General features: G+C 39.0%; 4 protein-coding genes and 4 non-coding genes across 10 annotated transcripts; all 8 read right to left on the bottom strand.

The window, feature by feature from the left end:
• Window positions 1–15375: 15375 nt before the first annotated feature.
• LOC131241020 (ubiquitin-conjugating enzyme E2 36) lies at window positions 15376–27281 on the bottom strand. Of its 3 annotated transcripts, XM_058239635.1 has the most exons (8): window positions 26948–27120; window positions 26730–26757; window positions 26005–26091; window positions 22049–22107; window positions 17407–17448; window positions 17213–17286; window positions 16227–16324; window positions 15376–15728 (listed from the first exon to the last, which is right to left on the bottom strand). In XM_058239635.1, exons 1-8 carry the CDS (start codon window positions 26981–26983, stop codon window positions 15691–15693), a joined length of 462 nt encoding a protein of 153 aa, XP_058095618.1. In that variant the 5' UTR covers window positions 26984–27120; the 3' UTR covers window positions 15376–15690. The 3 variants fall into 3 exon arrangements, with proteins under 3 accessions (XP_058095618.1, XP_058095616.1, XP_058095617.1); XM_058239633.1 differs by lacking the exons at window positions 26730–26757; window positions 26948–27120 and having other exon boundaries at window positions 15376–15445; window positions 15643–15728; XM_058239634.1 differs by lacking the exons at window positions 15376–15728; window positions 16227–16324; window positions 17213–17286; ... (1 more) ...; window positions 22049–22107; window positions 26730–26757 and adding an exon at window positions 22114–22383 and having other exon boundaries at window positions 26948–27281.
• An 11430-nt stretch (window positions 27282–38711) lies between these two features.
• TRNAE-CUC (transfer RNA glutamic acid (anticodon CUC)) lies at window positions 38712–38784 on the bottom strand. Its single transcript has one exon. It is a non-coding gene; the product is annotated as a tRNA-Glu (tRNA).
• Window positions 38785–40484: 1700 nt separating this feature from the next.
• On the bottom strand, window positions 40485–40696 carry LOC131241912 (small nucleolar RNA U3). The gene has a single exon (XR_009169475.1). It is a non-coding gene; the product is annotated as a small nucleolar RNA U3 (small nucleolar RNA).
• Window positions 40697–42233: 1537 nt separating this feature from the next.
• Window positions 42234–48534, bottom strand: LOC131241018 (bifunctional riboflavin kinase/FMN phosphatase-like). Its single transcript, XM_058239631.1, has 11 exons — window positions 48365–48534; window positions 48215–48318; window positions 47941–48127; window positions 45470–45600; window positions 45015–45084; window positions 44844–44909; window positions 44347–44501; window positions 44161–44256; window positions 43683–43822; window positions 42998–43090; window positions 42234–42625 (listed from the first exon to the last, which is right to left on the bottom strand). Exons 2-11 carry the CDS (start codon window positions 48300–48302, stop codon window positions 42512–42514), a joined length of 1140 nt encoding a protein of 379 aa, XP_058095614.1. The 5' UTR covers window positions 48303–48318; window positions 48365–48534; the 3' UTR covers window positions 42234–42511.
• Window positions 48535–51804: 3270 nt separating this feature from the next.
• Window positions 51805–59369, bottom strand: LOC131239134 (olee1-like protein). Its single transcript, XM_058236691.1, has 6 exons — window positions 59262–59369; window positions 58703–58795; window positions 58128–58217; window positions 52894–52936; window positions 52467–52538; window positions 51805–52127 (listed from the first exon to the last, which is right to left on the bottom strand). The coding sequence occupies exons 1-6, from the start codon at window positions 59367–59369 to the stop codon at window positions 51805–51807; spliced, it is 729 nt and encodes a 242-aa protein (XP_058092674.1).
• TRNAE-CUC (transfer RNA glutamic acid (anticodon CUC)) lies at window positions 54980–55052 on the bottom strand. The gene has a single exon. It is a non-coding gene; the product is annotated as a tRNA-Glu (tRNA).
• On the bottom strand, window positions 57212–57423 carry LOC131241911 (small nucleolar RNA U3). Its single transcript, XR_009169474.1, has one exon. It is a non-coding gene; the product is annotated as a small nucleolar RNA U3 (small nucleolar RNA).
• On the bottom strand, window positions 57854–63763 carry LOC131241019 (bifunctional riboflavin kinase/FMN phosphatase-like). The gene is made up of 9 exons (XM_058239632.1): window positions 63509–63763; window positions 63235–63421; window positions 62020–62150; window positions 60903–60972; window positions 60733–60798; window positions 60115–60269; window positions 59406–60037; window positions 58703–58795; window positions 57854–58217 (listed from the first exon to the last, which is right to left on the bottom strand). The coding sequence occupies exons 1-7, from the start codon at window positions 63594–63596 to the stop codon at window positions 59934–59936; spliced, it is 801 nt and encodes a 266-aa protein (XP_058095615.1). The 5' UTR covers window positions 63597–63763; the 3' UTR covers window positions 57854–58217; window positions 58703–58795; window positions 59406–59933.
• Between the last annotated feature and the right edge of the window lie 8326 nt (window positions 63764–72089).

The following is a 72089-nucleotide window of genomic DNA, read 5'->3' as shown; positions in this document are numbered from 1 at the left end:
GAAAAAAATTATATATAAAAAAAAGGAAGTAATTCTTTTGGCATGCACGAGTAGACTTGCACCCTTATCCTCGCATGCACCATGCACTATGGTCACGAGTCGCGCACATATTGTTGCAACGAAATAGCGCATACCTAAACCCTCATGTCCCTTGAAGACCAAAGCCATTTAGTTCAATTCCCACTTATAAATTATTTTAAAATCTCATAAATGTTCAACGTGGGATTAAATAAAAAAAAAAAACACAGTATAACAACAAAAGTTGTTTATTTCAAATAATTTATAAGTGGAGCCCCAAGGGTGAAAGTTGGGCCCACGAGGTTCATGGAGTGCTGCATCACATAAACCATTAAGATTTTAGTTTCACATTACATGAAACGAGTTCTCAAAAAGTTCTCACAAGCTCTACTGGGAGCAAGTGCACAGGAGCTTATGCGCTCGAACTCACGATAAGCTCCCGTGAGGTCGAGCTGTGTGGGCCCCACCGTGATGCGTGTCGACCATCAACACCGTGTATTTGATGGGCCCACTTTAAATTATAGGATATCTCAAAAATCAGCCGTATACAGAACTCAGGTGGGCCATAACATCTAAAATCATGTGAAGACATCGTTAAAACATATAAAAGCACTTGGTGGGGCCCACCTGAAATTTGCATGCGTCTGAAACTTGGTCTGAACCCTCATCCAAGTGGGACAAACATAATGGATGGGCTGGATTTGCAAACCACATTTCGGTGGGCCCAAAAAATGATTATGAATGTTTTAATGGTGCACGACCCCTCTCCACTTCTGTATGTGGTGTGGCCCACACGAGTCACGGATTGACTTGATTTTTGAGACCTAGGCCCACGATGGAATGGTGCATCTGACTGATGGGGTAGATGTTCGAAACGCATCACGGTGGGGCCCACACAGCTCGACCTCATGGGACGAACTCGTGAGGTCGAGCGCATAGTACCTTTTCCCTATATATATATATATATATATATATATATATATATATATATATATATATATATATATATATATATATAGGGAAAAGGTACTATGCGCTCCACCTCACGATAAGCTCCCGTGAGGTCAAGCTGTGTGGGCCCCACCGTGATGCATGTCGACCATCAACACCGTGCATTTGATGGGTCCCCTCTAAATTATGGGATATCCCAAAAGTCAGCCGTATACGGAACTCAAGTGGGCCATATTATCTAAAATCATGTGAAGACATGCTAAAAACATATAAAAACACTTGGTGGGGCCCACCTAAGTTTTGAATGTTGCTAAAACTTGGTCTGAACCCTCATCCAAGTGGGACACACATAATGGATGGGCTGGATTTGCAAATCACATCTCGGTGGGCCCAAAAAATGATTATGAATGTTTTAATGGTGCACGGCCCCTCCCCACTTCTGTATGTGGTGTGGCCCATACAAGTCACGGATTGACTTGATTTTTGAGACCTAGACCCACGATGGAATGATGCATCTGACTGATGGGGTAGATTTTTGAAACATATCACGGTGGGGCCCACACAACTCGACCTCATGGGATGGTCTTGTGAGGTCGAGCGCATAATACCTTTTCCATATATATATATATATATATATATATATATATATATATATATATATATATATATATGGAAAAGGTTCTATGCGCTAGAGCTTATGGGAAGGTCCCATGAGGTCGAGCTGTGTGGGCCCCACCGTGATGCGTGTCGAACATGTACCCCATAAGTCAGATGAACCATTCCATCTTGGGCCTAGGTCTCAAAAATCAAGTCAATCCGTGACTTGTGTGGGCCACACCACATACAAAAGTTGAGAGGGGTCGTGCACTATTAAAACATTCATAATCATTTTTTGGGCCCACTGAGACGTGGTTTGCAAATCCAGACCATCCATTATGTGTGTCCCACTTGGATGAGGGTTCAGACCAAGTTTCAGCAGCATTCAAAACTCAAGTGGGCCCCACCAAGTGCTTTTATATGTTTTTGGCATGTCTTCACATGATTTTAGATGGTATGGCCCACCTGAGTTCGGTATACGGCTGATTTTTGGGATATCCCATAATTTAAAGGGGACCCATCAAATGCACGGTGTTGACAGTCGACACGCATCACGGTGGGGCCCACACAGCTCAGACGTTATCATGAGGTCGAGCGCATAGCACCTTTTCCCATATATATATATATATATATATATATATATATATATATATATATATATATATTACAACACTTTCAGTTTGAAAGAAAAACATGAATCCTCATGATTGGTTAGTTTGAAAATATTAGCTCACGATCGACCCAGGCTGTTCGTCTGGTAGACCTGAACGTGGGTTGTTGGCTGCTTAAAAATAATAATTAATAAACAAACGCTGTGATTGTAGTGTAGTTGTGCTCTTTAAATGCAATCCTATCACAAAATACAGGACACTTGATTTCAAAGCAGCATTAAATTGCTAGTCGTCGGGTCTTCTTGATGGCCGATAACCAAAAAATTAGTTAAAATACGTTAACATGTTGACTGGTGGGCATCTAATGGGTTGTTCAAATCTATATCGTCAACGGTTCTGATTCGAGATACTGGCATCCAATAGATCTGAATTTTCTAACTCGCGCATTGCGTCCTAGTCCCGCCCTTCTCTAGCCCCGAACGGGCAGTTCTGCGGGCGGGCCCACTGTGATGTATCGGTTTATCCACGCCGTCCATCCTTCTTCTAAGATTATTTTAAAGCAATAAAACAGAAATGAGGCAGATCCAAAGCTTACGTGGACCACACCAAAGATTACTCTTACATTTAGTGCAACTGGCCTTTAATGCTGTGTGCATTTAATGCAATCCAAGCTTATTATTTGGCGTGGTCCACTTGAGCGTTGGATCTGCCTCATTTCTGTGCTCATATCTTAGAATCATCTGAAAGGAAGGATGGACGGCGTGGATAAACCGATACATCAAATTGGGCCCGCCCACAGAACTGCCCGTTTGGGGCTAGAGACGGACGGGGTAGGACGCAATCCGCGTCCTGACTTACAATGGTGACCGTGAAGGGGTATGGCTTTTTATTATTTTATTTTTTTGGCTTGACTTAGAGCCACATGGATGGAACTTGCATGAGATCCACCACGTCCATCAGGTACGCTGATTCATTTTAACCATTGAATCCAAAATTCATTTTCATCTAAAATCAGGAAGACCACGCCACAGGTAAACAGTTAGAATAGAACGCCCGCCATTAATTTTATGAAGGACCCACTGTAGAAAACAGTTGGAATAGAACGCCCGCCGTTAATCAGGAAGACCACGCCACAGTAAAACAGTTGGAAAAGATGGGCCCACTAGTTCAAAACTGACAATCTAAGGGCCCGTTTGGCCGGATGGATTGGAAGGGCTTGAATGGTACTAGGGTGGATGGCATGGATTCCAAAGGTAATGAGGTGTTGTCAGTGGATTGTCTTAAGATGGATGGGATTGGTATATTCGGGATTGCTGCATGGAGTCTGTTTGGCATGCCTGGCCAATCCTGTGATTAAACCTTCCCATCCCTTTCATTCCCTTAAACAAAACATGTACCATACAAATTTAAACAGATTAGGATGGATGGGATGGGATTTAAAGGTAATGATAGTGTTGTCAGTGGATTGTCTTAAGATCCATGGTATTGCTATATCCCAATCTGGTATTGCTATATCCCAGTATGTTTGGCACGCCCCGGCCAGTCTCGGGATTTACTTCCAAACCCTTCCGATACAATCCAATCCGCCCGGCCAAACGAGCCCTAAGCAGTATGCCAATCCCAAGGTCCATCTTACCCTGGTCATTTGATGCATCTACTGCACACATGGCTTCACTTGTTCATTACTTGCCAAAGTTACATGAGCCTACGTGAGATTTTCATGAAAAATTCACTCAGTTTCTCAAGTTCACCGTAAGACGGGAGCTAAACGAGACAAATCCAAAATTCTTGTGGGCCACACGACTAAAAAGAGTGGGAATAACAATGCAGACACTTGAAATCTTCTTTAACCTAAAATGATGTTTACATCTAATCCAGTCCGATCCTATTCCATTGAAATTAACGTAAAACACAAATATTAGCCTACTTCAAAACTTCCGTGGTCCCCTGTAGGTTTCAACATTGGGCGTTCAATCCCTACTTTTTCCTGTGGCGTGAGCCACTTGAGTTTGGATCTGACTCACATTTGGGTATTTATATTACGAGTATGCAAAACTGATATACGGAGTAGATTTGTCACTTACATCATGGTGGGCCCACACAGTGGGTGGAGAGGCAAGTGGCCTTACTGCATATATTCAATGCATAGAGACTCATAAAACAATCCAAAACGTCCAAATCATGAGCCTTGCTATTGATGGTTTAGAGATCCTTTCCTTTTGACTAATGGATGTTTGTTTATTGAATGTGGACCGTTTTATTTTTCACTTTTAATTGGAATGTGGACATATGTATGGTCACAATCTGGCGTAAGGATTACAAGTGGCTGAAATCTCGTGAAAATATCGCTGACTGAATGATTTAAAAATATCGTTAATTTTGATTTATTTATTTTTTTGTAATTTTATCGCAAAAAATCCTGATAATGTAATTATATATCATATTAATAATTTCTCGTTGTGATTATATATTAAGATGTCGGAAAAGCATTTATTAATTGATTGGTGAGAGTTTTCTAATAATATCATGGGAGAAACCTCAATTTCAAAAATCTCACGAGAAATTACCGAGATTTGTCACCTTGGTGGGGGTTGGTCGTTTTGAATGGGGATTGCGCCTGAGGAAGGGATGGAAGAAAACGGTGGGCAGATGGGGTTCGGCATTGGAGGTTCCTGGCAACTTTGAGATGCGCCACGTGTCGGTTCAGAGTCTTCTGGATCTCACTTTCTAAATTTCTTTCTGTGATTTGCGAGGAAACTATTGCACTAGTGCGACTTCGGTGGATCCCGACCGTGTGGCCCACCTTGATGCATGCTCCTTACATCCACGCCGTCCATCCGTTTTGATAGTTCATTTTATAACATTTTACCAAAAATGAATTAGATCCGAGTACACCATAGGAAAAAGTAGATATTGAATACCTACCGTTAAAAACGTTTTGGGTGCCACCGGAATGGTTATTTACAATCCAACCTGTTAATAAGATCACAGAGACATGGATGAAGGGACCAAACAAATATCAGCTTGATCTAAAACTTTTGTGACCTACAAGAAGTTTTTAATTGTCAATCACTACTCTTTCGTGTGGTGTGGTCCACTTGAGATTTTTATCTGCTTCATTTTTTATATCATGCCTTAAAATGATATTTCAATACAGATGGACGAGGTGGATGTAAGGAATATACATCAAAGTGGGCCCTACTGTCAGGAATCCATAGAAGCACACAATGACAAGAGGAGTGGAAAATTGGACCACCTTATCTCTCTACCTAATCAAAGGACTTTCTCCATTCCAGGTAAAGACCCTTGTGACCAGACAAAAGAGTATGCCGGCCGAGAGCTATTTCATTCTCTATAGGGGTGGGCCCCACCTAGACAAGGGGTCATCTATTTGAAAACTAGAAGTTATTGATATTTCTCAATCAGGTTAAGATAAACCATATTTTAAACAGAAATGCTCCAATGCTCTCGTATCATTATAAGTTATGGTACTCCTAGTTACATTGGACACTTAAATATTCCGATTCATTGACGTGGACGATCAAGATCGTTTGCACAAAAATAAGTCAAATCAACAATTTGACCCATCTCTTTATTAAATCCGAGCTGGATTGCTTATAATTCTAAAGAGTCATTTTTATTAGGCAATTATAACCATGCCATCCGTTGCTCTTAAAATGGATGGCTACGTGAAATATGGGAAAATCAAGGATGAGTTAAATCATCTTATCAGTGCAATTTTTACATGGTAGGCCCCGAAATACTTTCTGGACCTAATGGACAGTTCATATCAATCGAACCAACTGTCCATGTGATCTGATGAAGTTAGGTCACTATAACTTATAGTGCACTCACATCATTGGAACATTTCTCATGTTGGAAAACACAAAACTACCCAAGGGCGTGTTTGATTTTCCAGAGCATGTGTAAATACTTTTCAAATTGGTAATTATTACCATTTCACCGTTTTAAAAATCGTTTGAAATAACACCGGACTTGAAACCACTTCAAAAGAGCTCTTTTATATTTATAGACCCTAAGGTGATGTATATAATATATCTACTCCGTTCAGCCGTTTTAACACAATACTCATATGTAAGAATCAAAAAATGAGGCACATCAAGCACCCAAATGGCCCACACCACAAGAAACAGTATCCCTAAGAGGTTTTTAATAGTAAGTATTCGATTTCCTTTTTCCCGTAGCGTGGTCCATTGAGCTTTGGATATACCTCATTTTCTGGCTTATGCCATAAATGCATTAGGCATAATAAATGAACGGTGTAGATAAGCGGTATACATCACGATAGGACCTACAAATATGTTGTCATGTTCTCAATTTTTGAGTCAAAAAGCATGCAATCAAATCAAACGTGGGAAAGAATGAAATAAATACAGGGGAAATAATCATTAAATATTTACACGGTATTTTCAGGTGAATTGAAAAATCAAACACGCCCTTAAGACTCATCTTAAAGGTCCATTGGGTCTAATGAACTCAAAGTTGATTCCACATAGTCTGTATTAACCCTACTCATTATTTGAAAATTAAATCAAATATATTTATTAAAAGATTTATATATATAATAGGGTTTTGCTAATGTCCCACCCACCTAAGCTTTTGACTGACACTTGGTCTCAATAATCAAACAAATTCAATAGTGCAACTTGACTAAGTCATGGCGCAAGAATCATGCTAATGGAATGTTCGTTGCCCTATAAGCTATTGTTTTCTACGAGCCATTAATTGGATGAATGTTAAGCCCTGTGGAGCTTGTCATCAAAGATGCATTATTCATCTAAGTAACATTGTTACGAATCAAGTGAAATTTTATAATGTCACATTATTTTATATAAACCCTAATTTATTTTGGTTAATATATATCCGGTCCACTTAGATAGATAAAGAAAGATATTATTGTATGGAGACTCACTTTGTTTTTATTGAGTTAGCATGCATTCATAGACATAGTAGAAGGGAATATGTAAATATGTGTGTAGTGGTTTGTCTTCTATTTTTATTTTTTTTACTTTTGTTTTCAATATTACTGATCTGCAGTTGAAAAATGGATATTTCTCCTAACAAAGTGCTACTTTGGAATCATTGCCAATAAAAAGTGGGGGCTACAAGATGGATCGTTGAAGATGATGATTGGACAAATTTGGTTTATCCACCCAATCCTTATTGTCCATTTTCCAAACTCTTGATCAAATACTTAGGGTCACATAGCTAGAATGATTTTTGCACCATGGCTTGACCCTAGTTGTATGAAAGGATGGACCGTCTAAATCAGCATGTCTTGTGTCACTTGAGAAGTTTGTGGGGGATTGCTATCCTCTTTATAAAGGTGGAGATGATTAGTAAAACCTGTTAAGTTATATAAAATATTTAAAATGAGAAATAACCCAACACAACTAATTTGCATCTTATTAGTTGTGTGTGAATCTCACCATAGTTTTTTTGCAACATCCAATCCTTCTAGAAAGTTAGTTCAACTATGAAAAAATGATGCACCAAAAATAACATCGATCCAACCATTAGGTCGGCCACATCATAGAAACTCACATTCATATGGGTCCCATTTAATAGTTGGATCAACCTGATTTTTGGGGCATCTCATTTTCCTTACAGGTATTATGGTCGAAGGGTGGGGTGGCATACAGAAACAACAATGGGTCCCACACATCAGCTAATTGAGCTTACTAGTAGATGTGTATGTTTCATTTAAAATATTAATCTTTAAAAATGCCGAACTTCCTAGTTGAGTTATTTTATTACTGCACCCAAACAATAATACTTATTCAAAACCGAAAAGATTAAGGCTGCCTTTGGTTGCAATAAATAATACAATGATATTTAATGAATTTGACTGAGCCCATTCAGTGTTGATGGATGGGCCCCACATGGCTGTTTGTTCAGATGATCCAAACAGTACACCAGTGGCCACCATCATCAATGTGATGATGGACCATCTTCCTGAAAGCAAGAAAATTAAAATGTAGTTTGTAATACATATGGGCCCACAGAGCAAGTGTTGACTGTTGATGATAGGCCCCACATGGCTGGATGTTCAAATGGGACGCCGTTTGGCTACTGATCCCAACACCATCCAGGTATCTGATGTGAAAGCTCTGTGGGCCCCAAAATGATGTATGTGTTTTATCCATGCTGTCCATACATTTTGCCAAATTATTTTAGGGCATGAAGCCAAAAATGATATATTATCCAAATCACAGGTGGACCACACCACAGGAAAATAGTGTTGATTTAATATTCACCATTAAAACTTCATATGGCTCACTGTAATTTTTTGGATGGACAGCATGGATAACATACAAACGTCATGGTGAGGCCCACGGAGTTGACACCAGCTAGCTGGCTGATGTTGGGTCACCAGCCAAACCGCGTCCGTTCAAATGATCCAAACGGTATGTGGTCGCCATCATCCTCAATGTGATGATGGGACATCTTCCAAAATATGACAGCCGTTTGAAGTTTATTCCATGAATTTTTCCACTTAAATGTGGACCATTTTCTTGTTTTGTTGTTAACCGTCCATTTGATTTTACTAATCAAAACTGTCAAATCATGAATCAACATGTTTATTGCCTGGAAGCCCATCCACGCTAGCTACCGACAGATGGACGGTTCGGATCACCCGCATATCCAGCATGTGGGATCTCTGTAAAATGCACAGAGCAGAGAGAGGTCAAACCCGGCCACCATACCAAGACCGCCGTGACCCGTGAGGATATATATATTCCCCGAGGGTTGATTTGATACTCTCAAAGTCTATGAATATTCATACTCCTGCACACTTCCACCGTACAGTTTACATGCACGTAATACCATCAAAACCGTCCACCTAGTGTTCCACTTTGATGCAACGTGTTCTGAAAATTAATACTTCAACGACATGAAACTTTTATTGGTGATATATATATATATATATATATATATATATATATATATATATATATATATATATATATATATATATATATATATATATGGACCAAGGATAACATGGACCTTGCTATTTAAACAATTTGAATTAATTTACATGACCGTTACGTGTGCATTGGCTATGTGCTTGCATATAGATAGCTCATACTCCGCCAGAGTATATATAAAAAAAAATCTCATTTCACAAACGAACAATGGCACGTGGAAAATAGAAAAAGGAGAGGTGTAACATAACTCCAGATAAGCTTTGATCCGTTGGGCGATGGACCCAACACGGTTTTTTACCATTCTATGGTACGCATGCTCGTGTGGTTGGTGAGGTGGACCGTCCATCTTCTGGTCCTTACAGTGGAAGATCCAAATTAGGAAAATAGAACCGGATATGCAATCCTATTCATTAATTTGGGGCCTTCAGATTGACCCTACGAATGAGACCTAGACCATAGTCATGGTTTAGAAAATTTTATGGTCATACGCTTATACATTCTATCTAAGTGAGTTTTATACCATAGACCATCTATAAAAGATCCCACCAGATGGATGGTCTAGATTGACTATCCGTAAATACATTTCTACTTTCTAGTGGCGACGGACCATAAGTTTCATCTGCACACGTCACAGGAAAGTTGTTCGCCGGTGGCTGGACCAGCAGAAACTGCCAAATCCCACGCACCCGCCCACGTTCGTGCATATGCGCACGTATCTGCCCACGTGCGTCATAGGACGAAGCTTCCCACGAGGCGACCGATTGAATGGGAGCGGATTCGGTGCGGCTCCAGTCTCACCCAAGACAGTCCGGCCCCTACCGTGGGGCTCACCTTGATATACGTATTCTATATCCACACCGTCCGTACGTTTTTTCGTATCATTTTGGGGCATGAGTCCAAAAATTAAGAAGATCCAAATCTTAGGTGGACCATACCATACGAAACAGTGGTGATTGAATGCCCTGCCATTAAAAATTTCCCATGATATGTTTATTTTCCATCCAACCTGTTGATAAGGTCACATAAACCTGGATAAATGAAAACAAAAAAAACAAATATCAGCCTGATCCAAAAAAATTTGTGGCCTATTAATGGTCAATCACTGCTGTTTCCTATGGTATGGTCCGTCTGAGTAGTGGATCTGCTTTACTTTTGGGTCCATGCCCTAACATTATCTGGAAAAACGGATGGACGGTGTGGATATATAATACATACATCAAAGTGGGCCCCACCTTGATTGATGTGATACACTAAAAATCATTTTAAGGTCTCGTTTGGACGCTCCGTCAAAGTCCGTGGCCTGTTTGAATTACAACACACGCACGGCAGGTTAACGATGGAAAATTCTTTTTGAAAGCCAAAGCTTGAGAAATCTATTAATTTTAATTTCTTATCAATCATTTGTTAAGAGGGCCTTTTCCTTCACTAATTACCACATCAATCTAAATAAAATGTGTATTAATTACAAATTATTTTACCAATCTTTTAGTAATATTTACATTTTCACAGTTAAGTTTTATGTTCGGTTTATTAATAATAAAATTGCATTATCTTTAAAGTCAAATTATCATCAAAATACATTAACATTATTGTTTGGATTTGAGATTTTTACAAAAATACCATGGAAACATGTAGTTATAGTAAATTCATTTACCTATATCTTGAATGCATTTGTATTTGATTGATGATTTCTGTATTGGGTTTGATGGTAATAAAATTATAAAGCTGGCACATTTCACTTACGTTACGAGATTAATCGGCTAAGTAAACAAGCTCTAACTGTTGTGTAAGGAAATCAATCCATTATTTGAGAAGTATTTCTCCATGAAAAATCATTGAGACCGTCACATCAAGTCCTGTCAATGTTAGCAATATACATTTAAGGCCTGTTTGGATGCGTGCAAATCAACATGGCAGTTTGCACAAAGGGCATATAAACACAATTTCCAAGTCAATTCAATTCCCATGGATTTTGAGTAAAGTTTGGAAAAGAATTTTAGTTCATATTTACTTTTATTCCCAGCTAGTGAAATACAATTATTCAACGAAATTGTTTAATTTTGTAAATTTATCCACGAATGGATTCAAGCCGCACACAATTTGCAAATAGAGTTGTTTCTAGGGCTTGTTTGTTTACAAAGGAAACCATGAACAATTGTGATAAAGAAAATAAATTCCCCTTATTTAATAGTCTTCACTGTTTGAGAAACTAAAAATGAAAAATAAATGAATTTCTACTTCTTATCTTATTAAAGGGAAAAATAAAACTAATAAAACCATTTTCTAGAAAAATGGGTTAAATGTAGTTTTCTATGGCTATAAAAAATCATTGACCTGTTAACATTTTTAACATTTTCAATGATAATAACGACGCAAAGCAAACAGCAGTAAGGAAATCTTCTCCTTCACATATAAGGATTCCATGGGGTTTTCCATTTCTAGGTTTTGGTTAGCACCGGACATTACATAGATTCTTAACTGTAGTAAGAGAGCCAAAGAAACTAAAAAATATGATTGAACAATCCTAAACATTCTAATCTTCTTTTATTGCACCATTTTTCTTGGTTAGGATTGTCTTATCACTGTAATTTTTTAATCAGATAGATGTATTCTTTATGGACCCTCACACCATTAAATCGACATCGTCCTGCAATATCAGCTGTTAATAATCCTGATGTGAAAACCATGATTAGGTTCAAGGCTAGTTGATCAATTGTTCATGTTGGGCCCAATTGGGCTCAGGATTAAACCAGTAATGGACCCGATTAGGGTGAGGCACATGAACTTCCATGTCTTTAAGGTGTTCTACAGGTCAAAATACCGCATTAATATTAGAATTAGGACTGGGTGCAATGGACCTTTCTCACCAGTCCATAGGCCCAAAGAGAGGGAATCTCATGCTCTTTGGCCCGAAGATATATGTAGCAACCATTGTACAAGTAGGGCCCATGATCCCACAATGTAGAGACCATTAACCTGATTAACCCCACAAGAGATGGGACTGTTATTTCCCAGAAACAATACTAGTTGGAAAATCCCAAGCCATCTTAGGTTGATTGGAAATAAACAACAGCTCAGATCAGAATGGCAAGCAGCATTTCCACCTTCTGACAGATGTTAGCATAAGGAAAACTGAGGCATGGCCCATCCACATTGGGGATCATCAGAGCAATGGTCCGGATTGGATTTGAAAAAGCTAATGGATCATGCAATCCCTCTTTATATGAGCTCGATCAAAGGGAAGGCCTTTGTGGTTCAACCTAGTAATAGTACGGGTGGGACCCACGTTTATGTAGAATCTCGACTGTGTCCCGTAGACCCTGTAATGTCATGGGCAAGGCCCCCATTTTTTAAGAAGAGGATCATAGCCATCAACTTAAGTGGCCTACAAGTGGACAGTTATTTTTGAATGGTCCATCTTTAACAGAAGACCAATCGAGGGACAGCGAGGACAATCCAACGGTGAAGATGGGACATCTTCCATCCAGGATAAAGCCCGCCATATGAACAGAAAGGATCACCAAAAGGTGGGCCCAGTACTGATGGCTTGTCGGCAGAGGCAAATTGCTGCTACATGGAAAGCAGGCAGGAACCATGGACGGCTAAATCCTGATCATCTGATTGGTGGCTACCGTAGTGTAGTAAGAAAGAAGAACCGTTTTAACGGTCAGCCCGTATAATTGAAATTAAATGACAGTACATATATAATATTTTGAAAAAAAAAAAGAAAAGCCACGTGGACTTAGGTCCTAGTGGATGTGCTGAGCTGATTGGCTCTGCCACACTCCGGTGGACCCCAACTGGAACAGGAACGGCGAAACGGATTGGCTACTCCCACCTGACACCAGCCCCATGGCTGGTGTTCGGTGCTCTGTGGGCCCCGCCATGATGTATGTGTTTCATCCATTCCGTTCATCCATTTTTACAGATCATTTTATGTCTTCATCCCAAAAATGAAAGGTATATAAATCTCAGGTGGACCACACCACATGAAAACAATAGTGATTGAATATCCACCATTAAAATCCTCCTAAGGCCCACTGTACTGTTTATTTGACATCCAATATGTTGATTAGGTCATACAGTCCCAGATGAAGGGAAAAAACAAAAATCAGCTTGATCCAAAACTTTTATGGCCCAAAATTTTTTTTTAATGGTCGACGCTCATTCAACACTGTTTCCTATAATGTGTTCCAGTTAAGATTGGGATATATCTCATTTTTGGTCTCATACCGTATAATGATCTGTAAAAACAGATAGACGGCATGAATGAAACACGTACATTATTGTGGGGCCCACAGAGCACCGACCACCAGCCATTGGCTGGTGTGGGGGAGTAGCCAATCCGTTTCCCAGGAACGGGGTTTGCCTACTGAGGCTGCCAGTAGGTAGTGTGGGCCCCAACAAGCTCAGGATAGGGTTATGTCATCCCTGTATACTATGGAAAGTCCTACGGTATTCAGGTTCTTCCCGCTCTACCATACCATCTCCCGTCATCCAAACTGCTCTGAGAGCATAGCATACTAGCGATCCGGGTAGAGATGGGTGTGGACAGGAAAATACCATGATTTTACAGAATATCCACATCAGCAAATATACATTTACTGCTGATGAGCAGGACCATCTAATTCTAATCACAGTTCTAAAACTTGCTGGGTTGACTCGGTTAGACTTCCGAGTTGAGTAGGATGGAAAGTTGGTCCTGAGTCTTGACTCATCAAAATCAACAAGTCTAGTGGTGACTCAAGCCGAGTCACTCAGTGAGTCACAGTCCAACATTAAGAAAATATAAAATGTGGGGGGGGGGGGGAGGAAACAGAACCCAATGCACTGTTGGATGCTTTGATGACAACATCTGTATTTTATATTACTTTTACTATCTTTTAATTATGTTACTTGGGTGTGTTTGTTTTTTCATTTATCATTTTAAATATTGGTAAATAAGCACTCATTAATAACAGCTAGCTGCCTTTTTCTGAGTCTGTTTTAATGGCTTTTACGCTAATATCCAAGAAGAAAGATTAAAATATGTGGAGCACACCGTGATGTATGTGTCTGACCCACACCGTCCATCCATTTTACTTGATTATTTTAGGGCATGAGTCCAAAATTGAGGTAAATCCAAATCACAAGTGGACCACACTACAAGAACTAGGGGTTAAACGCCAATAGTTGAAAAGTTCGACCAAGCTGATATTTGTGTTTTCCCTTCATCCATGTCTGTTGCATGAAAGATAAGACATCAGTGTGCGATATGTAGAAGGTTTAAGCTTTCAATCCCCATATTTCCTGTGGTGTGGTCCACAAGAGACTTGGATCTGCCTCATTTTTTGGCCAATGCTCTAAAATGAGCTGGTAAAATGGATGGACAGCATGGATCAGACACATGCATCACGGTGGGACCCACTTATTATCCTCATGCAATTCCCATATGAGTGAACACGGTTTTCGAGGCACAAATCCTGGAATATTTCCTCTAAACATGGTGAAAAGTAATGATTATGGATTTACCACCATTTATGGTGGAAATTGAAAAAACAAAAAACAAAACAAAACACCCCTTTAGTATCTACACCTAGATTCGGATAAACTCGTTGGGTCTCTGGTATATGCACAGATTAGGTACCCAATAGGAAAATTACCTGTTTGCAACGAATAGGAAACTCCATCTCATGATTCTAAAAGAGGTTTGCTCCAATACATCCCGAGGTATTGCAACATAATATGTTGGGACTTCAGCCATTGAATCGAGGCCATCTTCCAATTATCCAAGCCGCTTATACAATGTTTCTCACCTTGTATGCTGGGTAGACAACAAATAAAATCTCTCAAATTCTATCATTTCAACCTTTTGAAATTTGGCGCTTTTGCTTTGGAAATGGACATCCCCATGACCTTTGTATAATTGAAAAGTTGAAAATTTCAATTGGGCATCCCCAATCCAAGGGAAGCCCTATTACATAAATGAACCCAATTCCAATGGATAAGGTCCGACAAATCATACTACAATACATTGAGATGCATTCAAGCAAACCTCATTCTAATATATATGATTTTCAAGATTCTGGGTGCAACAGGATGCTGTACCGAATTGGATTGCAGTTATTGGTCCGGCCTCCAAACTGCAACTAGGTTTTGTAACTGCAATTTGAATGTTTGCAATTCAATTCCCTTGTGCATCCAAATGCAGCCCAAGGAATCCTTCAAATGCTAATTGTATTTTCATGCCCATGCAGATACACTGCTTAAACTAAAACGCTACTGAAACTAAATAGCCTTTCAAACACAGGGAGAAGTAAAACGAGTCACAGATTCCTACAGAAAGGAGAAAGAAATAGATTAGGGGGACAGCAAGCAGTAACTAATCATACAGATGCAAAAGGCAGCCCTTTGGAGTAAGAAAAATGACAAGCGGCATATAACTGAAGAGCTTGAGAGGTTAATCCTGGCAATTTCAGACGTTCAATACTTCCGTTTTCATGTGAAAACAGAGAGAAGACACATAAACTTACATAGTAGACGTTATTTGCCAGAAGCAGCAGCTGCCGGCCATTGCCCCATCACACCCCACTTGCATATAAGCGGGTCCATTCTTTTGCTGCAACACATCACAGAAGCAGTTCCGCCAGTAAATAAATAAGCAGCACATCTTAATGGTAAAATGACAGGATTACAAAGGCTGCTTGTTTGACCATGATGGAGAATCCTACTCTTACCACGTGCCCATGCTGAACATGCCAAATCTCAACCATCCATCAGTTGGGCACTGCTATGTGCCATGGAACGAAAATAATGCAAGACTGGTTATTGGGTGGACCATAAATGTACAGGAGGTTAAAAAGGAAAGACCAAGCACACTTGACATGCACATGGCCCATCTGATGAACTGACGAGCCTGTTTTGGGCCAGAGCTTCTACCTAGTTGTGCCACCTAATGAATGGCATGGATCTCACATGCAACTACCACATGTTGGCATGTGCCGTTAGAGTAGGGTCTGCTATCCTACTCTGGATCCTACTGTCAGAAGTAAACAATGAAAAGCCCAGATATCTGCACATATTGAATGGTGAAAGATTAGAGTCATCATGGCATCACCTGTTTCCACAGCTTCAGCTTCGTTCGTCTTCCAATGCTTTGCAATATTATCAGAAAGAGGGTCATCTGGATTTGGAGCGCTGAGAAGTGCTTGGATACTACTCGAAGAGGCACGACAATGTCAATTTGAATGAACTGCTTGAATAGTCAGATAAAAGGCCAATTTGGACGCACCCTCAAAAGGAGTGTTTGACAACTACATGGCATTTTGAGCCAAACCCCAATTCGCATTGTGCATTTAGATGTATTTTCACAAATCCCATCCCATCCCCTGCTCAGCAAGATAGGCACTAAAAAGCTGACTCGGCTGAAGAAAAAGCAGGCATGAAAACTCCCTTTCGTGGAAACCCGTTTTGCACTAGTGCGTCCAAGAGGGCCCTATAAGTTAAGGATAGACTACCAAAATCCCTTTGTTCCCAGCAAAAGTAATGAGTAAAATCATAAGCAGCCAAAATTACTCTCAAAATGATGAATCTGCATCAGGACACAAATAGTATAATGATGCACCCATCCTTTGCAAGTGGGGTCCATTGGTTTCCAGACCATTGGTTGGATGAGCTCTGCAGTGGATGGTGGATGCCATATAAATCCTCCAGATTAGAAAGAGATCAGCCAGCCAATAATTGGCCCTTTCTCATTTTTGGTCTGTTGCTGTTTTCTTTTATTTTCCTTTTCACCTTCTATTTCCATTTACTGATTGAAGTTATTGCAATCATTTATATTTTTGGGCATCCATCATCCACTTGAGGAAATCATCGGATCAATGTTTTCGATCACTGAACCATGGGCCCCTCTCATATGGTCTGGGCAGATCAGGACTTCATGCCCTGATGTATCAGACACCAACAATTCCTTGTTTCTATCACAGCCCTCTCTTCAAGGGTAGTTAGGTGAGTTCGTTCCAAAGAAGCGGTTTTCAATCACTTTAAATTCCAATGCAATTGACTAAACCCAGTTCCTAGAAAGAAAAGAAAGTGTCATATCACCTCAGCAGCACCGTTCGGATCTGGAGAGCTGGACTCCATTTGTCTTTGAGGATATCAAGGCATATCCTTCCAAGCTGCACACATCAATTAAAACCTTCCTTTTTTAACAAAGGCAGAAAGCATACTTAAGGAGCAAAAGTGAGAGAGTCAGGAAAGAAAAAGAAGAAAGGGGAAAAAAAAAAGAAGCTGCTTGCCTTGTCAATGTTGGGATGGTAGATTTTGGTGAGGAAGCGGACCTGTAAAATCCAAGGATGAGAGTCCAACGTCCATTATTCCAATGCATTTCAAATTAACATAAGTAAAGCCAAATAAAGATCCTTGCATTAAAGAAAGAAAGATAATGCAGAATTTCAGAAATGCCAGTAAACTGAAAAGGATGACAAGCTTCACAACAACCTGTCACTACAGAGCTGAAATAAATGCATTACAATGAAAGATACAACTCATTGACATGTCCAAACTGAACCCAGTTACCCGCGCAGTATTGGGACATACATGGGTGCTGAACTGACAAATAGAAAAGGCCATGCTTTAAAGATGGATGTATCCACCCTATCCCAGCATCTCGTGGGAAAAGGTTAAAGATGTAACAGGAAACTTCCTCTTTTTTTATTTGTTCAGCTATCTCTTGATACTGCCAATCATAGCCAGGGGAAACAATTGCACATAAAATCTAGGGCTGAAAGTCGTGCGGGTTCAACCCAACTGACCCGTGACCGACCTGACATTGGGTTGGGCTCGGGCAGGATGTATCGGGTTTGGTCTCGGGCTTGGGCTATACAAACACCAACCCGATAAAACTTGGGTCGGGCTCAGGTTGAGGTCTTGAGTTGCCCGACCCAACCCGAACCCGATTGATATATAAATTACTTAAAAATTATAATTGAGTGCGGATCGTTTGTGTTGAAGGCACAGGAAATTCCAGTGCCGTCAGGTCTCATTGGTCCACGTCATTTCCAATGACTCGAGCTAACAAGATACGCCGGATTTCTCTCTCCCAAATAGATCGTGTGCTACACAACACGACATTTAAAGGAGTAGTTGTCCTATATTTTAGCTTGTTTGGTTAGAAAAAAGGAAGTTCATTACGATAATCATATATAATTAATAAAATCATAGGTACAAAAAATAAGACATGTATTGAAATATAATAAACTAATGTAATAACGAAAATATTAGCATGTATCCACCTGACCAACCCGACCGAGCCCACTTGGGTTGGGTTGGGTTAGGGTTGAGGTATAAGAAACTTGGGTTGGGCTAGGGTTGAGCACCAACCCGACCTGCCCGACTTTCAGCCCTCCTAAAATCATATATCACTAAATATCAACCAGTGTTTCAAATAGCGCCCGTAGCGTAGCGGTAGCATACGCTACATAGCGTAGCGTGGCCGTAGCGCTACGTAGCGTCCCAAATAGCGTAAATCCCCTGTAGCGTATGCTATAGGGGTCATAGCATACGCTACGGCTATGTAGCGCGTAGCGTCCGTAGAGTGAGCTACAATGTATTTTTTTTTTCACGTTTTCTTTGTTTCTAATGTTGAGGAATGTGACACTTGTATTGTACTTGATACTTTTAACCTATGAGATTTTTATTTCTTTTCATAATTGTTATTTGTGGTTTCAATTAGACATTATTAATTAAAGTGGTTTGCTTAGAAAGTTGTTGATGTGATAATTATTTGATTTGGCTTATATATGTGGATTGGCTTTTGATAAATGATAACTAATAACTTTTTTGAATATGCTTATAATTGATAAAATGAATCATCTTTTAGGCGTTTTTATATTTTTTTCCTTCTTTTTTTTTTTCACTATTTATTATAGTTCTCCTATTTTTAAATTAAAAAATAGAAGTATCGTGTAGCTTACGCTACGCGCTACGTATTTACACTACACACTATAGAGGGCTGAGCGCTACGCGTCATGCTACTGCTATTTAAAACACTGTTATCAACAAACACTTAAAAACAACAACAACAACAATGCCTATATTCATGATTTACACGATAAAACCCATTCTAGTAGTCCACAAGAACTTTGGTTCTCACTCTCTAGGGTACAAACTGCTTGCAAAACTGGGGTGCCTATGCAATAAAAAACTTAACCATATCGCAAAGATTTTTTTTTTTTTTAATTTGTGTGTGTATTAAAACCTATGTTGAATGTACGATGGTAACAATAGCTGAAGTCCGCGTGTTTTTGACAAACCAAACCTGCTGATCGAAATTGACAATGAAGCAGTCCTGAAGGAGGCATCAAAATCTTTCACAATCCAGGACCTATCCGATCAGTGATGTGGATCCATATCCATAACAACAGTCCTTTACCAGGAAAAGATTAACTAAACTTGAAAATAGCCCCAGCCAAAAAGATAACTCAATTCCATCACATATTCAACACATTTGACTTACAAAAATCAAACCAGGGCAACAAGGGACAACTTTGCTTCCAGATCTGATCGGCACATACCCAAAACAATTTGCATATCTAATCAGAACACACACAATCTGATCACATACAGAGCTCCTCATCCCCACTTTAGGCAGGAGATGATCAAATGGGCATCAGATCACCACAATTTCCATAAATGCCCCACTCTTCTATTAAATGGATGACACAACAGATGGAAGATCGCAAAATATAATTTCCAACCACTCATCAGGGATGCATCAATGTCCAGCCATATGGTCAAGGATGTACTTGCATGTACAACGTCAGAAGTTTTCCATAGAGTCTTCTGGACATCAGCCAACTTGAAGAGTGGATCAATACATGGGAAGACGCAACACCATGTGAATTTAAAGGAGACGTCACACATGTTTCAGGTATCATCTTGTGCATAAGAGATGGAATCGTGTTAGCCGTCCTAACTGACCAGTTAACCTTCTTTTATAAACAAAGACTATAAGAGAAACTAAAATACCCTTACAAAAAATAGCCATGCATCATGTGTCCCAAGTGAATACACACACTCATACACATACATTCACACCCGGTTAACAGTGTGTATTTTAGATAAATGTCTAGCATTTACAGGTTAATAGCTATCCATGAGATGTGTTCTTTGGAGGTTGTATTCCAGTGTTTTTAGTTGTCTATTTGGTGTATTGGACATTGTTTTACCTTTAAGAGGCCTATTGCAGAAATTGGGGTCATTTGCATACATTGAAATGGATACATACCAGTTGGGGGACCCAGGTGCTGAGGAGAATATCTATATCCACTAGGGTTATGGCCATTGCAACGCACGTGAAGAGAGTAGGGGAGAGAGATAAATGGAGAAGAGATTAAAGGAAAGGATCTAGCTACACGCAAAGAGAGAAAGAGACGTGTTTCAATGAGAGGCGACCCATGCACACTTTTTCCTATGCTAAACCTACATCCTAACACAATCCGGCACAACATATGTATGGTATGGATGTTGCAGATTCATTGTAGTGGGTCCCATACAACCTTCCTCACAAGGGGAAGCCAACCTATTTGACCTGAATCAATCCATAACACAGTTAAACCTGCCAAGCTGACTCAAAACTCAACCAACCCGAGTCAACTCTATTGAATTTCAAGTAGATTCGACAACTTGTTCTGATTGATTTTTCCACCCCTAACAATTAGGAAGATTTGTCGAGTCAAAAACTTGAACGAATCATTTTGAGTTTATAGCTCGACTAGGCTACAAAATCAGTAAATGTTTTCAAAATATGAGGAGTCTTTTCAACAACCCATAGACCAAAAACCATCCCTCCTTTGGAGGCTCCCATGCACTCATCAACTGGAGAATGATGACAGAGATCAGAAAGCTTGCCTACGTCAAGTAGCCAGCATCTTCTTCTTCTTTTTCGCTTCCTCATTTTTGTTTACTTGTTTTTCTCTCTTCTTCTAAACAAGATGGAGAAGCCATGTAGGCTATAGCACACATGCCAACATGGAAAACCTGTGCAAAATCCACGTCATCCATCTAGAGCGACCAATAAGATGCTCAAGCACCAAAAAGAGGCAGATCCATTAAGTTGGAAGCCACACTCCTATATCGAATGTCAAACATTGGCCACCTTCCCCTCCTCTCTTTCTAATTTCTAACGTCTTTTGGTTAGGAGAAGGGATTCGGTTCTTTGTATATCTCAGTTGTTAAAATTGTGTAATGAAATCACAGCCACATTTTCATGCACTAGTAACAGTTTATATTTCATCTTTTATATTGATGTTAATATATAAATTAGGAGGGCTATTTGAGTATATGAACCTAGTTTCTCTTTTTATGAGACTAATGTATCAATAACATTCCAAGTCTAGACAGCCAATGCACCAAGATACATTCGCCCGAGATTAGTGAATTGTATCTTGTCCTTCATTGATGCATTCACTGATTATCATTTAAATCAATCTGTCTAGCATGAAATTACTTTACGGAGAACTGTTTAAATGCACCTACATTCACTGGTTAGAAGCGGGGAGTTCATTATATCTTCTCCTTGGCGCTATTTCAGGAAGAACTGATCGTCTACAACAAGAAGTGTGATTCAATGCATTCTGATTTTTTATTTTTTATTTTTGGTTCAAAATGCTAGTAACAATGAACGTGGGTGAAGTTAGCTTACAGCCAGTTGTAGGCGATCGATGCTATTTCCAATATTGTAAAAGGTGAAAGTTAGAAATGCTCTGGTTGGCAACTCTTCATCTTCATGTGTTTATGTACAACAGAATATGAACGAGCGGTTTATATAACTGAGTAAACTTAACAAGCATTCAAAGTCACGGTAATAGTGTATGCGAACTGAATGAAAGATAGAAAATCAGATCAGGCTGAAAGCTTTTCTGCTAACCACTTTCATACCTTTGGGGCAGCCATTGGATATTCTTCAGGCAAAAATAGTTCCAGTTTAAAAACTCCTCCTATACAGAGAACAAAAGAATCTTTATGTAGAGAGAAACAAATGGCTGTGAAAAATGAATAATGAGTCAAAGAAATTATCACAAAAGTAGTTCTTTTTAATTCCTAAACAAATAGCAGAATTGGAGTTTTATAGATCACGGGCAATGGTGGGCATTTAAACAGGGAATTTATCAGAGAATTGTGATTATTCAACAAGGGGCATTGTGGCATCTCCCCTCCATTATGTAGCTCATTAGTCATAACCAGTGTCCGAAGTATTGGTATAGTTTCGCTGCCTGGGGATACAAAAACAATATCGATATCACCAATTTTCAGAAATGCAGGAAAACATGGGGAAAACAATGGAATTTTTTTGTAAAATTTCAAGAGATGCTAAAATACACATGTTTGCATGCTTAGGAATAAAAAAATTGAAAAAAGAATGCACACATAATAAGTTTCCATTTAATGGGGCCTAAACGTATGTGTTGTCATAAGAAATCAGTCCAATAGTAACACAAAAATCATTTAAATCTTATTAAACCAATTAACAAGCAAACAAACATGCATAATGCATTCATACATTATACATCCATGCATAAATAAGCATAAAAACACAATGCATATAAATGATGATCAAACCATCCAACCATCAATCCATCCATCCAATCCAACCATCCCATCCAATCATCCATCCATCAATCCAAACATTTTTTAATAAACAGATTTTTTGTGATATCGATACATTGGTGATAACATCGAAATATCCCCGATACACTAGCAATAAAGCAACACCTGGAATTTACACTGTCAGAAATATTGGCAATACATTGGCAATACAAGCGACACCTGGAATTTATACTGTTGAAAATATTGGCAATAAATTGGCAATATCAATACATTGGCAGTATTGATACATCGGCAATACTTAGAGATATATTGCCGTAACCTGAAATTTCTGATACTGCCAGCATTATGGGTATTGCTACCAATGTATCGGTATTACCAAGCTAGAGATATGGATAATATGAGGGATATTATTGTAATATCGGGGATACTTTGAACAATGGTCATAACATAAATGCTTTAACCAAAAAATTGGCCACACGGTTCGTTGGGCAAAGAAAATTGCTTGGTTGAGGATTGTATGTTTTCTACTTAGAAAATTTTGTAAATGAAGTGTCGCCACCAACAATCACTCAGCTTTAGTGGTGCCATCTCAAGTTCTTGCAAGTGTCAGTATAGTCAAAGTTACAAAAACGGAGGAGAAATAGATCCATTGTCCTTGGTTTGCTTGGAACGGGCTTCCAATCCCTTCGTGATCCAAGATCCCAGATGGATGTTCATTTTCCAGAAACCCATCTTTCATGGAAGTGGAAAAGGGTCCATTGTTTGGATACCATGAAGCTCCTTTCTTTAAAGTTTGATGTGTTGGAAACACTCATTATTTGTGGCTGCTTGCCCCATAATGTGGCTTGCCTGCAAAGATGTTCAATTGGGCATTTTAGCCTTAGTGGACCAGATCGTAAGCATTTATTTAGATCAGGAAGGTGCTAGTCTACGCTTAACTGACAGAAAGGTTTGCTTCTTTCATAATTCCCATCTAAGCAGACTGCAGCAAAATAGCCAGAAGAGGACCCTGGACCAATGCTAAACATGGCCCCCTTTTTTCTTTCTTTTTTCGAAAGATCCAATGCTAAATATGGCCTTTCCCAATGCCAATGGTCAAATGATCATCTTAAAAGGAATATAGCTCTATTGTGTTCAGGATTCTGATGGGCAAGTGTTTCTAGATTGCCATTACCATGTTAGAATAGGTCAATTTTTTGGGTAATAGATTCAAAACAAGAGAAGCAAGCAAAAGTTGATCCATTGATGGGGGTACTTCAAAAGACTTCAAAATGCAAGACTCAGCACTCAGATGGATCAGATAAAGGCATCCAATTACAGTATTTTACTGCTCTAGGAGCGTCCATGGTGAATATAGATACTAAAAGTAGGTTATCTGTTGAACCAGGCCAAGATCGCATTTAACTACTCATTTGAGAAGCTTGAAGAGAACGATTGAAGCCATAGGGCAATTTGGACTAGGGATGAAAGCCTAGTGATCATAAGCTACACGTACCTCTCTTGAAAAAGAGATTCACCATGAAAAGAATTTTTTGAAGACATGCAAGGAGACATTGGTAAAATATGGGTGTACAATTGTTACATGGGTGGACAGATCAACAAGGGTGAACATTGATTTATTTTTTTTTCCTAGTAAATTGCTTCTTCTTTTTTCCTTCTTTGTGAAAGGCAAGGGAAACAGCTCCACATTTACCACCTCAAAAGAAAAGAAAAATTATAATCCTTGAATTTCTTTAACGAGGAGGCCCATTTAACTACTAAGTGCTTTGCTTCGATAGCCACATCCCCTTCCAAGACGCAAGAATTCCAATAACATCTATCGTTTCTTCCCCCCATAGTGCCCATAAACTGGCAAGCAAGGCTGATCCTCCAAGGAACTTTCCTCTCCCTACCAAGCCTAACTCCATTTCAAGAATGAATAGATCACCTATTGAATTTGGTAACACCTAAGGGACCTTGAATGTGACAAAGAAGCTTCCCCGTATTTTTTGTGCAAAAGGACACAAGACAAAGGTGATTGACCATCTCTGCATTACCCATGCAAATGATATAAATGTTAGTGATTGCCATTGACCTTTTCCGTAGATTGTCTATGGTAAGGATTCTCCTTCTTCCTGCAAGCCACCCAAAAGTCGCTACTTTTGGTGGTGCCCCGTAAGACTAAACCCTAGTTGTATAAACACATCTTTCCCCCACCAATGGAGGAAGAAGCATTTTTTAGTAGGACCAGACTGAAAATTGGCCAAACTTATCGCTTTTCCATATCGTTCAATTGTGATCCTTCTCTTTCAGTGAACACGTTAAAAGATAGTTAGGTAGCTCCACAAACTCTTCCATTTCTTAATGGAGCATGTTACCATACAACATGGAATACTACCCATGTTCCTATACAACATGGAATACTACCGTAATATTCTGATCCGTGGTTAAGTTGGCCAATCGATGGAATTCAACATTCGAGAGAATGTGTATCCCCTATCGAAACATCTTCCCAAAATCATATTCTTTCCCCATTGCCTACATCATAACATATTCATTCGCTAAATTTTCCTTTCAAACTAAATATGTTGTTCAAACCCCCAAAGCTTTATAAAGCAAGGCATCGTCTGGAATCACTACACCTAGGCATGGCTAGGCGTTTCAGGTGTGTCAAGGCAGTTGCATCCGGTGTGCGCCTAGCACCTTAACTATGCTGGAGAGTGTTACTCTGGCAAACCCAGCAGTGACTTGACTTTGACCTCATTCATCAGAAGAAGTACAAACCAGCAATCATGCATAATGAGCAAGCAAAATACATGTTCATCCAATAACTGTGAAACCAACGTATGCATTCTTCTTAAAGTGATGAACCAGGAATGATATTATCCATCTCTAGCCAAATTTGTGCTAGTCTTCTGTCAATTTCAAGAGCAAGATAAGAGAAACAATGTCAAAACATTACTTTCATTCCTATTTGAGAAGTCAGCCTTCTTCCATGCATACTGAAAAGAAAAACTCCACAATTGAGGCTGAAAATTTAGGAAGAATAGTTCAAATGGATGCATGAAATATTGAAAGGTAAACATTTGGCCTGTCATGATTCCACCCCAAATTATGTTCTGCCCCTATTTCCACTACGCATGATCCAATTACATTGATTAGAACCATCTAAGATGCCAAGAGCTTTTATTTGAATGAGAAAAGAAAAAGAACATGGTAGCGTCGGTTCATATCCAAATCTAATTATAAATTTCCATCAAACTACAAACTGAAAGATTTCAGCAAATACATTATAAATCATTACTCACCTTCATAAGGTGACTGTGTTGGACCAAGAATCATAACATTGAAATAACGCATATTATCTTCTGAAGGAGAAGCACTAATTCCAGGAGCTGCATCCAATTATCACAACTGATAAGGAGAAAACCCATAAAATCTCCCATTTCCATTAACTGTTTCTATCAATTACCAAACAACACCCACACAATCATAATCCAGACCTATGTTTGGATGCATAATTGACATTCATTGCAATAATTGAATTGCAAAAAAGTGAAAGGAAAAAAAAAAAAAAGGGGGGCTGTACTAACCCCACTTTGTTTAGGCTGTGTTTGGATGCACAAGTGAATTGGATTGTGAAAATTCAGTTTAATCAAGAGGAAATGACGAGGAAGCAGCCCCCAAATTGCAACTACACCCTTCAATTCCGACTCAAAAGAAACATAATCGAAGTTTGGAGTCCAGAACATCACTACAAATGCTCATGAAGGAAATCGCTACTTTGATCGGAGCTCAATTCTAACAGAGCATCCAAACGCGCCCTCAAAGTGAAATATGACGACCCAATTTGTGATTACTTTCATTTATAAAGTGGATAAAAAAAAAATTAATAAAAAATATTATAATTTGAAACTGTTTTGATAATTCACTTTCCCTGTTTCGCATCAGAATTCACTGCGAACCTAAAGCATAGCGCATCCAAACGTGGCCGAAATGAATATAAAGAATTTAAAAAAAAAAAAAAAAAAACCTGGTTCGCTGAGGAGACGTTGCGTTTCCTGTTCAAGTCAAGAAACGAAGAATCAAGGCCGGATCAACAAAACCCTAAAAAGGGGTGTGTGTGTGTGTGTGTGTGTGTGTGTGTGTGTGTGAGAGAGAGAGAGAGAGAGAGAGAGAGAGAGACGGGAGATTGCTTTCTGGTGAAATTGGAAGGATGGATGGTTGGGATGGGAGGAGATCTGGCCTTACCTTGATAATCCGACGGGGTAGATTGCTGTTCGCCATTCAAGAAAGATTTTGGGAGAGAGAAAGTGGAGAAGTAGGTAAAACCCTCGTCGGGTCGGGCAAAGACTCTAAAACACACAGGAAAACCCGAAACGAGATGCGGGCCTTCGATCGAATATTGGGTTTTATTAAAGCTGCACGCAGATGACATGTGATGTTGGGAAATGATATGAAGGCCCCTCATTTCGATAACCCGCACCACCTCACGTTTGATGATGGGCGTTTCACTGAGAAGTCGGTGAGTTCCGGCCGTTCCTCGGTTTGGCTCCACCCCATATGTGTGAAATATGGACGGTTGTGATAGAGATGAGCGAACGGTAATAGCCTACAACAACTGTTGCTTTGTGGGGCCCACCATGCTATATATGTAAAAACCACTCCGCAGGTGAGAACTATTATTTTTTACTCATGCGTATGGAAGATAAGCCTCAATAAAAACTCAAATGGCCACAGCAATGGAAAAATGTATAACTACCCAGAAAACGACTAAGTTCATGCAATTGTGGCCATCTGATTTCTCTATCAAACTTTCTTACCTTCCTTCCTTTTTTTTTTAATCCGTGAGTTACACATGATTAACTAGTTTGACAAGAAAGACACACCAAAGCTCCTCCACACACAAACCTATGGCTCTGCATCCAGAGTTGTCGATCTAGCTTTCTTTTTTCTTTTTCTTTTTTTCTTTTCTTTTGCCTTAAATGAATTGAATTTTACATGTACGACATGGTGGACCCACCAAATTGATTAGTGGGTAAAACAAGTGTTGTAAAGAAATCCAATCTGAGGTAACCAATGGTCGACATTCGCTTGTGACATGAGTCGCACCCAATGTCACCTCAATTACTGTTTCAAACCGTACTATCATAAAAATCACCTCAATCGCTTCATTTTAAATTGCTCAGTGTGAATTATGGATCATTTATGATCCTGATGGAATTTTTATTTTTACCAACTCGAAATCATGATCCTAATCTATTAGTGCTTATTAAGTTTTTTTTATATATATATATAGCGGAGCGCTCACCGGCGAACCAGTTTGTACGGACTACATACGAACTTTTTTGAGTACTCATCATTTGTGATGAGTCTCGAAAATCTGGACGGTCCACATGAAGCAGAACCTCATGGAACCTCCTAGTACGAATTTTTACTTTGAACCAAAACTTCGGTAAGCCATGAAAAATGCAAACAGTTTCTTCCCTTGATTTGAATTTCTCTTTGTTATGGCCCACCAGAATCTTATATCAAGGTGAAAATTCACTCCTAAAGTTTCATGGGATTCCACATCTTATGGACCGTTCGAATTTGACACTCATGACACGTGTGAAAAGGTGCGCACATGCATCGGTGAGCATGCCTCTACACACACACGCGACAATAGCTTGTTTGATAGAAGCCTACAAATGAGTTCATCTTAATTATATATATATATATATATTATGAGTTCATCTTAACAATATTTACATAGATTTCTAATAGATCATTTTATATTATTTAAAATGAGATGAACTCAATTTTAGGCATCTACTAAACAAGTCTTTAGTGTTCCTAATTTAATTTATGCAATAGTTGCATGTGATATAATAATGCAGACATCATCCATCATATCATGTCTAAATTACAGCATCGGTTTGTATATAAACATGTATTTAAATTACAATATCAATTCATACATAGACATATACTTTAGTGTGTGTAGTATATGTGGTATATACTGCAGCAATGAGCGGCTGACCACTTAGCCAGCCACCCAATAGGTAATCTTGGTTCCCCCTTACGTGGATATGCTAATTTGAGCTTAGATGCATTATGTTGTGTTGCCATGATTTTGAAAAGTAAATGAGGCCCTCATTCATATGTGTGATATTGTTTGATTGAATTGGCTGCAATGCAAGGTTACTATGCTGCTTAAAATATCCCATCTTGTATTTAAGTCGTTTGCAAAGATTCAGCCAGATGTCCAACATAAATTTCACTTTAAGATGACCTTCCAATCACTTCGACACCAAATTCACTTGGCCCATTCACCTCCAACTTGGGTTAGTTTCAACTTGAGACTTAAAGAGTCAATCCAAGTCACTAATTTCACTTTAAGATGACCTTCCAATCACTTCGACACCAAATTCACTTGGCCGATTCACCTCCAACTTGGGTTAGTGTCAACTTAAGACTTAAAGAGTCAATCCAAGTCACTAAATCTTTTAACCATGTGGGTCGCACCAAATGAGCGGCTGAATCTCTCATGCTTGCTTAAATACACTATGATATGGGAAAGTGGCCCTAAACTACCCATTTATTTTCTAATGAGGGTTGCCCGTGATTTAATAATCCATGCAATTGGTCTTTTGCATATAAATGTTGATGGACCATACCTACAGAATCTCCTAGCAAAAACCGACTCCACTGCTTGTGTGTGGCTTAAAAATAAATAATTAAGTAAGACGAAAATACAGCAACGGTCCACATTCAACTCAAAAAATGCTTAAAACTACTGATATTGGAAAGTTCTGAGCACCGTCTAATCAAATTGCATACAGAAATGGTCCAGATTGATCAGCCATGGATCCCACCAATCAGAACTGAAAACATGAAAACACTTTCATTGAATGGCCTGATAGAGAATGTTCATAGACCTAAAAATCCAGCCAGTCTATTAATCAGTAAGTCCACGCGGGTATGAAAAGAGAGATGGTCAGAGAAATGATACCCAAGGGTTTGAATTCAACGTGCATGCATTGCTCGTCTCGTTAGTGGGCGAAGCTTGATTTGTAGGATAGGAAGCATGCACCATGGTAGCTATCGTTGAACACCCCAGATCTTCTACACGTGTGCCACATTATCACGATGCGATGTGTTTGGGCTTGATGGTTGAATAGGGAAGTAGTCTTTGATCCGACATTGTCATGTCGTAAAAATAGTACGGATTCATATGACAATGCGCACTGTGGGATGTCGGTAGTCTGTCTCACACGTGCAACATGCTCAGCACCTGAACCTTATAGGGTCCACCGTGGATGTGCTGGTGCAATCCACTCCATGACGCACCAGAAATTCACCCAAAACAATAGAAGTGAATTGCATCCCCAATTTGATCCTTACTCTTGCTCAGGTGGTAGACTCTCAGGAGTTTCAACACCCGGTAAAGGGTTCACGGATCCATAGGTGGTGAAATTCCACTGGTGTGAGTGTATGGGGTGTGTGTGCGTGTGTAAAAAAAAAAAAAAAAATTGCATCCCCAATTTAAATGCCCCCATAGAAACCTATGCTTGACGTCCTATCTCAATTGTTGTGTTGTGCCCACTTGAGTTATTGATTTGTCCAATTTTAACCCGGTCGCCCAATAAAAAAGGCATACCTCATGGATTGGATTTCATATAAATAAATAACCTATAGAAACATGAAGAAGTAGTTAGGTGCAATTGTGACTCACCACACCTAAAGAATATTGAAAAACAAAACGTTAAAAAAATGTTAATATTAAGAAAAAATAAAAAGAAGAGGAGAGCAAATTGCCACACGTGTGGACCAATTTGCAACCATTGCTAAATTGGGAATGGTCATTTATTGTTTGCATAGAACGCTAAAAGAAGAACACAATCAATTTACATTTATAATACATTTTTATATTGTTGCATTATTTTTAATTATTTTAAAGAAAATCAATAGGACGGTGACATGTGGTATTGCATAAGAAATAAAAGGTAAATGAAAAAATCTTTAAAATATTTTGAATATTTTAAAGAAAAATCATAATTGGTATAAATTTAATTTTACATGTTAGTGGATGGTCGACAGAATAATGTGGTTGAGTTACTCAAAAGTTTAAAGAGTAATGAGAGAAATGTAGTTGAAGTTGTTCGAGAAATAAAAGGCATACTAGAGGAAAAAAGTTGGCCAAGAGAAGAGAAACAGTCACGAAAGGAAAACGTAACAATAGAATAATCTAGAGAAAAATTTTTCGACTATTTTAAGCATTGTAGTAATGGGATAAGGATTTGAAAGAAAGCTATAATAGAACTCTATAAATAAGAGAAGAAATCTATAAAGTAAACTCTAATATTCAATCTAAATCAAACTAAACAAACCAATCAATTTACTCTTATGTCAACTTATCATAGGAGTAGCATTAATCAAGTGGCAATAATTATTAGTTATAATCTTTATTGTAATCCACATTTACACTCATATGTTGGATTTGTTCTCTACCCAATATCATACAATTCTTTCAAAAGAAGCATTTTTGCATTTGCTTATATTAACTAATTGTGAGTTGTTCATTTTATTTAATTGTACTGGTATTTTGAAAGTAATCTTTTATGAAAGTCACAAAGTAACTCAACTTTAGTAGAAGATCCCACTTTTCTAATTATCGTCTGATCATTATAAAATTCTACAACTTGCTAAATAAGCAATCGATATTCTCAGAATCTAGTCATATATATTCATATTGAACATATTTACTTATTTCAACACTAAAGGTCAAAGTTGATCAGTTTGGATTGAGTTTTTTTATCTATTCTGACACACCGATCCACGTTTAATGTGACAGAAAACAAACTAAATTGCCAACACAGATGTTTAGAAAGCTATAAATGTTGTAGTAAAGCATCTCAATTTGCTTTTCCTTTCTCAAGAAAATAGTCCAACCTTTCTTTTTAAAGAAGAAAAAAAAAAAGCCAAATGAAAGAAAAAGATTTTACTTCTAATTTAAGAAATGTTATCCTTTATATGATTGGTGAAAAATATAAAGGAAAAGCAAGTCTTCTTTAGCAAAGTCAATAAGCACAAGGGATTTAACTTCCGCTTATGTCATATTTTTTGCTTACAGTTGCCTACCAAACATGCCATTAACACCATGTTATGTAGGGAAACAGGCATGGTCAATATCAATCATTATTTAGAATATTCAAACGGTATTTTTCAATTATGGTTGTTATTTCTTTATTATTTTAAATATAAGGACAACAATTTAATTTCAATTATGGCTGCTATATGATGTAATGAAAAAACAGTTTATTTATTTATTTATTTATTATTATTATTATTATTATTATTTTATGCACACCCCCTCACACATACACATTTTCACACACCACGATGCTTACTTGAACCCCTGACCTTAGTGTTGAAAATATATCTTGTGAGTCTACCACTAAGTCTTGAGTAAAAACCCTAAATAAATAACATCCATTGGTTATATAATATGCTTTTAGAAATAAAACATTATTATTTCCACCAGGGAAAATATTTTCTATTTTCAGCATCTCTCCTATAAATTTTTTTAAAAAAACACGCGCACTCACACTCACACTATAATAGGATTTCACTACAATGGGTATTCATCAATTCATGACATTACGTTGAAACTCTTGTAAATCTACCCCCAAGGCATGAGTAAGGAGCCAACTTTCGCTCCATTCCCTACTCTAAAAAAGGGAAAATGATCCATACGGGGCTAATCGGGAAACCTTTCTAAGCACCTAGTTTCATATGGCCATCTTCTACACCACCTATATGGACTGTACATTAGGTCTAGCACTTTACTTTTAAGCTGCCTTGAAAAAATCATGCTAATCAGATAATCCAAGCCATAGTGTTTATGGCATGCAAAAATAGATGGACATGATCACTCGCAGATGATGGACCAAGTCACGAATGTTTAAGACAACCTGATTGTTGTGATTTTTGAGAAATAGTAAAGAACTAACTAAGAGTAATGAGATAGTCCAAATAGATGGTATGATGCCAACTAGTCTAAATACAACTAGATGCATGGGAAGGTTTCCTGCAATGAGCTCAATGGATCATTTCCGTTAGAAATGCAAGTCAATCACCTCATTTATGCGCATTGCTTTGGCTATGTGGTATCTCAGATGAAGGGAGCTGTCTAGGGAATCTTATAAATTGAAAGATCCTGTTCTTCCAATCAATGGCCCACAAAACAACGGCAAAGGAAAACAGTTGAATAATTGACACCTGAAAATATTCCCATCTGAATTTATATAGTTTTATCCCCAATCCAAGGCGAGGCCCATCATGTAAGTGGTCTTGATCACCGAAAAATGAACCTAAGTTCGACAATTATAATGCCGATGCATCCGTTTGCAATACATCTCGACGTATTCCAGCAATCTTTTAGCTCTTTGAGAGGCAGCAGAGTAACTTAGAAGGGAAGGGACTCTGGCGTTCTTCCAACGCCAACGAGATGGACGCCGATTGCTACTGACCCACCCAGTAGCGTGTCGCTAACGGGACGGTTCTCCGTCCGCCCCACCATTTTTATCTATGGCGTCCATCCATTTTTCGAGCTCATTTCAGGACTTAAAGCCTTGAAACGAGGTAGATATAAACCTCAGGTAAACCACATAACAGTAAACGGTGGTGATTTAATGCGAACTATTTAAAACTTTTAAGTGCCAACAAAAGTTTTGGATCAAGCTGATATCTGTGATTTCCCATAATATAAGTGTGTGGGAGCTAATCAAAAAGTTAGATAGTAAATAAACATTTTAGTGGGCCTTAGAAAAATTTTAAATGGTGGGCATTCGATCACTACTGTCTTGGTACGATGTGGTCCGCTTGAGATTTGTATTTATCTTATTTTTTTAAAGCTCATTTCCTAAAATATTTATCAAAATGAATGGATTTCATAGACAAAAGTCACAAAACCCATACATCATATTGGGCTCACGTGGCACCGTTCAGTGGCAATGTGCTGCGCTACTGGAATTGTCAGTATGCAATCCACGTCGTCCCTGCTTTTATGGCTGGGACGCGGATTGCGTCCTACACCGCCCGTCCCTAGCTACGAACGGGCAGTTCTGTGGGCCGGCCGACCGTGATTTATCCGTACATCCAAACCGTCTATCCCTTTTATCAGATTATTTTAAAGTATCAAAACAAAAATGAGACAGATCCAACGATCAAGCGGACCACGTCAGATAATAAGCTTGGTTGCATTAAAATGCACAAAGCATTAAATGTCAGTTGCATTAAATGCAAAAGTCATCTGTGGTGTGGTCCATTTGATCGTTAGATCTACCTCAATTTTGTTCTGGTACCTTAAAATAATCTGAAAAAAGGGATGGTACCTTAAAATAATTTGAGAAAAGGGATAAACGGTTTGGATGTACAGATAAATCACGGTGGGCCCACCCACAGAACTGACCGTTCGGAGCTAGGGACGGGCGGAGGTAGTACGCAATCGGCGTCCTTATGGCTGCCAACTTGATGGATAGAAAAAGGTCAATAAGGTGCCCTGTCCGACGCTGTATGCCACTTACCAAGGCGCAAGCCAACGCGGTTTCAGTGAATCCCTGACTGTGGGGCCCACCTTGATAAATATGTCTTATATCTATGCCGTCCATCTGTTTATTTAGATCATTTTAGTTTACGAGCCCAAACATGAATCAGATCCGAATCTCAAATGGACCACACCACAGGAAATAGTAGTGATTGACCATTACAAAATTATTAGGGGCCACAAAAGTTATAGATCAAGCTGATATTGTGTGATCCTGGTCGTTGTGACCTTATCAACAGGTTTGATGGAAAATAAACATTCCATTAGACCCCAGGGAGTTTTTAATAGTTGGTGTTCAATCACCACTGATGTAAGACACATACATCACAGTGGGCCTCACCATCAGAGATCCACCAAAGCCGCCTCTGGCTCAAACAGTTCATAAGGTGGGTCCCACGGGTAGATGCCGTGTGGCTAAAGAATCAGACATATCCATCATCGAATCCCGACACACAATGCCAATTGCTTGCAATTCATTTTCTTTCCCTCATCTTCCTTTTTCGTGCACGCGTCCACTTGACCATTGGACGACCCTAGCTTTTGGACCAAGTCAGCTACATGGTGGGGGCCACCCGTTGAACTGTTTAGATCTCGTGTACTTCGTATATAGCTCGGGAGGTGGCAAATGCTCATGTACGTAGTTATGCCATTAACAAGCACCAAGAAACCATTAATGGAATTATTGGTACACGATCTGGTGGCAGATTAAAAAATCTTTAAGAAAACACATCTCTCTGTTTTTTTTTTCCTTTTCTTTTTAACATATGCACACTCACAACTTACTAGGATTTCACCACCTATGGATACTCGAATCCTTACCGGGTGTTGAAACGCCTGGGAGTCTGCCACCGGAGCAAGAGTAAGGATTCAAAACACATGTCTTATTCTTAGGGAAACTAACTCAGAGAATGGATGCCAGGGATCTTCCATCTGGTATCTTTCAGGTCATGTTCAATAAATGGTGGGTCACATAAGAGACATGAATGGGGTACCAAATGTTTTGGATGTTTAAGATCAATGGCTAGGTGGGCCACGTCAGATTAATAGCTCAGAATCCTCATATCACTAAACCTATGTTTCACATGTACGGATAAAATTGTAGGACTATATCCGCATACTTACATGTACGTGTGTATCGTTTTCTTTCTTTCTTTCCTCTTTTTTTTTTTTTTTTTTTTTTTTTTTTTCTTTTTTCTTTTCACGCGCACACACTCACGCTGCGGTGGGATTTCACTACCTATGGATAGTTGAACCTGGTGTTGAAACTCCTAAGAGTCTACCACCGGAGAAAAACGTAAGGATCCAATACCTGTTTGTATCTGCGTTTGTATACCTGATGTAGTTAACAAGGATTCAAGAACTGCTATGGAATTAGATGTACGGTTGGCCCATCTCCTGGGCCTGGGTGTGATGTCATGTGATATAGAAATTGGGGGACTGAAGAATCGGAGCGGTCGATTCTACAGGCTAAATTGCTAATAATAGAGGCAATGGATCATCGATCAAATTTCAGAACCAAAAGGATTTTTAATCCCAATTAACGGGGTTTGCACGTATGGATGGTTAATGCTTTAGGTAAAAACATCAAAAGTTAGTTTGTTTTTTTACCCGAGTAAATCTAAGGTCTACTTTAATTATCAAAGTAGAATTATTTTTGAATTATTTTTATACCTCCATAATTTTTTAAATCCTTTTGGAGACCAAAATACACTTTCATATATATCCGCACCAATAAAGGTAGTTGCATGCGATGAATGTTCACACGCCCTGCATTATGTTCAAATTTATACCATTGAAACCTTCTTTCATTAACTGCATGCGTACTAATTGTCCCATTCATAAAGTCACACGAGTCTACATGAGAGGAAGATACAAATTTCAGCTTAATGCAAATGGCCCATTGGCTCATATATTTTAAATAGTGGTTGTTCAATTTCTCATTATTTTCTTAACTGTAACTTATCTTGAGCAACTTATGATATCACCAAAGGGTAGATAAATAAATTTAGCTTATGATTAATTATAGGTAATTTTTTTATTGAAAGTTATTTAATCACTTAGTTTAATAAGTAGAAATCAAGATAAGCTACTTAAGGCATAAATAACTTGTCTTAAGTAACTTACAATCCAAACACCCCTTAGTAATCAACAATATTTGACCGATGGTAAAAATGAACGGTGTAACTAGTCCATAATTGAAAATCAACTATCTGATCAGACTGAATTAAAGATAAACAATTTTGATGTGCTAAAATTTGGAAGGGATGGTCCAATTGGCCAATATTGAAACAATGACATGGACTGATATTAAAGATAAATGATCTAATTGGACCGATGTTAATCAACGATCTGATTGGACGATGATGGAGCTTAATGGTTAGATAAAATGATATCAGAGATTAAGGGTCCATTCAGACCAATATTAAAGATATAGTCTTATTTAGCCTAATTGGAGATGAATGGTCTGATGGGATTGAGATCGAAGGTCAACAATCAGATTGAGTGGACATTGAAGATGAACAACCTGATTGGGTTGACACAAAAGAACTGCAGCATTGGGTCAAAATTGGGAAGTAAGTGGGCTGACCCGTGAAGAATCACAACCATTTTTTCAATTGTGGTGAACTATCACAGGAGTGTCCGCAAATTTTTAATTCATGAAATTTCCCTTCATGACACATTTGGTATACTCCCCGTGCAAGGAAGTCCCTTTCCCCAAAGGCACCACAGTTAATGGCCCATGCACCAAAAGCAGACTACATTGGAAGTTATCAGATGGATGGTTGAAAGAAAGTACACGATTTGTGCATGTTCAACCAAGATAGTAAATGCCAAATACGATATCGAAAAGATCTTCTAATCTAAAGGATATTGGGCCATTGGCCATCTATGGTTGTGCCTATCATATCAACCGTCTGGATCATCGAACCAAGGGTCCCACTGGTGCAACTTCAAAACTGGGAGCACAATCTACAACATTTGGGCTCAAGCATTTTGCAGTATAACTAGAGCTGTACATGAGTAGCAAAGCTCAGCAACTCGCTCAACTTGGTTCAAAAAAGCTCCACTCGACTTGAAACTTGCTTGACTTGAGCCGAGTTCGAGCTTGACCTAGCTCGATCGGATCGACTCGAATTCGGCTTAACTCGAACTCGACTCGTGTACTAGGTATATATACCCTTCCCAAATAAAAAAACCCTACCCCTTTTGAAAAGTACTTTGCCCGTGCGCTCAACCCCTTCCCAAACAAAAAAACCCTACCCCTGTAAGACCGATGCCATCACAATCCACCCCACGAATCATCTTCCTACATTTTTCCATCGAGCTCTCATTGCCCAAGCTCCGCAACACCCTATGCAATTCCTCTAGTGAAATCGATCCATTCCCGTTGACATCAAATATCAAGAACGCATTCCAAGATTGCAGATGAATCCATGCCGGTAGTGTTAAGCTCTATGAATTCATTCAAATCGATGAATCCATCGCCGTCAAAATCAACATATCTCACCATCCTTTGAAGCTCTTCTTCGAAAGTAGGGTGGCCTAAGTTGCTCATGATCGAGCCTAGCTCCGACCATGATATCTTTCCATTGCTATTGGCGTCGAACTTTTGAAAGACGTGCTGGAGTTCATCAATTTGGGTTCTTTTCAAACTCAGCTCAAAATCTGCTCGAACTCGGCCGAGTCAAGCATGAGCCACTGCTCCGAGCTTGAAGCCCGAGCCGAGCCGAGTACAAGCTAGGGCTTAAGTAGACTGAGTCGAGTACGAGCTGAGCAAAGCTCAGCTCGGTTCGACTCATGTACACCTCTAATTATAACTCCAACTCATTAACATTGGCAGCAAGTCTACAGTCTCCATACGCTCTCTGTACAAAGGGAAGGATGGATGCATTTAACTGTTACTTTTCTTAAGTGCACCATTTGATTTGATACATGCGGGTATAAGACTTCTATTCGGTGAGATTACATGATCAATGGCTCAGATTGATCAAACCTATGATAGTTGGATATTTAGACTGAGAATACCGGTGGGCCCCAGTATTTAATGATCCAAACCATAGATCTTCTGAGAAGTGAGACCCATAATGCATGCGGGATGATGGCCGATTCTTCCAGATAAAAAGACATGAACGCTTCGAAATGGCCTGCAATACCCTGTTATAGATAAGAATTTGAGAGAAGGTTTACATTCCACGGAGAAAAGGTCATCCGAGGGTAAGAATCTTCCAATATAATTTTTAAAATAAAGATAGTCAGATGATCGGAGCCGTGCAATCCCTTGGATGCTACTCTTATAACCAATCAGAAAGCAGTGGGCTATAATTAGAGGTCATTGTGACAAGGAAAAAAAAAAAATATCGCCAAAACGGAAGATCCCATATTTAGAGGGGAAGAGTTAAAAAGGTCCGTTCACCAAAAAGATATTTCCGTTGCCGGGACTTGAACCCGGGTCTCTCGGGTGAGAGCCGAGTATCCTGACCAACTAGACTACAACGGAATGTTGTGAGACGAGCACATGGAATTTAAAAGTAGGAAAATCTTCAATGATTTCCCCATGGGCCGTTTGTTTCCACCCTTATGTATATCTGACATCAAATCCGTCCATCACTTTATACAGATCATTTTAAGAGGTTATGTTAAAAATCATATCGATCCAAATCTCAAGTGGGCCACTCCATATACAAACGCATGAGTAGAGTCATTCAACGTTGAAATATTACAGGGGCCCACTTGATGTTTAACCCATTTATAAAGTGATTACATGGAAGATGAAGGGAAATTGCAAATATCTGCTTTATCTAAGACTTGGGCGAGTCACAGGAAGAGTAAGTAGGGGGCGATCTATCCTGCTGTTTCCTATGGTGTGGGACACTAAAGTTTTGGATGATCCTGATTTCTTGGGCCAAGTCTTATAATGATCTTTGGAAAATGATGAACGGAAAGGATTTCATTCAAACATCAAGATGGCCCAATGGACCAATAGTTATGTTGCATCCGTTTGAGCAGGTTGAACACTATTAAATAATAGGGCCAATCGCCCCCAGACCGAATCGCTATAGCATTACTCATCAGTAGAATAATCGGGCCATCTCAAATAATCCAGACCGTTGAACTAATCGGTGATAACACGGTGATGGATGATCCCAAATTCACGGTTAGATCAGCACTTGAATCACCGGATACATGGAACGTGAACTTAAATTATAACACCAGCGTGTCCTGAAATTCCGCCTCGTAAGTAAACTCAGCGAGTCGACTCAGGTTATATATGTTCCACAAAGGCTGCAGGAATTGCTAAGTTTACAGGCACGTGCAAGGACACAGCTTGGTTGGTGACCCAACACCAGCTATCTGGCTGGTGTCAAACATCTGTGAGCCCCACCATGATGCATGTGTTTTATCTCCGCCTTTTGCCAGCTCATTTCAAGACATGGGCCAAAAACATAGGCAGATCTAAAGTTTAAGTGGACCACACTACATGAAACGGTGAGGATTTGAGTGCTCATCATTGAAAACTTTTTGGGGCCAGAGAAGTTTTGAACTAATCTAATATTTGTATTTTACTTTCATCTAAGTTATGTGACTCTATGAACGGTTTGGTGGCAAATATAATTAAACACCGCAAATCGTGGGTTTATATAAGTTGGGGTCCAACTCATTTTTCGTTCACGCCCTGAGATGAACTCGAAAAATGAAAGGATGGCATGGATAAAACACATACATCATTTACAACACAGCTGGTGATGGGTCATCAGCCAAATCCCCATAGCGATTCGCTGCTATTTGTTATATGGGTGGGAGTGGGACCCTAACCATAATACACATATCGATGCATGCATTATATATGTTTGCCATCCAACCTGTTTGATATGGTCACACAGAGAAAACACAAATATCTGCTTCATCCAAAACTTCTGGCCCAGCCTGCAAACCGATGGACCGCGTGGATATACAACACATGCATTAAGGTGGGCCCCACGGTTACCTCACCAAAGTTGTACACGTGGCATACATGTTCCCCTGACCAAATCGTATGAAACACCATTCGTAGAGGTTAGGTGGGTCCTGATCAGACCAGCTCTGGATGGGCCGCGGTAAAATATATTTGTAGAACGAACAGTTTGTAAGGGTTACGTGGGCCCTGGCCAGCTCTGGATGGGCTACAGCTAAAGATATTTGCAAAAAAAAATTTGTGGTAGTCTGTCAGACAACCGTAAGACCACCCCAGCCGGTTTTGAGACGGCTGAGAACGATCCTCTACAGCTTTGACCTACAGGAGATCTCAGCCATTAATCACGCTCTGATCTAACGGTCTTATCTCATCCACCAGACTTGGTTGCCTGTCTCCTTAGCACTCAAGGATACAGATGTACGAACCTATAGAACAGATCCTGTTCAAGTAAGGTCGTGCTCTAATAAGTCTGTCCAAGAATAAATAAATGTCGCACAACAAAATTCTCCTTGCGATGTGGGATATATGCAAGAGTGCACAGTTCATGTTCAAGGGAGAAGGAACTCAGGGAATGGATGCCTGAGATCTTCCAATCTCGTAGGCTATCGCATCATGTTCAATCGATGGTGGGCCAAATTCGATAAATGAATGAGGGTCCCACCTTTTGGTGACAATTCCAACCCTTCAATTGATGTATACGAGAACCAAGTTAAAGAACATTACAACCGACCATCCAAGTTCAAGAGAGGGAGGTCCAGAGGGTAGGGGTTTAGATGATTCCCTTTGGTGATTTATGGGAAATTGCAGATGGCCCATGTCAGATCAATGGTACAGAATCTGCAGATAACATAACCCATGTTCCACCTGTATCTGGAGACGAATTTCAAACACTTGAAAGAAAGTTTTCAACGGTTTACATTCAACTCTAAAAATCAAGGTTAGGATCACCATTGAAGTGTGATTACAGGACCAGATTCCAGCATGTCCCAATATCAATGGGTCACTGCACAGAAATTCTCCAATGCTGTTCTTGTCTGGTATTAGCCTGTTAGGATCATCACATCAGTTGAATACTTGGAACATGGACCAGGGCCCACAAATGAACACTCTTGATCTGGTACGATGGACCTCGCCGCAGATGTCCCAATCACAAAGATTCCACTGATTAGAGGATCCTGACTAAACAATATTTCACATTCTCTTGGTTGAAAGTGAGTTCTAACCATATTTTCTTTTGCGACCATTGATTTTTGGACGGACGAGGATTAGATTTAGGGGTGCACATGGAACTGGTAAACCGGACCAGAACCGACCAAACCACACGGTTTGGTCCGGTTTTGATGTGCACTGGTTCTGGTTCCGGTTCCGAAAATCAAAGAACCTATTAGTTCGGTTTGGTTCTCGATTTGAGGTTATGTAGAATCCAACCGTAGAACTGAACTTGGAACCAAACTGTGTTTATCATGCTTAATTGGACTTGTCTTCAAGCTATTTTATGAGTTTAGAATGTATTTTAGTTGTCTATTTAACTCATGATTTATGGTTTACAATGCGCCCATTAATTGTTTCCGTAAATGTCTTTTTGCACACCTTACACAATATCCATATCATTCATCAAATGGATCACAACACGAATAGACATGGGTTGGATTGTTATAAAAACATGCAATTGGGCTGGATTATAAAAAGTCCAGAACCGAACTAGTTTTTACGGTCCAATTCCGATTCGGTTCTAGTGTGCAAACCATCCAGTTCCGGCTCCGATTTTCCTGGAACTGTTAGGAATGGTTTGGTTCCGGTTTCACCCCCAAACCGAACCGTGTGCACCCCTAGATATATTCCCACATGGGAGATCTTTGGCGTGCATGACATTGATAGTGGGCCACATAATATCAACAGCTTCAGAGATTATGCTAACAATATTATCATATAATATAGTAAAATGGACAGTTAATACAACATGCTAAGACAACAATACCATAACACAATGCACATAAAACACAAAACAGCATTATCTCCTCATCTTCTCAATGCAATCTCAGCTTCCAAGAAAAAACAATTCACAATTTTCAGGCTTTCGATTTCCAAGAATGATGAAAGCAATGCTCTTCCTACTAAGAGAGGAAGTTCCAAAATTGAAATTTCTCTCTCCGCTCCTGAAATAGCCATGAGACAAACATGGGCTTAATTTGCTACATCTTTCATGCATTTAGAAGAAAGTAAGAAAATGCTCATTGGAGGTGGCATTGTTCTACATAGAATCTTGCGCCAACTAATAGCTGAATATAGGAAGATCCTCATCATAGCTGAAGATAGGAAGATCCAGAGCTGCCTCTGCATTACTCTTGTCTTCTGGAAATATTTCGAAGGCTGTCGATGCATTTGCCTGCATTTGCAAAAATGCATTCTAATTAGAATGGGGCAGCAATACATACAGAAGGCAAAAATTACCCAAAATATCTAACAAACATATGATTAACTTGATATTGAGTGAAGGGTTTTGGCGTCAGTAGAATTTTAGGAATTTAAGTTGTCAGATAGTTTCAGAAATTGGCTCCCAAACATCCATTTCTGATGGGATTTTATAGATATGCTGAAAGGTATTAATGGTGTTCCAAGTTAAACTAGGTATATATACCATGCTACCAGCCCAATTTCAGATGTTGGTGATGGGTGCATAGCAATATCTAACTGATCTGGTACGGACTCAGATTATGTTTACTAAATTTCCATCCAAAAAGATAACATACTGAAATACCTCACTGCACAGTTGCCGGATGTAGCCAACAATCCACAATTCCAGCTGCTCACCAGAAATATCCTTGTCAAATTCGCCAAGAAGACATGCTTGCTGAAAATGTGGAAAAAAAAGAAAAAGAACTCCTTTGTGAAAAAATTGAATTGGAAAATCACCACAAATCCAAAAGGCAAGGGACTGTTTGGATGCACGACTGAAATGGATTGCGATAACCATGTTTGATAAAGAGGACATGTCCAATGTGGTGCTAGCCTGCTTCATTCATAAGGGACTGGCCCCCCAAATTGCCATTACATCATTTGAAGTCCAAAATGAAACTTAGGGAATAGCAACTAACGGCCTGGATGCCATCACAAATTACAATGGTATGGCCCCCACATTGGTAATTTCCTCTTTACTGTGTTGATATATTGGAATTCGGCTCAATTGAGCAATCAAATGTGCTCATGGATGCCATTGTTTACAACATTTGGTGGAAACAGAAGTGTATCGGTTTCAAAAGACACCAATACTCCACAAAAACAAGAAAAATATTGGCTATACAATGCTGAGAATACAAGAAACCAATAAAGATAAAGTAGGATGGCTTTCAATATATGGTTTCAGTGTCATTTTGAGAATCCGAAATCTTACTGAAAAATCAGGACATCTTTAGCAAGTAATCAACAGATGAAAGGTTACTCACAATTACTCTGTTAGCAATGCCTCCACGTAGCTCCCATCCAATGCTCACCACCGCCTTGAAAATCCCATGTGTGCTAAGTATCGCCCAACCAAAGTAAACTCCGGAAACTTGATCAGGAAGAGATACGGCTGTAGCTCGGTCTGTAGTTTACAGGCAAAAGAAAACACAGATGAAAAAGCTTTGCACAGAACATGTCGGGAAGTCCATTTGGGTGCTCTCAGTTCACAAGATGAGACAGGATTTGGAAAGGAAAAATCAAGAAAGTAGAAGCACGCTGGAAGCAATTTCTGTTTTTCACGACCCAAACACAAAGGGTACTAAGCAGTCAGCATACTTTGGGAGCACCACCAACCATGACTGAGGAGCACATCCAAACACTACCGAAATCTTTTGCAGTTTTTAAACGAATATGCTGATGCCAATCGATGCTATTGGGTGTAGAATCCTCTGTTAAAGTTAAGAAAAGAGTCCTACTTGCCTGGAATTATACTCAGGGGCACAGAGCTGTCATTGGGGATTCCACTAAGTAGACCTTTTACGTGCAAGGGTTCAATCGGCAATGCATTTTGCACCCCTGAAACAACCAAAGTCCTTCAGATCATACCTTCAGGAGATTGGTATCTTGATGAAGAAGAACTAGAGTAGTAATTGAAAAGAGATATACAATCTTTAAACTCTGGAAGACCCCACAACTCGGGTTGAAACTCTAAAAGCGAATGAAGCACACAATCCGCAATGGAATAACAGTCAGCTAGTCGTACACTGGATGGGACTGCCACTACCTTCATTCCAGCATTCTTGGAAGCTCTAACACCAACCCTGGTAAAAATCTACGGGGTTAATTGAAAATGAATAACGGCATGGATTATGTGTGCATGTACTCCAGTTTCAGTAACTGCTGCCACCAACCATGGGCAAGTCTTCATCCTTTTATATAGATTCCATGGTATTTCTATTCATTTTGAGAATACTATGACACTAACTACGAATGGTGTGTTTGGTTGCGCACTGAACATCAAATATCATGACATTTCATGATTAATCAATCTAATTTGGTGCAAATTTCATTGTATTTCATGAAACTTGTTGCAACGGAGCAACCAAACACACTGCAATGGAACTGTAATCTATTGAACATAGTTGCTGTTTGGTTTGACTTACAGAGAGTCTTCAATCACCAGACAGTGCGCTGCATCTACACCCATTCTCTTTGCTGCCTCTAGAAATCTAAATCACAAATTGGAGAGACCCAAAAGAAAGAAGGTATGAACAGAAACATTTGGTCATCTGTAATTGTCTGGCAATATCATTTAGCATGTCAAAATATCTTACAAGTCAGGGGACGGCTTTCCAGATTTAACTTGGTCGCTTCCAAGAATCACTGAAAATAATTCTGTCCAACCTGTGTCACATTGTGGAAGACACATGATTAAATTAGGAACGAAAACAGGAAATATGCTTCTGATGAGAATTCCATAATCCAATCAGTTATGGAATTAGAGTGCAGAACATCTCTTAAAAGGGATTTGAAGCAGGAGAAACACCTGGTTAGAAGGATCATGCAACTAAGGTTTAGTCGGGCTACAGCTTGGTTGCAATGAATATCATGGAATTTCATGATTAATCAGCCTAGTTTGGACAGAAGATCATGGAATTTCATGATATCTGGTGCAACCAAACACACCCTAAAACAAAAATCAGGTGTAGGCTGCAGAGATATTCTTGAAAGTGAAGGAAAAAATGGAACCTTTGCTGCTATTCGAAAAAAAATAAAAAAAAATGGAAACCTTTATGGTGTGAGAGTTTCTCCCCTATATTTTCCCTTTTGGAGTTCGAAGCAAGTGCAAACGGAATTTTATGTTTATGGAGATGACTGATAAGGCGATTAGCACCTGGAAGTGCTTTTGCATTCGGCCACCTATAAAAATGAAAATAATTCAGGCATTTAGAATGTCCAAATTCCACATTGATTGCATTCATTCACTGGCTAATGTAACTTTACATTTAAAACATGATAACATTATCATCTCTATGAATGGAAACACAAACGATTACATTAGCAGATTTAATCCTTTCTCATCATAACAATGAAAATCACTTATGATATTACTATTTGAATTAACAAACAACCCATATGCGAGAAATAGATTTTGTGGATGGCACAGATGCTTATACATGCACACAAATATAGAAACATGAAATATTTTAAGGACTGATATATTTCTACCGTGGAATGGCAATTCAGTAGGCATGGATCACAAATCTCTGCCAATGTATTTGCTGGACCACAGATCCTGATCAACGTTTCTCACCTACCTAATAACGCCGAAGGCATAGTAAGCTAGTTCAATGTACCTTCAATCTAGATACAAATTCACAACCAACCATCTACAGAAATGGATTTGTGGGGTAGAATGAAATTGGTCATTACGAGATCACTTGCATTTGGGTTTGGCATTTCCTATTCCAAATTCGGACAGGATTCATAGTTGAAAACAGCATTGAATCTTTACCTCATGACTCTCACCCAATTCCCCTGTACATGAGGCTGTGTTTGAATGCACAAGTGAATCTAATTGCCAACCTTCAGTTTAAACAACAGAAAATGCAGAAACTCTAATGAGGAAGAGCACTTGAATTGTAGCAACATCCTTTCGAGACCCATTCCGTTGATATTACTGCAAAGGAAGGGGATAACAATGTGTTGATTTCCAATTTATCAGACTAATTAGTGCAATTCAGATTGATAGTTGATGCAATCACACCCATCCTAGATGTGCATGTTCCACACATGTGCAAAAGAAGAGGCACTGAAGGGGTCCGGCTTGGTGTGCGTAGTTGGAGTCCAGACCATTTCTAAGAAGTTTCCTTATCTGTTTAGCTGTAGGCCTTTTTGGTTTCAGTTTCCTTGAACTTTCTTAGATTAGGAATAGCAATATTCAACGAGGATTCTACACATGTAAAGCCTATACAGATTTCTATAAAGATTTCTATGAAGATTTCTTTCTCAATAAGAATTTGCTGAGAGGTTTTCTACCGTGGAAGAATTGAAGAGCTGCTTGTGTAATTTCTAGCATAAAGGCTAGACTATTGAGCTTGGCTTGTTTCTTCTTCTTCTTCTATCTAAGAATTTGAATCTTTATCATGAGAGGGTTTGAGTTTCAATCTGGTACATAAATTGGAGTTTGCAATCAGTTTCAATATATTTTGATTCTATTTAGGGGTCGTTTGGCACCTTGTATTTTGGGTGTGTTTGAGGGGATTTGAGAGGATTTGGGGGGATTTTTCCCCAAATCCATCATTTGGCAGGCATGGCTTCAGAGGTAAATGAAATTCATAGTTTTGGTGTGTTTTGAAATCGCACCTTTTTACTATGATTCCAGTGTAATTGAAGTGAAATGCCTTTTTTGGCTTCCTTTTTAAAGGAGGAGAATCGCATGTGTAATAAAGGTGTCGCTAGGCTACTTATCCACTATACATGTGGCACACTGATGATACCCACAAACAATTCAATTATCAGATGCAAAACTAAAATCACACCAATATAATGAACTCTCCAAATGTTGGCCATCAAAATGGACAGTTAAAAAGCATTGACAAGTCACTCGTTTGTGATCCTTACATTTATAGCCTACCCAAAGCTTGGAATTTCCTCATTTTTGGCCAAAGTATATCTTTAAAGCTGATTTATTTGATCAAATTCAGTTTCCTATGAATATACTAGAGAGTTCCAATGCATTCCAATTGCAAGAATTGGAACACAAGTTTTAGATTCCAGTGCATTCCAATAACAAGCTGCCAAACACAATTGAGGATTCAAAATTACCTTGATTCCAATGTAATTGTGATTTGGATTCCAATGCATTCCAAATATAATTTCCCAAACAAGCCCTTACATTATGAATGCACCCTAAATGTTTGTGCGGTTAAGTACACATACTCAAACACCAACATTCTCTTTCTCACTCTCATCTTTTACCCATTTGATATATAAACTGCGAATTGTTTCTCTTTTCTTTTAAATAAATAAATAATAATAATAATAATAATAGGGGATTGAACATATTGGACTATCCAATTCTATACATAGCATTTCTGTATATAGTACTTTATTCAAATTTCACTTCAAAACAGAAAATGCCCAAAGAAAAAAAAAAGCATTAAAACACACCAAAAAAAAAAAAAAGAGAAAGGAAAGAAGAACCAAAAGAAAAATGCCAGAGTAAGAATAGATTGGAAAACTGAAAGAAAGACTTGCCTCGCCGTATACATAGGCATGATCTCCTTTGAAAACTCACTGGCTGTCAAAGGGAGATCGTAGTCCTTGACGATAGACGCCGCGGATTCATTATGCATCTGTCCCAACCTGTTCTCTTCCTTCCCAGGATCCACCTCTTTCCCATATTTTGCTAGGAATTCCTCCAAAACACTCTCTGTAGCTTTCTCTGTGAACAAAGACCGAAAATTCAAAAAATCCAGCTCAAAAGAAACAAAACCCATGAATGAAATGGGGACAGGAATTGAAAAAGTACCTGTGTTCAAAATAGTCCCATCCAAATCCAAAATGACTGCTGATATTTTAGTTTCAGGACTAAGAGAGTCAGGCCCATGACCCTTCATTGAGAGAGAGAGAGAGAGAGAGAGAGAGAGAGAGAGAGAGAGAGAGAGAGAGAGAGAGAGAGGTTGGATTTTGGAATGAATGGAGATGAAGAGAGAGAGAGAGCGATTGGGTTTTTAAAGGGGAGAAAGGAATCGAATTGGAATGGAAAAAAGGTCGTGAAACGGTTTGTATTCTGATGGAAATGGGATTGGTGGGAGAATAGGAATTTCCTTTTTATTTGCTTCTGCTTCCCGCCTTCGCAGAGAGAGTGGGAAAGAGCATTAGAGCATGTTCTTCTTGGCGATGATATCGCAGAACGTGCCTCCAATGTACACGTGGCAGTGCATATTTTCGATCAGAGCCATCCATCTAGTTAGACCTATCATGGATTGCCCATTTTTTTAATAATCTCCCCCCTACTAGATAGTTATACCGTTGCTTTTCTGTAATTTTAGTTTTGTCGACCGTCAAATGGTTTTGCTTTTTTACTATCAGTTTGAATGATGTTAATTAGATGGATAGGTTCGTTCTAATGAAGATAAGATAATTCTAATGAGTTTTAAAATACAGTCCATCTTAAGTAGGCTCGATTAGATGATCCGTTTCGATTGATGAGATCACTTGAAACATGGACGGTTGGATAGAGTGCTCTACCGTGTTCCAGTTCCACCATATGTATAGAATAAGTTATGGGTGTCTGATACGGATATTCCACGTTCGACGTGGACATTGCGTGTTGGCAACATCCAACCGCCGTGAACGCAGGCCGTTGAAAGGCTTGTGCTATTTGATCCAAATATACTATCAGAATTCCCTCGTACAAGACCCATTGGGTGGGCCTCACCAATATAAACCGTTAACGGTTATGATCTATAGATTTGATTAAAAAATCAATGATTATATATAGGACTGTATTAACCCTTGGATAGCCTACGTAAAGACAAGGAGAAGAATCAACGGCCGTGGTAAAAAGGGGTGCAGATACAGTGGCGAAAAGACGTGGTAAGATTCATTTGTGGGTCCACAATGTCAGAGATGTAACGGTTAAAAAGGCTCAGGCTCATCTCTGACAGCACATGCCCCACCAATTGAATATCGTCACGTGGCAAGATTCAATTAGTGGGGTGATGGGCCAACTACCAAGGCTGAAAACGCTTAAAAAAGGCTTAGGCCCATCTTAAATATATGTGGTTCACCATGAAATTTGGACCGTTCAGATGTTATGCTTCTAAACATCCATTCAATAGCCACGAATTGGCTGGTCAGGATCTCTTGATCAATAAGACATTGAACACATTCTCTATCCATAACGTGTCCAATAATCACAGCTTAGTGGGTGTTACCCTTACTGTGTGGGGCCCACCTTGATAAATGTGTAGCATATCTATGCCGCTCATCTGTTTTTTCAGCTCATTTAAGGACCAATGAGAAACAACAGCCCAGAATTTGCCTGTGCTGAAAGCACAGACGATCCACACTTAGTCATTTTTCGGTGACGCCCACAAGGCATTCAAGGCAGTCAGAGTATCAAATCACTCCCTTTTGTCTAATTAGTCCTTTGATGTCTCCCTTTCAATAATGCATGTAATTTGGACACCGTATGAAAGTGCGTCGGGGCCAAAAAGGCCATTTGGATGCACTTTAATTATAAACCTTTGCCTCAGTTCCTGCTCAGTAAAATAGGTACTAAAACACCAACTCAATCAGTGTGGCAGGAAGCAGACTTGAAACTGCTTTTTTCATGAAGCTTTTTAGTGCATCCAAGCCAGCCCTAATAGTATTTAAATATCTGCTGCTCAACTTACCTGTTATATATTGTAGAGATTTTCTTTTTGTTTGATTTTTCTTGTTAAATCTATTAAACTATATATGTTTTCAAGTACTCTTCGGTCAGTTCTTTCTAATTCCTTTTTGGCAGTGGTTGAGCGGCCTGCCACCTCAGCAATTTTACATCTCATTGGGATGGGGTGGCTTACGAGGTGGGTTATATGAGATACAGAATGGCCACGGGATGAGTCCTAGTGTGTGAGACCTGTGAGATGCAAGGTAGCCCACGGGATCCCACCACGGGACCTGTGAGATGCAGGGTAATTCATTTGGAGGTCTTAGGTCTGTTTATCTAGGAGGGTCTAAATAAAAGGATCTTTGGTGCTTTCCTTACCATTATAAAGCTTTTAGTGCATTGCCCAATACTTCCTGCATTACTATTAGCAGTGTTTGTATGTGTCCACCTTATTTATTAGGTTGAATTGTAACACATGTAAGGTGCTTGAGGATGGACAATGGTGCATGGAAATTTGGCATGGGTGGATCACTTGAAGATGTTTGGTGGTACATTCTTTACACATTCAAATGTAACACGTGTACAGCGCTGGAAGATGGATGGTGGTATGTGTTTACATAATACAAGCTTGCACAAGGGCACATCTTTGCATAGTAAAATTCTTTTTTCAGGAGTTCGTCAAGAGGCTTTCAACTTTTATGCTTTTCTAGGGAAGTATAGCCAAAACCTGGCTATAAATTAAATATTTATTATAAGTTAATAAATAATTAAAAATTTTAAGTAAATAACTATAGGGATAATATAGGGATAAATTCACAATACAATCACAGAAACCAAAACTGCCCATATTTTAAAGTATTACGTTTCTATCTTGAGATTCCTGAAAAATATTTTTCTTTTTGTTTACTTTTCACAAGATTTTCAAAATATTGATGTATAAGTGCACGTGAATCACTTGAAGATAATGGTAATGTTGTCATGTCTCGTGTTGACGTGTTGAAGATGGGTAGTTGCAAATGCTGGGCATTGGCACATGTGAGTTTCTTAAAGATACTTATAACGGCAGATGTAGGCCGGGCACGTGAAGATGATAGGTGGTAGATGTGGTTGTCATGCTGATCATTTCATGGAAGGAGGAACATTTCTTTTTCTTTTTTTTGTCAAATTCCTGAAAATTAATGTTTCTAACGGCAGGGAAATGGAAATGGTAGCTTTCAAAATTTTAGAAAAAAAAAAAACTATAAAAGCATTGTTTCCGAATCAACATTGTAGTGAATAACTCTCTCTCTCTCTCTCTCTCTCTCTCTCTGAAACTTGCTCAAGACACAAAAACTTAAATCTCTTAAATGATGACCGAAGATTGTGTTTTTTTCATCATTCATGCAGGGATTCTTTACTTTTTCACTATGGGTTCTACGCATGATGCATGCATAAGGTGGTTTTTCATTGTCACGGGACCTGCTAGACGAAATCTACGTTGGTATATATCAACCATCACACTCTTCCATTTTATGAACTCCTTTTTACAACTCCTTTATCTACCCCTAACTCCCATGCCTTGCATACTTCTGTCTACCTCCACCTACATTGAACTTGTCATATCTACTAATAGCATATATTTAATCAGACTTGCATATCATAGAAAAAAATTATTAATTAAAAATGAAATTAATTTCATATCTTAAATAATTCAATTTTCATTACACTCATAAAATGCTGAAGAAAATGATAAGCAGATTTTATCCAGCCATTCCTAATTCTTTAAAAATGTCCGGACACACATCAAGAGTTTCTTTCTTCATGAACCCCAATGCATTTACATAGCGAGAATGGGAAGATATTCCATTGTTCTTAGTGAGGAGAACACGTGCACGATCACGTCCAAGATCCACCTCATTGCAGTTGGGATGGTTGCTGCCAATCGCCACCACCTCACAAATATCAGCTTGATGGTCCCCTTCCACGGGAATCCAATAAGTGCCTGACTCATCTGTTAGCCCTCCAATGCTATAAGTCATGAGCCCAGTAGACCTGTCGATGCACTCGATCCGTACTTTGGCTCCTGAAACACCATTAATATAAATTTATGGTCCGTTATAAATTATTCATTGACCATAATAACAACACTTCCATGATAAATAGAATCTAGATCCTTTCCTTGACAAAGTAGGAAAACCCTCCTTGTTGCAATTTAATTGGGTCACATCATCACATGCTACATTTAAATGTAGCGGTGCTAACAATGTCAGTGATGATGTGAACCAATCACAATAGAGGAAAATATGTTTTTTCTGAGTGAACCAATCACAATAGAGGAAAACAGGGTTTTTCTGATTGTGGCAAGCAAAGAATGCAAATTCTAATAAATAGAATATGACATTGACTTTAAAGAGACTTTTACCAGCAATGTTTTCACTAACGCGGGTTTTGAATCTGATGCGATATGTGTCACAATAAACTTTCCCTTCTACAAATAAGTAATCATGGCCGTAGGTGAACCCGAAAAAGGCAAAAAACCATGCTGGCAGCTACAATGAGAAGAGATTGAGATTTTTCCATTGGAAAATAAAAATAAAAGATAAAAAGAAAGTTCTTAAATTTTTATCTATGGAATTGTTGTAAGAACTCTATTTAGTGGGGCTTACTGATCAACAGTCTAGATTGTCATTCAGTTGGACTAGATGATTGAGTAGACCAGTTGGCCCCACTTCATATGATTCGCTGTGCAATTCTGATTGCGCAACAATGCGTATTAGGGTTGGAATGTTATAATTGTTTACGTAGACAGCAATTTGAGTCGAACTGGGACACAACAATGTGGAGGGTGGTAGAGGGAGTTTTGATGGGTTTCGAACTCCCCCTCCACAGTTTCTATAAAAGAGAGTTAGGTCCCCGATCCTACACTATAGTAGAAATTCGAGTCCCATCTTATGAATTGCAAAAAGAGTGTGAAGGAGAGGAAGATCGTAAGCTCTACAGAAATTCTGGTATTCTGGTATTCTTATTCGGCTTCCATGGTGGCGTCTCATCTAGGTACGCTATCTAAACCCTTAATCGTCATGTCCCATGCACAGACAGATCCGTGAGCCTATTCCGCATATAGATTAAGTCCCACAATTGTTTAATGAGGGTTGACGTTGGGTGGAAAAAGGGACTATCGAGTACGAGTTTTATAGAAGAGGGGGTAAAAGTTAATTTGGAGGGATGATTTTTTTCCCGATGAGATTGGAGGGTGGAGAGTGAGTTGACTCATTCCTTGTCGGGTTTCCTCGGTGGATCCAATCAGCAAATGTTTGTAAAACTAACTGCATGCGCTTTCATATCATATTGTGGGAGAAGATACGGTAGAGAGTGGGACCCGAATATGTAGAGTTGTCTCTCTACAGTACACGTGGCAGGTGATGTATTGATCTATGCTTTCTATCTAGTGGGCCCTGCTTTGGATATTCGGATGGTCGAAAACACACATGGATTGCATGATCCTAGTTGTCTGTTCAGTAGATTTTAATCCAATATTGGTACAGAACAGGAGTAGCTGAAGGTTTAGGTTCGTATATATGTGCTTTGTATCAGGTGTTATGTGTGATTTTTGAAACATCAGATATCCATGATAGGTCCCACCAGATGGCTGGTTCGGATCAATACATCACACTACGACGATTACTGCGGTGGATGGATCGACTGTATCATCTACCCAAACGCTTGCATCTTTGTTAGAAATGTGGGATATTCAATGGGACATGATCCAGCCCTTCATGTGATGAGCCTCCTTTCAACCCCTCTATAAGGTTCAAGTATGGAAGTCTTACGTATTAGGTATTAGTTTTATTGGATATGAATAGACTTTAGATCTGAGACTTCATGTGCTATTGCCCGTGACAACTAAATAACTAAGAAATCATATATTCTCTTTTCAACCCCTCCGTGAGGTTCATGTATGGAATTGGTTCTGAATGAACTTTGAAATTCGGATATAAGCCTTTATATGTTATTGCCCATATCAACTAAGCATACAGTGTGGCAGGTTTACATACAAAGTCTAAGTCTGGATCTTATCACATCAGAAGTCTAAGTAAACTCTAGTTATATATATATATATATAGAGAGAGAGAGAGAGAGAGAGAGAGAGAGAGAGAGAGAGAGAGAGAGAGAGATGCTTGGGTGTCTAATCCGAACAGTCCATGTGATATGGCATCCCATGAAACCCCACAAGACCAATTTTCACACTGATGTAAAACTCTGGGCCATAGAAAAGAGAGATACAATCAAGGGAGGAAATTGCTTTCTTTTTCCATGGCCCACCAAGTTTTGGATCAAAGTATAAGTTAGGTTTCATCAGGTGATGCATCGCATGGACCGTTCAGATTTTAAACTCACATCACGTGAGATGAATTCTCAAAAAGTTCTCACAAGTATAACACACACCATTTGACCTATGCAAATATCAAACGGGACTTCAACCACTTAGCGAAGCAGCCCAGGGAAAAATTACCTGCTAATTAACATCTATACCATCAGTTAAAAAAGTATCACGCGCATGTATCAAATGTGTAACACACTTTAAAAGAGTATAATCTTTATTTCACCGACGAGAATCTTGACTTTTCACTCTCACTTCCACTTAGTTTTTTAATGGAAGACACCTTGTAGCTAAAGCAGATGCGTGTAATCCCTTCTAAATGAGCGTTCCGTCCAAATGGCCCATGCTTCCAAAAGTGGACATTGCATGTGTTAAAAAGGCCAATGCAAAGAAGAGAAGTTCAAGTGCCCTGCCAGGTGCACTCGATCTCGTCCCCTTCTAACAGATCCATCAGGTGAAACTTTCTGCATTCTTTGTCGCAACACGCGTGTGAAAAGCATGCTAAAACGCATCAAAGTTGGAAGTACTGTTAAAAAAACAATACAAAAAAGAGTTTCCGTTGCCGGGACTTGAACCCGGGTCTCTCGGGTGAGAGCCGAGTATCCTGACCAACTAGACTACAACGGAATGTTGTGAGATATGCACATGGAATTTAAAAGTAGGATAAACATGTATGATTCGCCCATCGCCTCTCACAGGAGCACGTATTAGTATACTTGCCTCCAACACAGGTAACATGAATCTCTTTTGGATTCCTCCATAAAGCATATGTGGCATCCAAACTGTACATTCACTTGAGCCAGCCCCATTTTAGAAGATGAACCTAAAAATCATGTGGATCGTGGGCCACACCACATGTGTAGAGTCTCCACCAATGAAATCTTGCAGGGCCCACTTTGATTTTTTACATGACATCGACATCCAACCCATTCATAGAGCGAGTACATGGAAGGTGAAGGGAAAATGCAACTATCTGCTTTATGAAAGACTTCAGCGGGCCCCAAGAAGATTTAATGGCGTGCAACCTATCCAACTGTTCCCCGTGGTGTGGCTCACTTAAGTTGTAGATGAGCCTGATTTCTTGGCTTGAGTCTTGCAATAATCTGTTGCAAATGATGAACGGAATGGATTTCACGTAAACATCACAATGGATCAATAGGTACATATGTTGCAGCCGCTGGCTCCCTCGAGAGCACGGACGCATCGTTACAGTTGGACGGTTGACATTGAAGGTGGGCCATATGATGAAGGACCCATATTAAAGGTGAGCCACGTTTGATAAAGGTCCACATCAAAGGCAGGAACCACATTACATGGTGGACATTGAATATTGGCCCACATAATGGGTGGTTGACATCAAAAGTGGGCACATGATCGGTAATGAAGGTGGGCTAGATAGTCGTATTTATAGGTGGAACCCACATGATAGATGGTGAACATTGAAGATTGACCCACATGATAGACAGTTGTCATCAAAAGTGAGCCTACATAATAAACAACCTATAAAGATGATAGATGGCCAATATCAAAGAGGGGACCCATGTGATGGTGAACATGGAAGGTCAGCCCACTCAATGGATAGTAACATTAGAGGTGAACCCATACAATGAATGACCCATGTTGAAGGTGAGCCACATACATAGATAGTCCACATCAAAGGTCTCATAGGATGGACCACCCATATCCAAGGCAGCCCAACATAATGGATGGTCCACATCGAAGGTACGACCCACATGATGGATGGCATCAAATGTAGACCCACATGATCGATGGCCCGCATTAAAAGGGGGCCACGGATGGTGCACATCAAAGATGGGCCCACATGATAGGCAATCCACATCAAAGGTGGGTCCCACTTCTGACTGCCCACTCTTCTTAATTGAATGATTTTTAGCTATTTAATCAATGGCCAAAATTCAAACAATCCCAATTGATTATAATACAGTTGTTTCAATTTTTAAAAATGACAACAACACTCTTTTGAAATAATCTCTTATTTAAGTATTTTACAAAACATATTTATTTCAAATTAGAACTATTTTTAAGTTATAAAAAAAAGTAATTTATCAAATGAAAGTAATTTTACTAAATGAGCTTATTGTAAAACAAAAGCTAGAACAAGAAATCTTAATTCTTTCTTTTTAGAGAAGCTCTTATTAGATTAGATAAAATTTGCAAAAGATGCCAGGGAAAAACTTTCATACTACCTCGAATTAAACCACCTAAATAACAAATTCCACCATATATTAGGTTATACACTGGAAATCAACTGAACCTACAACCCGAAATGGAAGCTCATTGCGTAGTGAGTAACTTACTATGCTTAGCGTACTAAGTAAACTCTGTGAGGAAAACCATGATTCAAGTATCTGATCCACTCTGTCCATCCATTTTACCAGATAATTTTAGGTATATATAATGTTCAAATAGACCACACCACAGGAAACAGTTGAATTGCACGTCTACCGTTAAAAAAATATTGGGGGCCACAGAAGTTTTGGATCTGTGCCACATATGCAGTGGGCCGCACTATTCCTTCAGTTGATTTGGACCTTCCTGCAGACCTATGAAATGTCCATGTGCGTGTGTACCGAGTATTACACCAGCCCCGACGATCAAATAACACCTCTCTATGAGCTTGCAAGGACGTTCTACACGAGCCTTGACCTTCAAGGGATCTCAGCCGTTAATCAGTCTCGTTCCCCTGACCAAACCGTATGAAACGACAGTACGTAGAGGTTAGGTGGGACCTGGATGGCCCACAGTAAAAGATAAAAATTGTGGGAAATCTGTCAGACAACCGTAAGACCACCCCAGCCGGTTTTTAAACAGCTGAGAACGATCCTCTACAGCTTTGACCCACAAGAGGTCTCAGCCATTAATCACGCTCTGATCTAACGGTCCTATCTCATCCACCAGACTTGGTTGCCTGTCTCCTTAGCACTTAAGGATACAGATGTACGAGCCTATAGAACAGATCCTGTTCAAGTAAGGTCGTGCTAAAGAAAGTCTATCTCATGATATAAAAAGGAATCTTAAAACTAGTCTCGTAGCAATGTGGGATTCAGCAGCTTGATATTCAACGGAAAAAGTGCCTCAGAGAATGGATGTCCGAGATCTTCCAATCTCGTGGACTTTGGGGTCATGTTCAATACATGGTGGGCCACGCCAGATAAGGGAACGGTGTATCCCACTTTTTGGTGACAATTCTAACCCTTATATTAATGTACACGAGAACCAATTTAAAGAAAATTCCAACCAACCATCTACGTTCAAGAGGGGAAAAGTCTAAAGGATGGGTGTTTATGATAACTTCCCTTTGATGATTTATGGGCCATTTCAGATCAATGGTTCAGAATCTGCAGATCACCTAACCACCTCATGTTCCACCCGTACAAATTCAAAATCACATGACAATACGCGATACATGGGCCCAAGGATAGGATTATTGTATAAGTTCGGTTTTTGAATCATGCTCCAACTAAGGCAGAGCCCACTAAATGGATAGCTCTGATTCACCATCTACCCTTCCCTGTGAGACCATTTACTTCCCATTATCTATCACACGTCACAATAGAGAATTATGTCTCTCCACTCCTGAAATAGCAGGGAGACAAACATGGTCTTCATTTGCTACATCTTTCATGTATTGGGAAAGAAGAAAAAAGAAAATGCTTATTGGTCCTGCATAGAATCTTTCACCAACTGATAGCTGAACATAGGAAGATCCAGAGCTGCCTCTGCATTGCTCTTGTCTTCTGGAAATATTTCTAAAGCTGCCGACACATTTGCCTGCATTTGCGAAAATGTATTCTAATTAGAATGGGCAACGATACATACAGAAGGCAGAAATTACCCAAAATATCTAACCATCATCTAATAAACTTGATATTGAGAATTTTTGGAATTTAGGTAGTCGGATAGTTTCAGAAACTGGCTCCCAAACATCCATTTCGGATGGGATTTGATGAATCTGCTGAAACTTATTAATGGTGTTCCAAGTGAACCTAGGTATATGCTACCAGCTTAACATGCCCATCAATCTCAACGGTCTAATTGATGGACCACAGCCCAAAATGGTCCCACAACTCCAATCAATGGAACTTTGTATATCATTGGCATATGGGTTGGAGAATTTAGTTCAGAAGGGTATGGTCAGCATTCAAAGCATGGTTTCAGATGTTGGAAATGAGTGCATAGCCATATCTAATTGATTTGGTGTGGACTCAGATTATGTTTACTAATTTTCCATCCAATAGGATATCTAATTGAAATACCTCGCATCGCAGTTGCCGGATGTAGCCAACAATCCAGAATTCCAGCTGCTCACCAGATGTATCCTTGGCGAATTCTCCAACAAGAGATGTTTGCTGAAAATGTTTTTAAAATAATAATAATAAATAATAAATAAATAAATAAATAAAACACTCCATTGTGAAATTTTAAATTGGAAAATCACCAGAAATCCAAAAGGCAAGTGGCTGTTCGAATGCACAGCTGAAATGGATTGCAATAACCATGTTTCATAAAGAGGACATGTCCAATATGATGCTAGCCTGCTTCACTCATAAGGGACTAGCCCCTCAAATTGCCATTACAATCACTTCCAAAATGAAATGAATGGAATCGCAGCTAACTGCTTGGATGTCATCATAAATTACAATGGTAAAGCCCCCACGTTGGTAATTTCCTCTTTACTGTCTTGATATATTGCAATTCAGTTCATCCAAATGTGCTCAAGGATGCCATTGTTTACAACATTTGGTGGATCCAGAAGTGGATCGGTATTGAAAAGTCATCAATACACTACAAAAACAAGAAAAATATTGGCTATACAATGCTGAGAATACAAGAAACCAATAACGATAAACTAGTATGGCTTTTTTCATATATGGTGTCAGTATCACTCTGAGAATCCAAAAGCTTCACCGAAAATAAGGACATCTTTCACAAGTAATCAACAGATGATGGGTTACTCACAATTACTCTGTTAGCAATACCGGTATGCAGGTCCCATCCAATGCTCATCACCGCCTTGAAGATCCCATGCGTGCTGAGTATCGCCCAACCAAAGTAAACTCCCGAAACTTGATCAGGAAGAGATTTGGCCGATGCTCGGTCTGTAGTTTACAGGCAAAAGAATACACAGATGAAAAAGCTTTGTGCAAAACATGTCTAGGAGTCCATTTGGGTGCACTCAGTTCCCGAGATGGGACAGGATTCTCTACTGCAAAATGGGATTGAGGTAAGGGGATTTCACGTCCTAGTTGTAATCATGATTTGCAGAGGAAAAATCAAGAAAACAGAAGCCCGCTTGAAGCAGTTTCTGTTTTTCACAACCCAAACACAAAGGGTACTAAGCAGTCGGCACACTTTGGAAGTACACCAACCATGACTCAGCAGCACATCCAAACACTACCGAAATCTTTTGCAGTTTTCAAACTAATATGCCGATGCCAATCAATGCCATTGGGTGTAGAATCCTCTGTTAAAGTTAAGAAAAGAGTCCTACTTGCCTGGAATTATACTCAGGGGCACAGAGCTGTCATGGGTGATTCCGCTAAGTAGACATTTTATGTACAAGGGTTCAATTGGCAATGCATTTTGCACCCCTGAAACAATCAAAGTCCTTCAGGAGATCAGTGTCACGACAAAGAAGAACTAGAGGAGTAATTGAATAGAGATATACAATCTTCAAATGCTGGAAAACCCCACAACTCTGGCTGAAACTCTAAAAGCGAATGAAGCACGCAATCCGCAATGGAATAACGGTCAGCTTGTCGTACACTTGATGGGACTGCCACTACCTTCATTCCAGCATTCTTGGCAGCTCTAACACCAACCCTGATAAAATAAATAAATAAATAAACTACATGATTATTTCAAAATGAATAATGACATATATAATTTGTGCAAGTACTCCAGTTGCAGTAACCGCTGCCACCGACCATGGGCAGGTCTTCATCCTTTTTTTTACAGAATCCATGGTATTTCTATTCGTTTTGAGAATACTATAATACTAATTACTAAAGGTGTGTTTGGTTGCGCACTGAACATGAAATATCATGATATTTCATGATTAATCAGTCTAATTTGGTGCAAATTTTCATTGTATTTCATTAAGTTTGGTGAAATGGAGCAACCAAACAAACCATCATAAATGAGAAATGTGCTGGTAACGCTTACAAAGTTTAAGCAGATACAAAGCACTTGAAAGAACATGGAACTGCAGACCTATCTAATATGCAAAAATTTCATGGAAATTCATATAATCTATTGAACATAGTTGCTGTTTGGTTTGACTTACAAAGAGTCTTCAATCACCAGACAGTGTGCCACATCTGCACCCATTCTCTTTGCAGCCTCTAGAAATCTAAATCACAAATCGGAGAGACCCGAAAGAAAGAAGGTATGAACACAAACAGATAGTCATCTGTAAACATCTACCAATATATTGAGCATGCCAAAATATCTTACAAGTCAGGGGAGGGCTTTCCAGATTCAACTTGGTCGCTTCCAAGAATCACAGAAAATAATTCTGTCCAACCTATGTCACATTGTGGAAGACACATGATTAAAATGGGAAGGGAAACAGGAAATATTCTCACTTTTTTTTTTAAGGTAACAATACCAGGTATAGCACTGGATCACTCACACACACTACACTGATTCTACCAGCTCTCTACCAGGAAATATGCTTCTGATGAGAATTCCATAATCCAATCAGTTATGAAATTGGAGTGCAGGACATTTTTTAACCAAGTACCCTTCCATCATTTTTTATTCCAGTACGCCGGTTTATTTAACAAAATCCTCCTTAACACGCCCCTGCATTGGAAATAACCAATATTGCCATTACTTCTTTTTCTTTTTTTTCTTAATTTTCCATTCAAGTGCAAGGTTCAAACTGATTTATTGGCCTTACTACAGTCTATCAGAAGAATCCTTTTTCACTTAAAACAGATTGATGAAACAGGGACAGAACTTGTTAAGGCTAATCAGGTCAACTCAACAGAGAAAAATGCATTAGATGGTCGGGACTATTTAAAGTTAATAGGGTCCATTCCTATTAGGTTTAGCCTATAGTTGAGTGAGGGAGCAAGGAAGCATTTGCTTTAATATGTTAGCAAGCAAGAGCGTGAATCCGACACACAATTCGAAGCAGGAGAAAAACCTGGCTAGAAGAATCATGCAACTAAGGATTAGTTGAGCTCCAGCTTGGTTGCATTTGCTTGCAACGACTATCATGAAATTTCATGATTAATCAGACTAGTTTGGACAAGAGATAATGAAATTTCATGATATCCGGTGCAACCAAACACACCCTAAAACAAAAATCAGGTGTAGGCTGCAGAGGTAATACATCTTAAAAGTGAAGAAAAATGGAAAACTTTACAGCTATATACAAAAAAAAAAAAAAAGCATGATTAATCAGCCTAGTTTGGACAAAAGATAATGAAATTTCATGATATCTGGTGCAACCAAACACACCTTAAAACAAAATTCAGGTGTAGGCTGCAGAGGTAATACATCTTAAAAGTGAAGAAAAATGGAAAACTTTACGGCCATATCAATAAATAAATAAAATGGAAACCTTTCTGGTGTGAGATTTTCCCCCCTATACCCTCCCTTTTGGAGTTTGAAGCAAGTGCAAATGGAATTTTATGCTTGTGGAGATGACTGATAAGGCGATTAGCACCTGGAAGTGCTTTCGCACTTGAACACCTATAAAAAGGGAAATAAATCAGGCATTTATAATGACTAAATTCCACACTGATTCCATCCATCCACTGGCTAATGCAACTTTACATTTAAAACATGGTAACATTACCATCTCTATGAATGGAAATACAAGCAATTACATTAGCAGACTTAATCCTTTCTCATACTAACATTGAAGACCACTTATGATCTTACTGTTTGAATTTTAACAACCCATGTGCGAGATATAGCCATAAAGGCTAGATGACTGTTGATCTTTGCTTGTTTTTTCTTCTTCTTCTGTCTAACAACATGAATCTTTATTATGAGAGGGTTTGAGCTTCAATCTGGTACGAAAATCTCAGTTTGCAATCAGTTTGTATATCTTGATTCTATTTAAATTAACAGTGCATTCAAATGCACCGACGTTAAGCACCCGTTCTCAAACACCAACATTCTCTTAATCTCTTCTTTTAGCCATCTGATATATAAACTGTTGAAGTGATAAAGTCCCTTGATATACATTGATACACTACACTCTAACAGCTTAAGCTTTTAGAGTAAATGGTTGTTTGACATGGTCTCAAAGCGGAAGGTCTTATGTTCGAATCTCGAGAGCAGCAAATATGCCTCGCTAATATATTATTCTCCCACGGGGGGCATGTGCGGGGGGGTGTTGAAGTGATAAAGTCCTTTGATATACATTGATACACCACACTCTGATAGAGAGAGAGAATTTGACATATAGCACCATCCAAAAAATTAATGGCAGAGTGGTTTTTAACAAAATGGAAGGTGTTATTTGGGAAAATGCTAAGGGAGATTTTTGTTTGTCTTTGGGTGGAAAACGGAAGGTGTTATATGTCAAAACCTAAATAAATTTTTTTTTTTCTAATGAGAGAATTTTCACGTGCTCTGTATATTGAATTAGAAAAAAAAAAATGAAGATGATATCTATAATTCTATATACCAATTTCTTGGAATTTTATAAATGTCATTTATGTATATGGTACTTATTCAATTTCTACTTCAGCATTGAAACCCATGAAAAAGATAAAAGGAAAGAAGAACCAAAATAAAAACGTTGAAAACTGAAAGAAAGACTTGCCTGGCCATATACAAAGGCATGACCTCCTTTACAAACTCACTGGCTGTCACTGGGAGATCGTAGTCCTCGAGGATAGTCGCCACGGATTTGTTCTGCCCCATTCCCGACCTTTTATCTTCCTTCCCACTATCCAGCTCTTTCCCATATTTTGCTAGGAATTCCTCCAAAACATACTCTGCAGCTTTCTCTGTTAACAAAGACTGAAAATTCAACAAACCCAGCTCCAAAGAAAGAAAACCCATGAATGAAATGGAAACAGGAATTGAAAAAGGACCTGTGTCCAAAAGGGTCCCATCCAAATCGAAAATGACGGCTGAGATTTTAGTTTCAGGACTCAGACAGTCAAGCCCATGGCCCTTCATTGAGAGAGAGAGAGAGAGAGAGAGAGAGAGGGGTCTGGATTTTAGAATGAATGGGGATGAAGAGAGGGAGACTGGATTTTTAGAGGGTGAGAAGGGAATCGAATTGGAATGAAAGAAACGACGTGAAGCGGTTTGTATTCTGAATCTCTGATGGAGTTGGGATTGGTGAGGTAATGCCCAATCTGCGCGCCTTAAAATAATCTGAGAAAAGGGATAGACGGTTTGGATGCAAAGATACATCACGGTGGGCCCGCCCACAGAACTGCCCGTTCGGAGCTAGGGACGGGCGGGGGTAGTACGCAATCCGCGCCCGCCTCAACGCTCCTGCCGAAGATGGGCCCACGGTCGACTGCGTACTGGACTGACCGACTTTCAAACCATCCATCGAGTTCGGTGCGGCCTGGGAAGCGGAATGGCTAGTGTACCCCACACCAGCTATTTAGCTGCTGTATTGACGTTAATAAGTTTCGTTTGTGGGTCTGTTTATAGGTATGTGTTCTATTATTGAGATTCAAATATTGCATAATTTTTTTTTTTATATCTTGATTTTATGAATGTAAATCATCTTAATATTTTATTTTACTCATATATGTGTTGTAAGATGAATTTAAGAACTTGGATTGAAAAATAGTGCTAAAAAGTAAGAAGTTGATGCTAAAAAATCACCAAGGCAAGAGATGGATCTTAGGAGATCAAGATTGAAGAATTCACATGTTAAAGATCCAAGAAAATCAAGTGAGGAATGAAGAGAATCGAAGATTTGAAGTGAAGAATCTTGAAATCGTCCTGAAAAAGTGTAGTCTGGAGCTGTGAAGTTTATTTTGGGAAACTATGCAGCAGGAAGTCTATTTTAAACGAACTATACAGCGAGAAGTCTATTTTGAAAAAATATGTATATTTTATACGGTTTTTCAACTTTACACGAAAATCAGAGTTCCCTACTTATAAATATGGCTTCATAGGGCATTCCTAAACATTATTCAGGGCATCCTAAAGCAAAATTTAGGTTTTTAAAGAGTTTTTAGTTTTATTAAAGCTTTGTAAGTTGTTTTTTTTAGATTTTTTCTATTTGCAATTTTTTCTTTATTTCTTGTTGCTTTTTATTTCTGCAATGTAATTATGTTTTTCTAAGTTCCATCTAGCCCAACCTAGAAGGGAAGCACATGGGTTTAATAATTCTTTAATATTATAATGATTGATTGTTTTAATGATGAGAAAAATGGTGTATGCATGTTATCTATTATTTAGGTTTTATTTTTTTATCCTTTTGTGAGATCCATATGTTTCCATCATATGAGATCTACTTTGATGGATAGGCTTACCCTAGATCAATCAGATTTCCTAGATAGGAGATGTTCTCAACCTGTTATATTTCTTTGATATTCATTATCCTATCGATATTGAATACTTAAAATCACTGGTGCTTGAGAATATATGTCAATGGTGCAAATCCATTATTTTCTAATCTTTTATATCATTTATTAAAATATTTAAACTGTTTTATTTTCCGATTAGGCTGACCATAGTGCTCAGGTCCTAGTTGTGTTATCCAAGTCATTATGATTTTGAAACATTAACTTATGTGTGGAACTTTGAAGCTTGGGTGTTATTTTATTCAGTTGAATTACATCCATTCAAAAATCTCAAAATCAAATCATCAGATTAATTTTTATTACTTAGTTTGTTTTGCATATGATTTTTTTTCTTCTCACAATTCATCTCCTTGTGAGATCGACCCTGTATTCACAGGATACTACTTATGAACCTCTGCACTTGGAGGCAAGCAATCATCTATCCAAACTGTCTATCCATTTTACGACCTCGTCTTAAGGCTTGAGACAAAAAATAAGACAGATCCAACTATCAAGTGGACCACACTACAAAAACCAGTCGAGGATTGAACGTCTACCATTGAAACCCTTTTTGGGGTCACAGAAATTTTGGATCAACACGAAAAAAATTTCCCCTCTTCATTCAGGTAATTTTGACCTTATGAACAGATTGGATGTAAAATAAACGTTATGGTGGGCCCTAAAAATTGTTTAACGGTGAAAATCATTATCTCCGCTGCTATTCATGGTGTGGTCCACATGATCTTTCCATATGATTCATTTTTTGGATAATGCTCTAAGATGATCTCTAAAAATAGATGAACGGTGTAGATATAGTAAATACATCACTGTGGAGCCCATGTAACTTTGATCTCCTTTTAACCATTCGTACAACTGGGAGTTCGATGAGCGTCAGTGCTCGTCTTTGCGCGACACGTACCTGCAGCAGTTATATAGCTGGTGTGAGGTACACCAGCCAATCTGCTTCCTGCGACCTGACCGTGGGGCCCGCCTCGATGTATGTATCTTATATCCACACCATCCGTTTTACTAGCTCATTTCATGGCAGCGGCTAAACGGTTTTGGAAAAGAAAAGATTGACTATGGTCTCAAAACTCAGGGTCTTTCAATGCCCGTAGAGTTTTAAGTTATAAATATTTTACCCTTGAAATGAATTTCACGTGTAAATGATTTTCATGCTATTTCTATTTGGCTTCCCAGGGAAATTTGTTTATAGGTAAATAGATTACGTGGTTTGTGTAAAGTATTTATAATGAATAAAATAAGTATATACCGTGTAGCTTTGGTGGTAAAAGTTTTAAAAATCTGACAATGACATTAGGATCAGGATGATTTGATTTGTTTGGAGTTTTAAGAGAGCATTAAAGTATACACACACTGGATGGTTGGATGCTCTCCACCCATCGTAGCAGAAGAACTTTGAATGTATGCGTTTGTGCACACTGTCCATACCTTTGATGGACGTGGGACCCACCCACACGTGCAACCCGTGTGGGGTGGGGGCCACCTTGACGTTATGTATTTTATCCTAGCCATCCATCATCTGGACGTTGGGTGGTCACCTGATGTATGTGAGATAAACTCACACCGTCCAAACATTAAAAAATGTTTTCTTATTATTATTATTATTATTATTTTCTCTCATGGTATCACAGGGAGAATGGGATAGATCTAAATTTCACGTGGGACCCACCATGTGTACATGGATGTATTTTATTACACACACACACACACACATAATATTATATTATGGTGGCCCCACGTGGGACCCACCTTATTTTTTATTATAATCCACATCGTCCCTCCATGGGACCTTTGATGAATGTGTCCTATATCAATGTTGTCCGTCCGTTTGATGGACGTGGGACCCACCCACACGTGTTGAACGTGTGGGATGGGGCCCACCTTGCGTATATGTATTTTTACATCCAGGTCGTCCATTCATCTCTGGACGTTGGACGCTAGATGCATCTCATACACACACACACACACACACACACTATATTATGATGGGCCCCACGTGGGACCCACCCAGATCGGAAGCGGATTAGCTTGATTACTTCATACCAGTAGTTGTTGCTGCTGTTTAGCGTTTACATCCACACCGTCTATTGACGGTGGGACCCACCGCATGATGTATGGGATATATCCAACCGTCCATCATCTGATGGACGAGGGTTGGACGCTAGTGGGCCACCCATGTGGCACCACACCATGATATATGTATTTTATCCTAGCCATCCACTATTCATATGGTGCTGGACGTGGACGCCAACTCGGCTAGTGTTTCACTAGGCCGTCCCTTCATGGGACCCCATCATGATGTATTTATCTCATCCACACCGTCCAGATCGTACTGGACGGTGCTGATGAGTTGGACAGTGTCCAGATGGTGCTGATTTATCTAGACAATGTTTGGATGGTGCTGATTTACATAGGAAATGTTTAGATGGTGCTGATTTTCCTGGACAATGTTTGGGCGGTGCTGATCATCATTAGGGTGTCATGTGCCCCATAGAATGATGTGTACAGTGATACACATGTTGCACCTGCAACTATTGAAATGATTTTAGATGTAATCCAAGCTCCCATCTGTGAGGCCCACCTTGATGTATTTTGTGACCCATCCGTCAGGACACTTTGATGTATTTTGTGGCCCATTCGAGAGGCCCACTTTGATATACTTGTGGCCCATCTGTGAGGCCCACCTTGATATATTTGTAGCCCATCTATGAGGCCCATTAGTGTGACCTATTGATGCAGCCCACTTGATGTGTATGAGGCCCATTAGTGTGGCCATTGATGGAGACCACTTGATGTGTATGAGGGCCATTAGTGTGGCCCATTGATGCAGCCCATTATGATGTGTATTAGGCCCATGAGTCGTGGCCCATTCAGATGTATTTGCGGCCCATATGTCGTGGCCCATTGTGATGTATTTCTGGCCCATTTGGTAAGGCCCAATGAAATGTATTTCTGGTCCATATGGCGTGGCCATTATGATGTTTTTGTAACCCATTTAATGAGGCCCATTATGATATGCATTAGGTACATGGGTTGTGGCCCGTGTGATGTATCTGAGGCCCATGTGCAGGGCCCACCTGTTATGTATATAAGGCTCATGAGCGAGGCCCATTGTGATGTATTTGAGGCCCGTGTGATGTGGCTCATAGTGATGTATATGTAGCCCTTGTATGAAGCCCATGATATTGTATATTAGGCCCTTGTGTGAAGCCCTGGGCTCACTATATGATCGGCCATATGCGGACCACTCCTTGGGAGCAATGTTGGTTAAATGTCTACACTGATGGGCAATGATGGTTGAATGTCCACGTTGTGACCTGGTATTGACGTCAGTAAGTTTCGTGGGTCTGTTCATAGGTATGTGTTTTATTGTTGAGACTCAAATATTGCATAATTTTTTCCATTTATATCTTGATTTTATGAACATAAATCATCTTAATATTTTATTTTACTCATGTATGTGTTGCAAGGTGAATTTAAGAACTTGGATTGAAAAATGATGCTAAAAAGTAAGAATTTGATGCTAAAAAATCACCAAGGCAAGAGATAGATCTTAGGAGATCAAGATTGAAGAATTCACATGTTAAAGATCCAAGAAACCAAGTGAGGAATGAAGAGAATCGAAGATTTGAAGTGAAGAATCCTGAAATCGTCCTCAAAAAGTGTATTTTGAAGCTGTGAAGTTTATTTTGGGAAACTACGCAGCAGGAAGTCTATTTTAAACGAACTATACAGTGAGAAGTCTATTTTTTTAAAAAAAATATATATTTTATACGGTTTCTAGGGTTTTTCAACTTTATACGAAAATCAGAGTTCCCTACTTATAAATATGGCTTCATAGGGCATTCCTAAACATTATTCAAGGCATCCCAAAGCAAAATTTAAGTTTTTAAAGGGTTTTTAGTTTTATTAAAGCTTTGTAAGTTGTTTTTTTTTTAGATCTTTTCTATTTGTAATTTTTTCTTTATTTCTTGTTGCTTTTTATTTCTGCAATTTAATTATGTTTTTCTAAGTTCCATCTAGCCCAAGCTAGAAGGGAAGCACATGAGTTTAATAATTCTTTAATATTATGATGATTGATTGTTTTAATGATGAGAAGAATGGTGTATGCATGTTATCTATTATTTAGGTTTTATTTTTTTTATCCTTTTGTGAGATTCATATGTTTCCATCATATGAGATCCACTTTGATGGATAGGCTTATCCTAGATCAATCAGATTTCCTAGATAGGAGATGTTCTCAACCTGTTATATTTATTTGATATTCATTATCCTATAGATATTGAATACTTAAAATCACTAGCGCTTGAGAATATATGCCAATGATGCAAATCCATTATTTTCTAATCTTTTATATCATTTATTAAAATATTTAAATTGTTTTATTTTCCGATTAGGCTGACCATAGTGCTCAGGTCCTAGTTGTGTTATCCAAGTCATTATGATTTTGAAACATTAACTTATGTGTGGAACTTTGAAGCTTGGATGTTATTTTATTCAGTTGAATTACATCCATTCAAAAATCCCAAAATCAAATCATTAGATTAATTTTTATTACTTAGTTTGTTTTGCATATGATTTTTTTTCTTCTCACAATTCATCTCCCTGTGGGATCGACCCTGTATTCACGGGATACTACTTACGAACTTCTGCACTTGGAGGCAAGCAATCATCTATCCAAACCGTCTATCCATTTTACGACCTCGTCTTAAGGCTTGAGACAAAAAATAAGATAGATCCAACTATCAAGTGGACCACACTACAAAAACCAGTCGAGGATTGAACGTCTACCATTGAAACCCTTTTTGGGGTCACAGAAATTTTGGATTAACACGAAAAAATTTTCCCCTCTTCATTCAGGTAATTTTGACCTTGTGAGCAGATTGGATGTAAAATAAACGTTATGGTGGGCCCTAAAAATTGTTTAACGGTGAAAATCATTATCTCTGCTGCTATTAATGGTGTGGTCCACATGATCTTTCCATATGATTCATTTTCTGGATAATGCTCTAAGATGATCTCTAAAAATAGATGAACGGTGTAGATATAGTAAATACATCACTGTGGAGCCCATGTAACTTTGATCTCCTTTTAACCATTCGTACAACTGGGAGTTCGATGCGCGTCAGTGCTCGTCTTTGCATGACACGTACCTGCAGCAGTTATATAGCTGGTGTGAGGTACACCAGCCAATCTGCTTCTTGCGACCTGACCGTGGGGCCCGCCTCGATGTATGTATCTTATATCCACACCGTCCGTTTTACTAGCTCATTTCATGGCAGCGGCTAAACAGTTTTGGAAAAGAAAAGATTGACTATGGTATCAAAACTCAGGGTCTTTCAATGCCCGTAGAGTTTTAAGTTATCAATATTTTACACTTGAAATGAATTTCATGTGTAAATGATTTTCATGCTATTTCAATTTGGCTTCCAAGGGTAATTTGTTTATAGGTAAATAGATTACGTGTTTTGTGTAAAGTATTTATAATGAATAAAATAGGTATATACCATGCAGCTTTAGTGGTAAAAGTTTTAAAAATCTGGCAATGACATTAGGATTAGGATGATTTGATTTGTTTGGAGCCTTAAGAGAGCATTAAAGTATACACACACTAGATGGTTGGATGCTCTCCACCCATCGTAGCAGAAGAACCTTGAATGTATGCGTTTATGCACACTGTCCATACCTTTGATGGACGTGGGACCCACCCACACGTGCAGCCTGTGTGGGGTGGGGGCCACCTTGACGTTATGCATTTTATCCTAGCCATCCATCATCTAGATGGTGGGTGGCCACCTGATGTATGTGAGATAAACTCACACCGTCCAAACATTCAAAAATGCTTTCTTTTTATTATTATTATTATTATTATTTTCTCTCATGGTATCACAAGGAGAATGGGATAGATCTAAATTTCACGTGGGACCCACCATGTGTACATGGATGTATTTTATTACACACACACACACATAATATTATATTATGGTGGCCCCACGTGGGACCTACCTTATTTTTTATTATAATCCAAATCGTCCCTCCATGAGACCTTTGATGAATGTGTCCTATATCAATGTTGTCCGTCCGTTTGATGGACGTGGGACCCTGTTCACTCCCCAAGTATAGGGTTGTGATGTAGTAATAAACTCGGTAAGACCGAGGTCGAATCCACAGGGACTGAAACTTGTACGTTTCCTGAAACTAGGTAGAAATAGAACTAGCCTAAGATGCAATCAAACTCAAATGTAAATTGATGAATAATGGTGAGAGATTAATGTAAAACTTAAGGAATTCAGAGGAAGGAAACTAGGGATTCAGAGGATCCACTTGTAGAGATCAGGGAGATCTTATACCTGCTTCAAAAATCATGGAAATCAACTAGACTTTCTTTGATATAGTTTTCAAGAGATGACAGGTATATGAATTAGAATGGATTCTATCACCAAACCATGCCCAGGAGACAAAGTAGACAATAGAATTAAACTAATTACCAACCAACCAATAATGTATGAAGTTCAGGAAGGGTACTGTCATCCTACCATGCCCATGGAACAATGATGAACAACAGGGCTTCCTGACTTCATAAACATAAAAAGGGGAAAGAAATACTCAAAACCATCGCAGATCCATTGTAAATTCAGTCACAACAAACCCTTAAAGATAACTGAAAGTATTCCTTTTAATTTAAACAAAAATCAACATCAATCCATCTAAGCAATAGGCACAAGCTAAGTTTCCCCCATCAGACTACAAGCTTCACCTCTTAGCCCTAGCTAAGAGGTTCAGCCAGACATGGATGGGCTAGATCTCTTAAAAATAACCAAATTAAAATAAGAATAAGAAGAAAAAGAGAAAAAATAAGGAAAGAAACCTCTAGCCTCCCTGTCTGCTCCACGGCTACGTTCCAGCAGCCAAGTTCCACGTCCTCGCCTTCCTCTTTTCTTCACATTTCCGTCCCTACGTTCAAGCCTGTCCAATCCTCACGGCTGCCCTCCCTGTCTTCCTCCCCAGCTTTTCCTCTGCCTGCCACTTCCAGCAGCTCCCTCTCCCTTCCTTCACGTTTTTCTCCCCCTAAGCTCCCTCTCTTTTCTTCCTTATATTAGAGAGGCGTCGCTGGATG

This window comes from Magnolia sinica, chromosome 3 (assembly GCF_029962835.1).
Source record: "Magnolia sinica isolate HGM2019 chromosome 3, MsV1, whole genome shotgun sequence".
NCBI lineage: Eukaryota > Viridiplantae > Streptophyta > Magnoliopsida > Magnoliales > Magnoliaceae > Magnolia > Magnolia sinica.
This window is presented reverse-complemented; position numbering and strand designations above follow the sequence as displayed.

Excerpts from the sequence above, each read along its gene's own strand:
- LOC131239134 (XM_058236691.1), bottom strand. The coding sequence starts at position 59,369 with ATGTCCTTATTTTCGGTGAAGCTTTTGGATTCTCAGAGTGATACTGAC. Across the intron at positions 58,218-58,702 it reads TCCGGCAACTGCGATGCGAG|GCAAATGTGTCGGCAGCTTT; the intron begins GTATTTCAATTA and ends TCGCAAATGCAG. Across the intron at positions 52,937-58,127 it reads CTATGTTCAGCTATCAGTTG|AAACTGTGGAGGGGGAGTTC; the intron begins GTGAAAGATTCT and ends TCTCTTTTATAG.
- LOC131241018 (XM_058239631.1), bottom strand. The coding sequence starts at position 48,302 with ATGAAGGGTCATGGGCCTGACTCTCTTAGTCCTGAAACTAAAATATCA. Across the intron at positions 48,128-48,214 it reads TGGGACTATTTTGAACACAG|AGAAAGCTACAGAGAGTGTT; the intron begins GTACTTTTTCAA and ends CTTTGTTCACAG. Across the intron at positions 44,502-44,843 it reads CTGGTGATTGAAGACTCTCT|GGTTGGTGTTAGAGCTTCCA; the intron begins GTAAGTCAAACC and ends GATTTTTACCAG.
- LOC131241019 (XM_058239632.1), bottom strand. The coding sequence starts at position 63,596 with ATGAAGGGCCATGGGCTTGACTGTCTGAGTCCTGAAACTAAAATCTCA. Across the intron at positions 63,422-63,508 it reads TGGGACCCTTTTGGACACAG|AGAAAGCTGCAGAGTATGTT; the intron begins GTCCTTTTTCAA and ends CTTTGTTAACAG. Across the intron at positions 60,270-60,732 it reads CTGGTGATTGAAGACTCTTT|GGTTGGTGTTAGAGCTGCCA; the intron begins GTAAGTCAAACC and ends TTATTTTATCAG.
- LOC131241020 (XM_058239634.1), bottom strand. The coding sequence starts at position 27,167 with ATGAGGGGCCTTCATATCATTTCCCAACATCACATGTCATCTGCGTGC. Across the intron at positions 26,092-26,947 it reads TACCCCGTCGGATTATCAAG|CTCCTGGAATTAGTGCTTCT; the intron begins GTAAGGCCAGAT and ends AATTGGATGCAG. Across the intron at positions 22,384-26,004 it reads AACACAGTCACCTTATGAAG|GCAGCGAAACTATACCAATA; the intron begins GTGAGTAATGAT and ends TTGTATCCCCAG.